This window comes from Pelophylax lessonae, assembly GCF_965119305.1.
Source record: "Pelophylax lessonae genome assembly, chromosome: 3".
In the NCBI taxonomy this organism is placed as follows: Eukaryota; Metazoa; Chordata; class Amphibia; order Anura; family Ranidae; genus Pelophylax; species Pelophylax lessonae.
In genome coordinates this window covers 471,880,671-471,952,759 of record NC_138770.1, presented here as the reverse complement: position 1 = coordinate 471,952,759, position 72,089 = coordinate 471,880,671, and the positions used below count along the sequence as shown (strand labels likewise).

At 43.9% G+C, this 72,089-nt stretch overlaps 1 protein-coding gene across 1 annotated transcript; it reads left to right on the top strand.

Annotated features, from left to right (window-relative positions):
- Positions 1 to 26,719: 26,719 nt before the first annotated feature.
- Positions 26,720 to 70,507, top strand: TOMM20 (translocase of outer mitochondrial membrane 20). Its single transcript, XM_082252606.1, has 5 exons — positions 26,720 to 26,881; positions 38,727 to 38,773; positions 51,306 to 51,387; positions 53,945 to 54,087; positions 70,311 to 70,507. The coding sequence occupies exons 1-5, from the start codon at positions 26,755 to 26,757 to the stop codon at positions 70,353 to 70,355; spliced, it is 444 nt and encodes a 147-aa protein (XP_082108732.1). The 5' UTR covers positions 26,720 to 26,754; the 3' UTR covers positions 70,356 to 70,507.
- The last annotated feature ends 1,582 nt before the right edge of the window (positions 70,508 to 72,089 follow it).

Sequence of the window (72,089 nt, the reverse complement as noted above, 5' to 3'; positions counted from 1 at the left end):
TAGTCCTGGAGAGGGTCCGTCCACCAGAGTCAGCTTGTCCACATTATCACGGCTTCCCCGTTTCACCCACAATCAGTGCTGTGCCCTGGTCCAGGCCTATATGGCCAGATATGAGGCGATACATGGGACCAGGGCCGCGGCTAGCTCTGTAACAGAGAAGCACAGATTGTGGGATGAAATCCGGGATGCTGTAAATGCACTGGGTGAACGACCTCGCCACAGTAACAGTGTGCGGAAGAAGGTCAACGACATCTGTGTGTCCGTTCGGAAGAAGCTAATTGGATGGGCTGCGGAGGGTCTTTATAACCGACAAGGTTGACTGGATCCACGTGCAAAACGTTCTCTCTGGACTTATCAAGTACCTTTTTTGCAGATTATAGGGCCCGATACCATCTTTTCCAGAGAGGACGTAGATTCGGATGCTTTGCACCAAGGTAGGATATTATCTTGGATGTCAATTATGTGAGTTGGTTTGAAAAGATGAACTACTATCCTATGTGTGACATGAATAGAATTTGATACTTGGCCTTCCAATTGTTCTTTTTTTTTCCCCAACCTGCAATTTGTTCATCTGTAGCACGGATCTCAGCCCCTCCACAGCCCATGCAGCTTGGCGACCCAGACGGACTCACAGGTGTTGACATCAGTGCTGACCCTCCTCCTGGTAGGTCCCATATCGTACTGTGCCAAACAATGTAGATGTATATTTTATTCTTTCCAAGATAGCTCATATTGCTATGTCCTCTTTACAGAAGATCCGCAGCAGGGAACACACCCAGTGCAGCAAGGCCTGGAGGAAGGTGTTGGTATGTCTAGCAAATGTATATTTTTTTAAGAATCTTATTAACCCCGTTAACACACATGTATTTTCTTTAGAAAGAGTGTTGCCTTTTAGATGTTTACCCTGCAAAACACCGTTGACAGCATTAATGGGTGCCGTCATTAGTATTCAGACCAAGCCTTCTTAACCTTTGGGAGGGTTTAGCAAGTGTCCTATGAGCCCAGGAAAGCAATTTAGAATGTTTGGCCTCAATGCTTAATTCCTGAAGCTAGGAGGGCAATCTGGCCATAATCATTACTACCTAAGGTTATGTACTAAACATGTTTTGTAATTTTTTTTTTCCAAAGAACATCAGGCCCCTCTTGACGTAGCAGCTGGAGTTGGATCAGGAGCTGGCGACGATTCTGCATCCAGTGCTGTGGTATGTGATATAAGGGAACAAGGTGCACATGTAACATTTCAATGGTAGTAATGATTTTGGGCTAGATGTGGCTTACATTGTGTGTGTTAAATTAGTGCTATGACATTCTGACGATGCACCAGCACAACAAGAGTTCGATCTTGAACATCAGGGAAATATGTTATAATTTGGGGTGCCACTAATGTGCCAAAAACATCCAGGACCTTTAAAGTCCGGCCAGTCTTTGATTTTCCAGGTCCAAATTCATGTGTATCGTTTTGTTGGGTTGTCCTGTAGCCGATTGATGGCGATATTTTTGACAACATACGTAGATGTCGAAAGTCATTGGTGTAGTAACAGATTTACCAAAAGCAGAAACAACCTACCACACCAGGGTTAATTGGGAACACCTTCATGTCGAAACTTTTTTGCCTTTGTCATATTAGTCCTACCAACATAATATGTACCCATTATCAGAAGTGTTGCTAGCTTGGATAATATTACAATGAACAAGTACTTATTAGAAGCACATCAAACTTTTCTACGTTCTGCTTGGGGTGTTAAGTTGACAAACTAATCAGAACTATTTAGTCATGATGTTTTATAATGATTTGGTCTATTTCTTCTGCTTTCAGGCAGCCTTCGATGCAGCGGGATTGTCACCTACCCAACCTCGTCCATCTCTGCTGGATGTGGCCGAGAGGCTGCTTACCGAGTATCAGATCCAAAATGAGTTAAGGAGGCCTACTCAGCAATCTATTGAGGTAGTACGGCTGCTAGGGCTCATACAGGAATCTGTAGCAACAATGGTACGGGTTCAACAGGATATGCGTGAAAGCTTGGTAAGTTTAGCAGACCAGCATCAACGGGATCGGCAAAGTGTTGACACTCAGGTGCGGGCCACACGCCAATGCCTGTTTGGATCTGAAGATGCCCCATTGGCAGAGCCCTCCCAAACATCTCACTCACCTGCCACTGCAGGTTGTGCTAGTGGGAGGGTAATGCCAGTGTTGGCCACTTGGCAGGCAGCTGGGGATGGGACAATTCCTCCTGTAGCCACTCCTAGCACTTCACACTCCATTCGGACTCCCACACCCCTCAATGAGCAATCCTCCTGCACAACCTCATTGCGCACTGGTTCCACAATACCCCTTCCATTTGACTACACTCCCTCCACACCTTTAGAACTTCACTCCTACCCAGGCCGTCCCCCTTTGGCACAAGCCCCACATGCCGTTTCCCCCCGCACCGTGGACCACAACAACCAATCAACCACAACTCCCCACACATCTTCACAACCCTTGCACCACCAGCAGCATCAAATAGCCTCGGGGCAGCAGCAGCAGCTACAAAATCTACTGGTAATGGCACACTATCCCCAAATTCTGAGGCTGAGCCCAGAGCAGATTGGACTATTGGCCCAAGATATTATGTCTGGCACATTTCCAGGGTTCACCACACTGCATCAGCAGCAGCCTGATGGACAAAATCTGCTAATAATGGCCCACTATACCCAAACTCTAAGGCTGAGCACAGAGCAGATTGGACTATTGGCCGAACATTTGATGTCTGGAACCTTTCCAGTGTTCACCACACTGCATCAGTCACCACCACCACCTTAATTTGATATTTGTTTTATTTATTTGTGTTATTTTTGTTAATGATTGATACATTGGCCAATTTGTGGGGCCATTTTTTGGTTTAATTTGAGGGTGGCACAATATGATTTATGATAGTGATTTTTTTGGTGATGCAATAAAATTTTCGGAAAAATGATTAGTTTGTGTTTGATCTTTGTTTTTTTGGGAGTGTTGGTGGCCAAGTAAGGGCCCTGGTTAATGTAGGCATTTCTACACACGTGCTTCTCTATCTCCAAACATATGGTTTCATTTACATTTTCAAAACTCAATGTTCACATAATGACCCAAGAAAAGGTCTCCCTTCAAATGTAGCTTCAAAACAAGTCTCATGGATAACATAAACCAAAGCCAACATGCTAACAATTACAGACCACACCACTCGACTAAACAAATACAACACAAAAGACATTCGATGTGTACACCAAAAAAAAAAACTTTGGTAAGAAAGGATAAAATCTTTTTACTAACACATGTAGGTGTATAACAAATGTAGCCTAAAAAATATATTATTCAAATATATAATGTAAAACATTTACACATTTACAATTTTAACATTTGTGTTGCAACGTGCAACATAACAAGTTAAAAAAAATAAAAACAAAAATTAGGATCTTTTCAGAGGTGTGACATTTCTAACAAATGGCTCCGAAGGGTCCGGATCCACCCCACACAGCTGCTCCAATAAAAGGATCCAGTCTCCGCACCACCTTAAATAAGCCAGCATTACCTCGCTGGTGAGGTGGGTGTGCCCTGGGTAGAAAAAGACATGACAATTAGTTTTATGCAAAATGATCCTCCAAACAAGGATTGTAATTAATGTGCCTCAACAAATATGCTTAGGAGTCTATTGTTTGGCTTTTATCAACACTCTGAAGCAAATATGCTAAATTGCTGTTGTAAACCTTGAACTCAAACTTTCACAGCAAATTGTTCAAAAGGTTACATAAGATGGCTTGGAATGTTAGTAGCAGTTCCACCAAAGCTAAGTAAAAGGCTTTTCTTCATGTCAACACAACCAATCATTTTGAAGAATGTAAGGTGTTGTGTTCAATTGGTCAACACGATACATGTGCACACATTTATCTCTATCACCATTGGAATTTGTGTAGCGTTCTCTCTCCCTCTTACTGTCTATAGATTGAACCTGACACATAGTAGAGACTCACCCTTTGGAATTCTGAGGGACAGTTCTGGCCGGAGTAGATGTGTCGCCTCCCCTGATCTCCTTTGCTCCATCCCAGCTGTGTTAAGAGAGAATAAAAAGTTTCTCACCAAATGGACTCACGCTAACTGTAGGTTACGCAGTCATGAAAACGCTCTAACACCCACTCCTTACCCCTCCACACTTTCCTGAAAGTTTTATTTAGACATTGATACGGTGGTGATGCAGATTTGTACAGTGCAAGCGTCATTCTTCTGGGTGAAGCTTGTAGCGTTAAGGATACTTACTCCCTGCTTTTGTGCTGATTGTGTTTCTCTGATGTTTTTTGTGCCTCAGCCCTGCCTGTTCTAAGTGTTGGGAACATATCATTTTTGGAGGGCTGCGGAAAACTAATCAGGTTAGACTTACCCTCTCTAGCTTTTTGGGGACGAGAGAAATCACGATCCTCCTTTTTACATGGCCCTTGTACACCCCTCTAGGCACCTCCCTCCTGTTGGTTGACCCCACAGCAGGGAGCTTGCTATGGAGGCACATGAGATGAAGCCAAGCACCCTGTGCCTGTTCAGGCACTAGGCTGTTAGCCAGCCTTGCCCCCCTCCCTTCCGATGGTCTCAATGATTAGAAGTGACAGCATCAGGAAGCAATATTGGCATGCTGTCACCTCAGCTAAGGAGGAGGGGGAGTCTGTTCCAGACAAGTATTTGTGCAAAATTTTGGACAGTAATAAAATGGTCCCGGTAAGTCTTAGGGGGAATATGCACACCTATCACTTGGAATACTAATGCATAGAATGCATTCACATAAAGAACCTGCTGCCTTTAGAACAACTTGAAGCCTGATCGGGGACATACTTACTAAGTAGACACATTACTGCAAAAGCACACAACTTACCATCAACAAGGTTTTCTTGGCCCCCAGAACCCGATGGTATTGGCGGCTCAGTAGAAACTGCACAAAAAGAACACAAATTGTGAACTGGAATGTGGTACATTACCGAGGAAGAGTATTTATGAAAGATTGAGAAACACGCATTTTCAGTGTTGACTAAATCAGGACATGAGTAAATTAACATGGCCCCAAAAAATTTAGAAGTACAAAGCACACCATTTCCAATGTAGAGAAACTAACACCAATTTAGAATAGGGTGGCTTGAGAAGGCTTAAAAATAATAACATGTCCTGTAATGCTCCCCAAAACCACCTTCCAAACATGAAGGTTAAGCAAGAGTGTTTCATGACCAACCTTCCTGTCACATATAGCAAAACTGCACTTGCTTTGACTCCAACTTAGATTATCCTAGATACACATCATCCTAGCACACACAATACATGTGATAATCTAATTTTATGTACTTACAGACTAGTTCAGGGGAGACACAAACATCATCCGCCTCCACCCCTGGAGTGGGGGAGGATGGGGGAGACCCTTCATGGGGGGATGGTGTCGTATCTCCTAGAAACACAAAGACACGAATACAATCCTTGAACAAAAGCTATTTGATAAAGGCACACAGAAAGTAGTCGGGAAACATTGAAGGTAGTAGTTACAGTGGACTGGGTAAGCAGCGGCCCCTCTTCCCCAGTCCTCCACAACAAACATCCTCAATGTCAGCTGCTACATAACCCCAATGGCAAAATATATATATTACAGCCCTTATATTTCCCAGGACACATTGAACACACAAACACATGTAGAATACTTACTTCCCATTTGAGGAGAGCCCAGGTCCTCCTCATTCCAGGAGAAATTGGCCTCTTCGTCCTCCTGTCCCGGATGCAGATGACTTGGCCCTGCCTGAGGCTCCTCTGTTGCTGAAGCGACATCAACCCCAAAAGAAAACAAAACAAACAATCATTCCTCCAAGTTAGACCTAATACACAACACACCAGCACATCCACATTACTTACAGTGGGCTTGAGAAGGCTGAGGCTCCAGATCCTCATCACTGGTTTCTAAAAAAAAAAGAATAACATAAAAAAAAAACATTATATATTATTTATGGACACAAATAGGCAGTAACCTCTCATCATGCTAGCACCATACTCAATGCCCCCACAATTCAGAACATAGAAGTGCACTTACACCAATGAGATGCATTGACCATGTTTTAAAACAGGAGGGCACCATGCAAATTAGGCGGTCGCCTAAGGCCTCGCACCTACAGGGGCCTTGCGGCCAGTGGCGGAGCAACAACATTTAGAAGGGCGCAGTCAGGGAAATCGCCCAAGTAAAAGATTGCTTTCAATCCTCGGATCTAAAAGTTGCAGCAGTGTGCTGCAGTCCCTTCATTGCGTCTGCCAGGTGTCTGTTGTCCGCTGACACTTAATCCTCCTTCTCTGACTGGGGATTGGCCGTCTGATCATGTTATCCTAAGATGTTGAGGAATCGGTAGGTGTGTACCTGCACCAGTAGGAAGTTACTGCCTGGTCAACTCACTCTGCTATCATCGGTTGTTGCTCTGGGAGGAGAGCTCCGCCCTGGACCCAGAACATACAGGTAACCAGGCCCAGACTTGATATTTTGCAGGCTGGTCATAGATTTGTGGTGTCTACTATGCAAAGGGGGTGAGTAGCCCCAGGGAAGTTGGAAGAGTCCAAAAATGGTTGGTGGTGGAGGAGGAGAAGAAGGCCCTGGGTGGCTGGGGGACAAGGAGAGGGCCCCTGGGTGTTTTCTAGAGGAGGAAAGACCCCCAATGACGCCAGAGTCAGTTGCCAGGGAAGAGAGTGGAGCTGAGCAAGTCCTGCATATCTGACATGAAAGCCAAACATGGTGGAGATGGAGCCCTTTGCCCTACACAATGACAGCACCCGAGGTGGAAGGTGAGGGGGTAGCGGGTCTTTGACATTATATAGCATATGGACTCTGTCCATTATTGGTAGTTTGGTTTGGAGTTGTCCTTTAGATGTTTAACTCTGTTGTTTTTGCCCCGAGCTGTGAGGGGCTGAGGTATGACAGCCCACTATGCTGGGACTTATAGTGCCCTAGAATGTGGAGGACTGAGGAATCCTTAGTCCCTAACAGAGGGCACTACAAGTCTTAGCATAGCAGGCAGTAGTTCCTCAGTCCCCTACAGAGAGCAGTACAAGTCCAAGCAGGTAGCCTTCTGCAGTGGGACTTGTTGTGCCCTTGACTGTGGTGGACTGAGGAAGGGAAGTGTAAGGGGGTCTCTGTAAGCTCTGATGTATGGGGGAGCTTTGGTGACCACAGAGTTCCCTTTTACACCAGAGTCCCCAGCTTCCCCCTCAAATAATGGTTCCCAGAACTCTCCTTACATCAGAGTCTTCACACTTCCCTCTTACAGTGTAGTAAGTCTGGAGACTCCGATGTAAAGGGGGCTCTGTGAAATGTGATTAGAGATTTGACATTTCTACAATGTACATTTTTCTACTTACGATCCACAATTTCTAGCTGCTGAAATGGCTCGCTGTCTCTAAATGAATATTTCAGTGTGGCCGTCCTCCTCCTCCCCTTCTTCACCAAAAGCACAAGAGGGTGTCGCCCGTCCGCTTTGGCTAGAAGCAGAAGAGAAAAAAGAAACATAAAAAATACTAATGTACATAGTAGTATTAAAGGTTGTGAAGAGACACTTGATGGAGGTAGGAAAGGTAGGAGCGAGAGGGAGGGGAGGGTGGGGGGGGGGTTGTTGGTATTTGTGTTGTTGCATACCTAAACACATGTCCACCTACCCACAAAATTGTAACCTATCTGGTCACATGTTATGTATATTTTTACTTACCGGAGATTTGCTCCACAGCCTTTTTCAGGAGCCTGGGTGAGCGCCTTTTGGCATCACTCCAGGCCCGCTGAAGATCCACCACACGAGCCAGGAAGTTAAATCTCCGCTGCAGCCTCATCCGGAGACGACACATCATCTTGTGCTTTTGGTGAAGATGCATGTTCACCTTATCATACCCCCAGAGGAGGAGGAGCTGTGGAAAGAGCAATGTATGTTTGAGTCCAAGTATGTCCAAAAAGCACAGTCTTACAAAAACATGGTAGGTCGTCTTTGAGATTTTGTAGAACAAAGAATCCCATTTCTGGTGATACATATACATCGATGTCCAAATCTACCTCCATGACATAGGTTGCCCCACACTGGTGATTTCCTCTACATGATATAGACATTTTGTCAATTGGCCTTTCATTACACACCCAGGGCCGCCATCAGGGGGGGACAGCCAATACACATGTAGGGGGCCCGAGTGCCTGTAGGGGCCCCAGACCCGCCATCCATGAAGTGTGCAGGAGACAGTAGCCAGTTGACACATAAGGCAGGAGAAGCGCCGAAGGATAAATGCATAGAAATCACAGTAAACTAGCTGGCAGGGCTGGGACTCAGGAGATGTTAGGAGGGAGGGACTTAAGAGCCTTTCAGCGACTCATTGGCTGAGGAGGTAACAGGAGGCAGGCTGATCCGCTTCCTGCTGCCTCCTTAGCCAATGGGTACACAGGGTGCACTGTCCATCACTGCACAGCCTTGTGCTTCCTCTGCTGATGGGATAGAATTCCTCTGCCAAAAAAACATGCTGCAGAGATGGAGATACTGTAAGAGAGATGAAAAATTAATGTTTCCTAATGAAGCTGCTAGATTTAGCTAGAATACATGTACAATTCATAGCCCTTGGCATGTTAATTACAGTCACTGTATTTACAACCTTATTGCTGTCCATTTAGCAGGGTGAAAGTAACTTTACACACATGTAGCATAGGTATCAACTTTTGTCACCATGTTAAAAGGACAGCAGTATGGGTAGCATTACAGTGACTGTTATTAGTCCAGGCTCACTAAACTAGCCAATGCTTGGAAAAGCAAGCCATGCAGATTGCTTTTCAGGTCCCTTTTAACATGAGCTGTCTGATTGGGTGTGTCTGTTCATTATGCTGTGCTGAATTACCCTGGATTCGCAATTCCTGCAAGAGGAGCACATGGGATGTGGGAGATGAGAATTTAATGTGGCAGAATTATCCACACAATCACACATAATCCTTTTTAAAGGTCCCCAGCAGAATTTGATGGCATAGTGGTTGACAGCAGTGCCATCAGATTCCAGTTAGATCTGTAAATTAACAAAGCAATGGGATCTGGGGGCGTATTTAACTTGCAATGGACACCCCCATTGATTCACATATGGCAGTTTGAGATGCGTGTGTTGGGAATGTGATCCATTAAGACAAGTGATTATACACTCATGTGTTTCGTTTAGAGGTGATTTGTCCAATGCAATCCTTTGAAGACATGACCAGTCCATATTTTTGTGAACACTGATTCCATCTCAGGTGAACAAATTAGCTGCTGTGTGCAGATCCAGCTTATGATGGCGAGTCTCAGACAAGACAAACGGTGCAGAGCTTGCAGTGTGTATGTATGTATTTAAGGCAATAATTTTTGGCATAATGTATTTAGGGAATATAATGTTTCTAATCTTGCATATATGAAAAGGGGCAATACAATTGTCTTTATCTAGACAGATTCTAAAGCGTCATGGCAATCTGTCACAGATAATTGTGTTTCATTTTGTGTAAAAGTAGAAACTAATAAAATCTGTCTATATACAGACATAACCCACTTTAAGTACACAATGGGACCAGGGCATGTATGTAAACCGAAAATGTACTTAAAGTGAAGCAATCCCTTATTTCTTTTCTCAGTGCATGTAAATACACAAGCTCCATAGAAAATTTTGGCCACATTGATATGGCCTTGCTCCCAAACCATGTGGGAGCATGTTAAGGGGATCCAGGACTATGACATGATAGATTACCTAGGCAAGCTGGCCAGCCACAAAAAGGATATGTTGTAGTCCTGGGTACCCTCTCGGTGCTCCCTAAGTTTGTTATCCCTGTCACTTATGGTTTGTGAGCAGTGTCATGCCAAGCTGAACAAGCTGTGTCCTTACTCATGAGTGTATGTAAAGTGAGTGTACTTAAAGCAGGGTATGCCTATCTATATCTATATAGAAAGTTCCTAGATGTGAACCTGTTCCCTATTATATACTATATATATATATATATATATATATATATATATATATATATATATATATATATATATATATATATATATATATTATTATATACAATATATATATATATATATATATATATATATATATATATTATATACAATATATATATATATATATATATATATATATATATATATATTATATATATATATATATATATATATATATTATATACAATATATATATATATATATATATATATTATATACAAAATATATATATATATATATATATTATATACAATATATATATATATATATATTATATACAATATATATATATATTATATACAATATATCAAGAATGGGGGAAAGGGAGATGGGGCTACCATAAATTCACCGGGTTGTGGGATTGGAGACCCAGGTGATACTCCCAGTGGAGAAGGGATATGGACTTTATAGGGCTGGTATAATAGTGAACAACAACAAGATTAAAAATATAATAATATTTTATTTGACAAAAGATGAAAAAAAAAAAGGGGGTTGCATCAATTAAAAACATATACAAAATACACTGAGAATATAGGCATTTGTATCACAGAAATGACTTATTCATGTAGCAACATTAGGATGTGTGAATATATTGGTTCTACGCGTTTCGCCTGATTGAAACAGTCAGCTTCTTCAGGAACCAAAGAATTCTAGGCAACAAGGGCCTCTAATATAAACATTGGCAGAAAAAGAGAAAACAAAAATTATAAAAAGACACATCATATATAATATACATTTAATCAGCAAGCTATGCCTTTAAGAATGGATATCAAGGCAAGTATACAAGGATTTATCAGTATAGTAACTTGCTCACCTAGGTCATATTAAAGGTTAACTCAGGAAGGGTTCAGAATGCCAAAGTCGTCCCATATGAGCCAGGACACAAAAAGCCTCCCTCCAGCGGATCCTAACGCAGGATCAAAAATACCTCTAACGAGATAGGGTGGATCGGACCTCCTCCAAATTTACCCCGATGATTGATTCCATCATTGTTCAGTGCAGATGGATGCCCCCCATATGCTAGTATGGAGGTGCTAGCAAAAAATAGCACGATGGATAGGGAAATGATCAATATATATCAGCCCAGATAGCTCTGCAGTGCTAGTATGAACAAAAAATAGAATAAAGGAGAGAAAAAAACAGCAATAAGGATATATTGTAGCTGGATAGCCAAAAAATAGTCTGAGTATTAGTGTGACAGAAGCAAATTTCCTTTGTTAATAGGGCTTACCTATATTAGGGATGCATGTGGTATGGAGGTCCGAGCGCCAATGCTTGCGGCACGATCTGCCGCTGCTATCGGCGTGCTCACCTCGTGGGCTACTAAATAGGGAGAGGTCCCACCGGAAGTGCGACGCTAGTAGCGTCATGACGTCACTTCCGGCGCGGGAGCAGTGCATGTGCGTCACTGCAGGAGTGGTGGAAGATGGAACTGCAGCCAATGGGGCAGTGCGCACTAATCCCATTATCGGGAGAGGAATAGACGCCCGTGAGGGGGTGTATCTCCTCTGCTTTGCGCCCGAATCCACCCGGTGTGGAGGAGGTTCATAGCTGCCCAGGTTCACAACAAAACATCTTGGCATTTACAGAACCCTACAAAAGAAAGAAAACACATAAACAAAATTTTATAAATCCCACAAAAAATAAATAAACAACAAACAATTACTTAAAGGGACCGAAAAAATAATTATCAGTGATGATCCCTATATGTTGAGTGGGCAAGAAAAACACTTTTCATTCATGTTATGCCAACGATTGAAAACCATGATTATAGCATAGTGACAAAAATGTCCAAAAAAATTGATTAATTAATAAGGAATATTGTTGAAGAGATAATCTAAGAGATGTGTAGATTAAACCACATCATTTCTTTTGGTAGACTTGTAACAAAAGTAGGTAAGACTAGTGAAAGGAGGAAAGGGGGAAGGGAAATAGAGGGAAGGGGGGGGGGAAAGGGGGGAGGGGGGAAGGGGGGGAAGGGAGGGGGGGGGAGTGATGACGTAAATTTGACAAATAAAAGATGATATAAATAAACTGAATAAATCATATATACAGAAAATACTGACATACACGGCTGGAATACAAATATATGTTCAAAGGAATGGTTTGTATGACACTGCTGTGTTCAAACCTGGCCATTTGGTGGCCTGCTGGTTAAAAATCCATTTTGCCTCCCTCTGAAGGATGATCTTGTCAGTTATTACCCCCTCGTGGATTGCTGTTTATCACTTCTAGGACCGAGAAGGAAACCATGTGGGGGTCAAAACTATGGTTGAGACCGACGTGCTTGCATATTGGAGTAAATATAAGACCTACTTCTAGATAGTAAAGATGGTCGTTTATTCTTTGCCAAAATTTTCTTTTTGTCTTACATATATAAAACGCTCCACATTTGCATGTGGCTAGGTAGACAACACCCTGGGTCTGGCATGTAGCTGAAAATTTAGGCCGTAGAGTTCCTCCTTGTGGCAAGGGAAGAGTAGTACCCTCCCTTACCCATGGGCATTGGTCACAGGATCCACACCTGTGTGTCCCTAGTTCGCTTTCAGGACTCATAGAGGTTGGGGGCCTATAGTGACTGTGGACAAGTGAGTCACCCAATGATCTGGCCTTTCTGAAGACCAGTTCTGGCCTGGGTTTGACATACTTAGATATTGTTGAATCTTCTGTTAAGAAGTGCCAATTTTTGGCCAAAATGGAACGAATTTCTTGGTGGTGACTATTGAAGGTGGTTATCATTTTGGTGGTGGGAGAGGGTTCCTGTCTTTTAGGGGTATAAATAAGGTCATCTCTATTCTGTGATTTAGCCTTTCTATAGGCATTTTTTAGAACCCTGTTACTGTAACCCCTCAATTTAAGTCGTTGTTTTAGGGCCCCTGCCTCCCTCTCGAAGTCTTCCTCCCTCCCGCAGTTACGACGGATCCTTAGGTACTGACAATAGGGAATGTTACGTACTAGTGGTCTGGGGTGGCCACTCTGAAAATGAAGAATGGTATTCCCGGCTGTATCTTTACAGTACAGAGAAGTAAATAAAGTCCCATCGGGAGATAAGTGTATGTAGGTATCTAAGAAAGAGATCACCGATTTGCTGTGCTGCATAGTAAATTTCAAGTTAAATTGATTAACTGAAATGAATCGTATGAACTCCATCAATTGTTCAGAAGATCCCGTCCACACCACCAGGACGTCATCGATATATCTCTTCCAAAGAAGGATATGCTCGAAAAAAGGTGACGCCTTCTCGTCCGAGAACAGGTAGCGCTCCCATCCCCCCAGGTACAGGTTGGCATACGATGGGGCACATGCCGTCCCCATCGCTACCCCCTGTACCTGGAGGAATGTGTCGTCGTTGAAAGTAAATATATTGGAGTTGCAATAGAAAATCAGTACGAGCCCAATTGGAGCGCTCCTGTTCTCGAAGGAAAGAAGACGCCACCTCAAGACCTCGAGCATGAGGTATCGAGGAATAAAGTGCCTCAATGTCAATTGCTACCAGCAAAGACTGTGGGGGTACAGCAAGCCCCTCAACGACTTTGAGTAGTTCTACCGTATCCTTTAAATAGGATGGTAGACTGGCCACCAATGGGCGCAATTGACTGTTAACATACCGGCTTGCCATTTCCGAAATGCTGCCAATGCCGGATACAATTGGACGTCCTGGTGGTGGGACGGTTTTCTTATGGATCTTAGGGATGGAATAGAATGTAGGCGTAATAGGCCATTTCACAGATAAATATTCAAACAGCTCTTGATCAATCACATTATTATAGGCAGCGTTAGAGATTAATGTGTGAAACTCTGCATTTTTTATGGTAATCAGTGTCTCAGAAACCTTGGAATACCATTCCTCATTGGAGAGAATGGCCATACACATGTCAATATATTGATCACGATCCACGACGACCACATTGCCGCCCTTATCAGAGGGTTTGATGACAATGTGGTCGTCGTGGATCAAGCGATCAAGGGCCCGTCGCTGCGGGGGGGACAGATTGGACTCGAGATGGGAGGAAGGGACAAGATTTTCAAAGTCCTTTGTTGTCTGCTTTAAAAAGGCCCAAACAGCTGGGCAAGTGTGTAAACTTGGAAAATTGGTGGATTTGGCTTTAAATTGGGGTTCAGGGGGGGGCTCAGGTTCCTCATCGGATGAAGGCGAAGAGCCAGTATCGTTGGTGGGCCCTCCGCTTTCATCCAGGAGTTGGATTCATATTTTTAACATTTTGAAATCGTTGATTTTGAAACCTTTATAGGGATCCTCATGTGTTCCATCCTTGTCGCGTTTGTTTTTATTCTTGTCGAATAAATATTTATAGGTAAGATTTCTCGCGAAAAGGTGGAGGTCCTTTGTGATTTCAAATTTATTAACCCTTTCTAATGGACACAATCCTAACCCCAGCCTAAGTATATCTAGTTCATCAGCAGTTAATTGCCGAGATGATAAGTTGACAACATCTAGTCTGACAGGGGAGGTGTCGGTTTTAACATGTGTATGTCCAATGTGCCTGTCTTCTTGTTTCCCAGCACCTGCTGTCCGTTGGGACCCGCAGGAGCTGGGGTAGGGCCTAAAGGGGCCTCAATAGGTAGACTTGTTTGTTTACTTTTTGGTTTAGTTCCAGTGTTGGAAGATGTTTGAGATGGGTCCAATTCTATATTGAACATAGAGTACTGATTTTGCTCAGTTCTAGACCCATGTATGTTCATTGAACCCCTATCAGTATGAAGGAGCTGTTTAGGTTTCGGTGTCGTCTCATGTGGCGACACTGACCTTTTTTGGGCCTTTTCCTGTTGGAAGTCCATACGGTTCAGTCCTCCCCTAAGGGATGGTCTGCCCCGCTTGGGCTTACCCCTCTGTGCTTGGTTAGTACTTTTGTAAGACGAAGCTTAGGATGACAAGGAGGCTTCGGATTCTGTTCTAGTGATATTATTGTTATAATTAGTATTTCTAGGAAAATTTGGTCTATTCTTTTTTTGCCAACTAGTTTTATTCCATTTGTAAGCTGTACCGCTTGCAAAGGCTAATCTGTCTTTCATATATTTGAAATCCTTTTTGCCAATGATTTCTTTATTAAATCGTTCTAGAAATTGTGTTAATTCTTGTTCTTTTCTAATAAAATCGGTTGTTTGTGAAGCTGGTTTGAAGCAAACCAATCTCCTTGTTAACCTCTTCTAAGTCTTTTGAATATTTGTTTTTGCGCATCGGCGCTCGGACCTCCATGCCACATCCATCCCTAATATAGGTAAGCCCTATTAACAAAGGAAATTTGCTTCTGTCACACTAATACTCAGACTATTTTTTGGCTATCCAGCTACAATATATCCTTATTGCTGTTTTTTTCTCTTTTATTCTATTTTTTGTTCATACTAGCACTGCAGAGCTATCTGGACTGATATATATTGATCATTTCCCTATCCATCGTGCTATTTTTTGCTAGCACCTCCATACTAGCATATGGGGGGCATCCATCTGCACTGAACAATGATGGAATCAATCATCGGGGTAAATTTGGAGGAGGTCCGATCCACCCTATCTCGTTAGAGGTATTTTTGATCCTGCGTTAGGATCCGCTGGAGGGAGGCTTTTTGTGTCCTGGCTCATATGGGACGACTTTGGCATTCTGAACCCTTCCTGAGTTAACCTTTAATATGACCTAGGTGAGCAAGTTACTATACTGATAAATCCTTGTATACTTGCCTTGATATCCATTCTTAAAGGCATAGCTTGCTGATTAAATGTATATTATATATGATGTGTCTTTTTATAATTTTTGTTTTCTCTTTTTCTGCCAATGTTTATATTAGAGGCCCTTGTTGCCTAGAATTCTTTGGTTCCTGAAGAAGCTGACTGTTTCAATCAGGCGAAACGCGTAGAACCAATATATTCACACATCCTAATGTTGCTACATGGATAAATCATTTCTGTGATACAAATGCCTATATTCTCAGTGTATTTTGTATATGTTTTTAATTGATGCAACCCCCTATTTTTTTTTCATCTTTTGTCAAATAAAATATTATTATATTTTTAATCTTGTTGTTGTTCACTATTATACAAGCCCTATAAAGTCCCTATCCCTTCTCCACTGGGAGTATCACCTGGGTCTCCAATCCCACAACCCGGTGAATTTATGGTAGCCCCATCTCCCTTTCCCCCATTCTTGATACATTTTACTATAGGATGCGGGCTTGGTATTGAGGTCTATGATCAACTGTATATTTTTGTTTTCCCAATTATATACAATATATATATATATTATATACAATATATATATATATATATATATATATATATATATATTATATACAATATATATATTATATACAATATATATATATATTATATACAATATATATATATATATATATTATATACAATATATATATATATACAATATATATATATATATATATATAATATATATATATATATTATATACAATATATATATATATATATATATATATATATATATATATATATATATATATATATAGTGTAGGGAACAGGTTCACATCTAGGAACTTTCTATAACAGGAAGCTTCTATCTCACGTCTAATAGGCAGAAAGTGCATGCGCATATCAGTAGACCAAAAGTTACTTGCACACCCGCTAGATAAGCGACACCCACCCAGCCCCCCAGCCACCATCCCCCATCTCGCACATTCACCCCCCCTCCTTACCTTACAGATAAATGCCACAATTTCGGCAGTAAACAGCGCTGGAGCCATGATGCACAAACTTGCGGGAGGGCCTGGACAATTTCCGGAAACGTGTGCACCCACAAATAGTTTAGTTTCCGGTTGCATTTACAAATATGAGAACGCTGTTTTTTATATTAGCGAATTCGCCAACAATAGTCACCTTACACAACCATTAAGCATATCTAACTTAAAAAAATAAATAAAAAAACATACATTTGTGGACACCAGAAAACTTTATTTATACACATGAAGACATTTTGAAAAAAGATTTGAAACATGCTGTTTATTACACAGAGAATACACAGTTCAAACATTTCACATGACATATTTTTGGCAGTCTCCACAGTATCCCATTGAAGCCACAGAATTGTATTTTTTAAACAAAAACAACCTTTGTACAACATTTATACCATATACATCGACAAAGAGCCCATAATCTTCAGATACATGTGCAGATTGACAGAATACACAATTATGTTAACAGCAATAAATACTTACAGAGAGTCAAGTGGGCTTATGTTTCTTTGGACATAACAGACAACACAGCCAAATCCCACCTCCATAAATAACAAAGGCCCCCAAATGTTAACCATAAAGCATGTGACACACAATATATTGGACCTCTTCCTAGGTCAAATCTTTGCTGCTGTCTGAGTGACCTATATATAATCAAGGGAAACACACACCCAGTAATGGTAACTCCCAGGCAAAAAATTAACTGTGTGTGTCCTGTGTGTTTTGGAGCATGCTCAGTTGCCAAGAAAAGGGAAATAGAAATGAGGAGAGAGACCTAAACAACCCAAATACATGTATATATGTATGTAGGTGTGTATATATGTGAATTGATAAAATTCTCTCTTCAAGTTTGCTAGTCATTATTTAGAATGTTTAGATACAGGAATACATACATATATATACAATTACATGAGAGAGCGAGAGAGAGAGAAATATATATTTAGGGAAACAATTGAAACACACCTTTTGGGATTTGGGAGTTGAGATTGTGAAGATTGAACAGATATGTAAGCCAACAATCTGACTCATTACTCATGAACATCCCTAATCTTGGCGTGGCAATTATATAGGCGTTCTTATGGGCGTTTTCCCAGGCGTTTTGACATGCATTTTTTGGGCAGGCATTTTTATATGAAATAACCTAAAATAGCCCCAAAAACAGACCACAACACCTACATGTGAACGTAGCCCGTTTGGGGGGCGTTTGGGGGTGATTTGTACAGCTCAAGGATCAACTCCCAAAACAGCCAAAAAGTCCAATCCTATTCAGTTCAATGGCCCCTGTTCCCATGTGAGCATTTTGACGGCATGAGGAAAACACCCAATGCTCACTGAGAAATAGCACAATCATTAGGGAGTCTGCCTTCCTGCTGTAGGTTTGTAAGTTCGAATCCAGAAGGAGCCCTCTGTATGGGCAACACTTGGAGGTCTCCAAACCTCCAAATGTTCACATCATTAATTTTGTTCATGTTTGAAAAAGGCATGTGTATCAGCAAACTTTTAATCTAAAGACATGAACAAAATACAAAAGATGCCACATAAAGTCAATATGTAGCAATATTGTGAGCTAAAGCTATATTTGTTTGTTGGGCATACTTTGCTAATTAGCCAAGTATGGGGATATATATATACCTTCAGTTAAATGTGTAGTCAAATGCTAACACTTGGCCATACCCATATGGAAGAAAATGTTGTATTTGCAATATATTTAGAAAAACATTCTTTTAAAACACATCGAATATTGGCAAAATTTTGACATTTCCTTTATATTTGTGAAATGCTAATAATCTTTATTTGAAATATGTTTTACATCTATTTTTGTTCTATCTGACGACCCGTTCCCCAATGTAATATTTTGTGGGATAATTTAGATAATGTGGAGGTTCTATATAAACACTGTAGATTTCACTGTTATGACTTCTGAGTTAGCAGGAAAGCTGTATGGAATGTGATGGTGTTTACTAAGGGATCCCTTGTTGGAAGTGTGCATGTTTTTCCAATTCCGCCGTTTTTTTCCATTTTCTATGGGCGAGACAGCGGATTTTTAGTGCGTATTCAAAAAAAAATTGCCCAAAATCGCGCTAGCGGAATTTTTTGAGCCTATTTGGCGTTGCGCATGCGCACATTCGCGCGTTCGCAGCTCGGGGCTTGAGGAGCTTTTTTTCCTTTCTACACTTTTGCAGATATCTCTCTTTCTAAGTCAGTTTTTGACATTTTTTAAAAGCCAGTCATCTCCAAATTGTTTTCCACACCTTCCACAGTGATTGGGGATTTTTGGGGGTACAGGGGAAAATTTGGCAACACATTAGTCGAGCTTTTAGCTGGCGTGTTTTTAAGTCCCGCTCTGACCTTGTAGCATCTTAATGAATCTCACACTAGGCGTTATTGTCCGCCCGCCTTTCTCTGAATACCAATTCAGACGTACAAATTCGCCGGTTCGCAAAAAACCCGCCGTAACGCCAATTCGCCGTACTATGAATCAGGCCCTATGTGTCCTGTTTACCATTTTCATTCAAAGTGAAAGAAAATCCAATTAGTTGGCCCCAGAAAATTAATAGAGGGGACACTAGTTCTGGTGATCTGGTGACCTGCTCTAATGTTCTCAGTGATACCTCACATGTGTAGTTTTAACGTTGTTTACATATGCAAGCGCGACCTACGTATGCATTCGCTTCTGCGTGCGAGCACGAGGGGGCTGGGGTGCTTTAACTTTTTTTTTGTTTATTTTATTGTAACTTTTTTTATTTTTACACTTTACTTTTATTTTTTTTTATCACTTTTTTTCCTATTACAAGGAATGGAAACATCCCTTGTAATAGGAATAGGGCATAGGTCCTCTTTATGGAGATCTCAGGTCCATAAGACCCTAGATCTCTCCTTTAGGCTGGAAAGCCTGAGATTAAAAAAAAAAAAAAAGGGCTGCTCTCGGTCAGCTCTATGGTAAACTTCTGCCGCTTGCGGATTCCTTCTCTGGCTCGCTGATCGTACGGGTGTCCATTCCCGCCATGTAAAAACAGTCAAGCTGCTGAACTATGATTGTTTTTACTGTGCAGGGAATCGCCGGCAAAAAAAATAAAAAAATCTGAATGATGCATGTAGCTGCAGGCATCATTCAGGTATCTCTACTGAAATCCCAGGACGTCATGTGATGTTCAGCAGTATGGAAGTGGTTAAAGTCGTTGCACAGATATGAACGGTACTCATTGGGAAACATGGGGTGCGACTTATCATGCGACTTTAGGTTCCAAAGTCGCTTAACAAGTCGCACAAGTGTGAATGGGGCCTTAAAGCGGAGTTCCACCTAAAAGTGGAACTTCCGCTCTTTTGTTTCCTCCCCCCCTCCAGTGCCACATTTGGCACCTTTCAGGGGGGAGGGGGGAACGGGTACCTGTTTTTGACAGGTACCTTTCCCCACTTCCGGGATACAGCGCCGCGGCGCCATCCCTCGGAAGTTCGGCCCCCTCCTCCGCCACCGAGCCAATAGGAATGCGCACCAGCTTTGCGCATGCACAGTAGGAAACCCAGCTTCACTGCCGGGTTCCCTTACCGGCAATGGCGGCAGCAGCACCCGACAGCCGATGGAAACATCGGCTGCGGTGCCGACATCGCTGGGCTCCAGGACAGGTAAGCGCCCTAATATTAAAAGTCAGCAGCTACAGTATGTGTAGCTGCTGACTTTTAATTTTTGGAGCGGATGGAGGGGGAGGCGAAACTCTGCTTTAAGTGAGTTGGCATATTTCTACAGTTTGAGCCATTTTACCTCTTTATTAGCACTAAAAATTGACAGGGGTTCTAATCCTTCTCCACTGTTATCATGTCATGAGATAAAATACCACATGGTTTCATGAGAACAATACCCCACACTTTGATTAAATAACTTGTGCTTTATTTAAGTAGTGTTTTTTTTTTCATTGCAAAAAAGTGTTTGAGGGTCAGTTCACACCACAGAAATGCAGTCCGGATGCTGTTCCAGATGCTTTTCTGCATGCGTGTTTTTGATACAGTCCAGTGCATTTTCCCCCCTTTTTACTTAACCTAAAATAAAGACACGTGTTCCAGTGTGTTTTTGATGTTTTTAGGTGGGTTCCAGATGGTTTACAGTCCAGTCCAGTGCAGGAAAAATGCAGCATGTTGTACTTTTTTTTCTGGAACCGAAACGCACTGGTACTGCAAGCACTGGTGTGAACTATGACATTGGAAACCATATAACCTGCGCTTTGATGCAGAAAAAAAAAAACCACACTGGACTGCATGTGGTGTGAACTGGCCCTGAGAGAAGCTATGAGTTATTGTATCTCAGATTTTAAGAGATAAATAACTCTCTGTGAATTGAGCCCTGGCTCCGGAAGATCTCCGGGATATTGTGATTCAGCTGAGTGCTCTGATCCCAAGGCGAGAGGGAACGAGAATACATGTAGCAGAATACATTTTGGCCTATGAATTCATTGAGAATGTAGCACCCTTCTAGGTAGGTGCTAGAGAGTGAGCATAGTTTTTGACTCTGTCTGCCTTCAGTGGCAGAGCTAGACTTTTAAAACAGGGGTGGCAAAGGGGTCGCAAGGTATTAAAGGGGATATAAAGGGGATCTATGGGGACCCTGCTCTAAAGGGGGATCTATGGGGTTCCTGCTCTAAAGGGGGATCTATGGCATAGATCCCCTTTAGAGCAGGATCCCCATATATCCCCCTTTAGTGCAGGCCAGGGCAGGTCCCCCATAGATCCTCCTTTACAGCAGGCCAGGGTGAGATGAGGTCCCCCATTTAGATCCCCCCTTACAGCAGGCCAGGGTGAGGTGAGGTCCGGGGACCTCACCTCACCCTGGCCTACTGTACGGGGGGAGATCTATATGGGGGACAGGACCTCACCTCACCCTGGTCTACTGTAAGGGGGGGATCTATATGGGGGACCTCCCCTCACCCTGGCCTGCTGTAAGGGGGAGATCTATATGGGGGACGGAACCTCACCTCACCCTGGCCTGCTGTAAGGGGGGATCTTAATGGGGGACCTCACCCTGGCCTGCTGTAAGGGGGATCTATATGGGACCTCTATCTATATGGGGGACCTGGTCCCCCTTATAGATCCCCCCTTACAGCAGGCCAGGGTGAGGTGAGGACCCCCATATAGATCCCCCCCTTACAGCAGGCCAGGGTGAGGTGAGGTCCCCCTATATAGATCCCCCTTACAGTCAGCAGGCCAGGCATTGGGCAAGGGCAGGTTCCCCATAAGATAGATCCCCTTTCCTTTACAGACTTCTCACTACTCAGTCAGTCACTAGTACAGTCAGACAGTACTACAGTAGTAGTCTCTTAACTACCTTTTCTATATGGGGGACAGGACCTCACCTCACCCTGGTCTACTGTAAGGGGGGGATCTATATGGGGGACCTCCCCTCACCCTGGCCTGCTGTAAGGGGGAGATCTATATGGGGGACGGAACCTCACCTCACCCTGGCCTACTGTACGGGGGGAGATCTATATGGGGGACAGGACCTCACCTCACCCTGGTCTACTGTAAGGGGGGGATCTATATGGGGGACCTCCCCTCACCCTGGCCTGCTGTAAGGGGGAGATCTATATGGGGGACGGAACCTCACCTCACCCTGGCCTGCTGTAAGGGGGGATCTTAATGGGGGACCTCACCCTGGCCTGCTGTAAGGGGGATCTATATGGGACCTCTATCTATATGGGGGACCTGGTCCCCCTTATAGATCCCCCCTTACAGCAGGCCAGGGTGAGGTGAGGACCCCCATATAGATCCCCCCCTTACAGCAGGCCAGGGTGAGGTGAGGTCCCCCTATATAGATCCCCCTTACAGTCAGCAGGCCAGGCATTGGGCAAGGGCAGGTTCCCCATAAGATAGATCCCCTTTCCTTTACAGACTTCTCACTACTCAGTCAGTCACTAGTACAGTCAGACAGTACTACAGTAGTAGTCTCTTAACTACCTTTTTTTCACCTGTCCCGACTCCCCAGGCAAGGTTTTTCCTGCAGCACCACAGACAGACACCAGCTTTCTGGCCCCTCCCCCGCCGCCTTCTTTGCTGAGCCTGAATAATTGATGGCGATTGGCGATGCTGCTGATGCTGAGTCCTGACTGGACTCCTGTCTTTCCACTCCTCTCCGCGCCGGCTTCGATTGCTCACTGCCTGGTTCTCTCCCGCGCTGCGCTGGGCGGCCGCTGCACAGGCTAGTCCCTCCCCCAGACAGTCCCTCTCAGTCTCCGCACCGCACGCCTCCCCCACCAGTCTACAGTGGGCGGCGCCAACAGGATTGGGTTCGGGAGCTGAGCGGCCAGGGGCAGAGAGCAGCAGACACAGCGGCGGCGGCCATGGCAGAAGCACTGCACGAGGGTGATTAGGGTGTAATGTTTTCAGCGGGATGGCAACAGGGGTGGCAAGGACTTTGTTTGGGGTGACGATTGCCACCCCAGCTAGCCCTCTGGCTCCGCTACTGTCTGCCTTTCAGAGGAGCAGCAGGTAAGTTCTATATTGCACTTTGCTTAACAGGGAACAGGATCTGTGAGTTAGGTCTGCTCAATGTGCCCAGTGTGTGATTTATATGGTCTGAGGGAGTGTCTCCACTGTGCCCAATGGGGAGGCACATTGGACAGTGGAGGTAACCTGGCCAATAAGGACACAGGCTTTGATACAGCCCCAGGGATTGGCACAGACGGCTGTCTCGGTGCATTGGGGGGTGTAGTATATAAAGCCAGGGGCACATGTTCACAAGGTTTTTGGCTGGAAGAGTCCCAGAAGGAGGGTGCTGGCTGCCTCCTCTTCTGAAGTAGTTGGTGTGTGGACACAGGCAGTCAGCCTGGTGAGCCAGAGGAGTGGAGCTGAGCCCAGAGGTCCAGGAGATCTGACTGGAGGAGTTGAGGCACTGCGAGAATCTGGAAAGCAGTATCGTGAGTACAGAGGATCTTGCCTAAGGGTCTGTGCAAGAAGGGGACAACTCTGGAGTAGTGTAGTCAGTGGACGGGTGTCAGCTGGTGGAGGAAAGGAGGTACTAGGTGAGAGAAATACCAGAAGGAACCTTACCTCAGATTCATCCAGTGGCAGGATGAAGTAGCGGCCTTGCTGCATTCTCAAGTTAGAAGTCCTCAGAATTGTGAACAGTTCAATAGCTCAATATAAAATAAAAACCACAAAAACATCAACTGATCATTGACTGAGCTGAATGTAAAGTGTTAAGATTTCTGCATGCAGTTGCTAGGGGTAACCCAGGGGAATCCAAAAGTGTTAAAAACCAGCAACCCCCAAGGGGGGGGGGGGGCAGTGCTACAAGAAAAAATATTTTATGTGCAAAATTTTATAAGAGAAATGAAGAAAAAGATTTTTTATTTTTTTTGCAAAATGTTTGGTCTTTTTTCCTTTATGTAGTAAAAAACCTAGTGATGAATAAATATCACCAAAATATAGCTATATCTGTCTCAAAAAAAAGTTATAAAATGATTTGGGTACAGTGTTGCATGAATGAGTAATTGTCATTCAAAGTGTGACAGTGCTGAAAGCTGACTATTGGCATGGGAAGGGGGTGAAAGTACTGTAACCAGTAGGCAAGTGGTTAAAAAAACGGGTCCCTCTAATACTTACTTGAGCCTTATCTCTGTCCAGCGATGTCCACGAGTCCCTCGGCCATCCGAGACTCTCCCTCCTGATTGGCTGAGACACAGCCGCAGTGCCATTGCCTCCCGCAGCTGTCAGTCAGTTAGCCAATCAGGAGAGAGAGGGGGTGGGGCCGAACAGCAGCGCTGTGTCTGAATGGACACACAGAGCTGCAGCTCGGCTTGGGTGCCCCTATAGCAAGCTACTTGCTGTGGGGGCACTCGATAGGAGGGAGAGGCCAGGAGCAGCAATGAGGGACCCGAAAAGAGGAGGATCCGGACTGCCCTGTGCAAAACCAACTGCACAGAGCAGGTAAGTATAACATGTAATTTAGTTTAAAAAAAAAATGAGATTTTACAATCACTTTATCTTTCTGCTAAGGTCTCCGCTCCCCCCTGTCAGTTCTTCTACTGCCCTGACTCACCCAACCTTATTCCCTTTAGCCCCGCATCTCCCCTAACCCGCTCTTCACAGTCCCGCCTCTCTTCTCATTTAACCCAACGCCCCTTCCCAACCCCCGGCCTCATGTACACATGAGGCATAGTGAGACCTGCCTGCCGGTCTCCTGGCAATGACAGGTGTGTTTCAGGGACGCCAGTGCAATGACTCCTGTTGCTACCAGCGCTACACCACTGGGGCTGACAAATGCCCAGGCGCCAGGATGATATTTCTAGTCGCAATGGTGACCTGGCGCCTGGGATTTGTCGAGCTCTGGAATTATTTTGTGTACTCAAATTGATTTTAAAGCCTAAGTTAACCACTTGCCGACTGCCTAACGCCGATCTACGTCGGCAGTCAGCCCCTCACAGGCAAAGCGACGTAGGTCTACTTCGCTAGCCTGTGAGGGTCTAGGGAGCGAGCGCGCGCCCGCGCGGTCACGCACCCCCCGCGTGTGTGACCGGCGGACCCGATGTCCGCCGGTCACTCTGCGATCGTCGGGGGAGAGGGAGAAAGTCAGGCGGCTTGTGTAAACAAGCTGCCTGTCATTCTCCCCTGTGTATGAAGGATGATCATACGGTTCTACTATGTAGAACCGTTGATCACTGTTCATACATCTGAAGCCACAGCCAATCACAGTAGAAAGCACGCCCCTAGGGACACACATAGCCCCTCCCTTTCAAAAAAGTTAACCCCTTCACTGCCAGTGTATTTTTACAGTAACAGTGCATATGTATAGCACTGATTACTGTAGAAATGTCACTGGTAACCCCAAAAGTGTCAAAAATGTCAGTCAAGGGTCCGATCTGTCCACTGCAATGTCGCAGTACCGCAAAAAAAATCGCAGATCGCCGGCATTACGCGTTAAAAAAAACAACAAAAATGACAAAAATGTTCCCTTTGTTAGTAAACGCGATAACTTTTGCGCAAACCAATCAAAATACGCTTTTTGCAATTTTTTTTTTACCAAACATAGGTAGCATAAAACAAATTGGCCGAAAATGTTAAAAAATTTTGGTTTTTACATTTTTTTGGGGGGGAATTTCATATAAAAAAATGTGAAAAATATTGCTATTTTTGCAAAATTTACGCTATTTTTTTGTTTATAGCGCATGATCAAAAAATCGCACAGGTGATCAAATACCACCAAAAGAAAGCTCTGTTTGTGGGAAAAAAAGGTCGCCAAATTTGTTTAGATACAGCGTCGCACGACCGCGCAATTGTCCGTTAAAATCACGCAGTGCCGAATCGCAAAATACCCCCTGGTCAGGAAGGGGATAAAATCTTCCGGGGCTTAAGTGGTTAAGTCCTGTAGCAGTGCTATAGCTTCCAGGAATGATTCACCAGCGGTAAATGGGGAAGGGACAGATGAATGAAAGGTCTGCCTCCTCCATTCAGAGACCTTTAATATGAATAGAGGAGGTGGGGGAAATTGTGTGTTAGTGGTGGAGGCTCTGGATGAGTGCAAATGACAAGCTCTTCAGCTCTATTAACCCCTGCTGCGCTGAAAGATTATAGTGGTGGTGGGGGGGGGGGGGGGGGATCGGAGGAGAATTTCAACTAAACAAGTCTATAGCATTGGATTGATAGTATGTAAAGTCACCTGTGTTGTTTTATTGATTTGTTTTTCTTTTTGTACTGACAGCATAACTGCAACTAGCTCTTTTTATTACACACACATGTGGGATTTTAAGTAAATATATGTCAAAACGTAAGTTTAGCATGTGGGTAAATTATGGAAAAATTGTCAGGCAGCAAAACATACCTATCCCCCCGAAAAAAAGAAAAAAAAAAGGTCCAAAATCGTGCAAGCCACCGATCTCAATGACATGTTTCACAAAGCAGAAGAAAGAGGTCGATGGGAAGTGACGTATTAATTGTGGGACGCTTTTTTTTTTTTTTTAACCTCGCGGGTGCTGAAGGAGAGTGCGGCTTATAGGCAGTGAAGTTTTTCTGTCCCTTTCCCTGTTCGGACTGCTTGTGAGAGAAGAAACAGAGCAAGATGGTGGTCGTGGGGAAGACTAGCGCCATTGCGGCAGGCGTTTGCGGGGCCTTGTTTCTGGGTTACTGCATTTACTTCGATAGGAAACGGAGGAGTGACCCTAACTTCAAGAACCGTCTGCGAGAGAGTAAGAGCGCAATTCATAGCTTGTTTTATGTGAGCCGGGATTAGGAAAGCACAGGTAACAGGCGGGGTTTCCTTTCTAATAAGGAGGCGATCAGCCGTTCCTGTGGATGACTAGCACTGGGGCTTTCAGCTCTGTAGAAATATAAGGGAATCCCTGAGGGAGAAGCATTCCATGCACATTTCATACAGGGTGTTGTCTCCAAAATGTAGGTGACTCTATGACCCTTTACAATTCTATCGTCTCTTTTAACATATTCATGTACCTGCTGGAAACAAGTACATGAATGAATTTAGCTTACAGTCTGTCCATCCTCAGCGGGGATGAGCTCAGGCGCATTACCATGCAATGTGAACCTACCTGAGCTATCCTGCCAGGAAGCTTTCAAAGCTGACAGCCAATGGGACACTTCACGCTAGAGATAGACCGATATGGGTTTTTCAGGGCCGATACCGATATTTTGGTCACTAAGTATCGGTATCGGCCAATATTTTGTACATTTAAAGTTTTGAAAAATAAAGAGAATTTTTGACACAAATCTGGTACTGAACATGTGAGGTAGGTCTTTTAGCTGTAATGTGCGGTCTTCCCTGCCTGCCAGGAATCCTGTGTGAACCTAGTTTAGTGTCATTAAAATCCTAGAATCCACTTTATTAGTGTTTTATATAATGTCCAGTGTGTGTTTTTGTAATAGAATAGTGGGAAATACCTTCATTACATCGCTGCTCCGGTCTCAGCTAACCTCCCGCTCTGCTGTCTTCTCCTCTCATAGCGGTCAGAGGAGGATATCAGCCACTCCCCTCTACAGTGTACACAGAAATGCCGGGGATTAAATTAGAATAGTGTGAAAAACCTTTGTTACATCGCTGCTCCGGTCTCAGCTAACCTCACGCTCTGCTGTTTTCTCCTCCCATAGCGGTCAGAAGAGGATCTCAGCCACTCCCCTCTACAGTGTACACAGAAGCGCCGGGTATTAAATTAGAATAGTGTGAAAAACCTTTGTTACATCGCCGCTCCGGGCTCTCCTCGCTAATCTCCCGCTCTGCTGTTTTCTCCTCTCATCTCGGTCAGAGGAGGATATCAGCCACTCCCCTCTGCAGTGTGCACAGAAATGCCGGGGATTAAATTAGAATAGTGTGAAAAACCTTTGTTACATCGCTGCTCCGGTCTCAGCTAACCTCACGCTCTGCTGTTTTCTCCTCTCATAGCTGTCAGAGGAGGATCTCAGCCACTCCCCTCTACAGTGTACACAGAGGGGGGTATTCGATTAGAATAGTGTGAAATACCTTTGTTGCATCCGGGCTCAGCTAATCTCCCATTCTGCTGTCCTTCTCTCCTCCCCCACTGACAGCTGGGCTCACGGAAAGGCCGAGCGGCGATGTAATGAAGGTATTTCACACTATTAGATTACAAAAACACACACTGGACATTACATAAAACACTAATAAAGTGGATGCTAGGATTTTACATACACTAATATTCAGGGTTCTTACGGTCATTAAATTCCTGGAAAAGTCATAGGCATTTGACATGACACTTATCAGGCCTGGGAAAGTTATGGAAAATAACTAAACACCACTAACTTTTGGAAAAGTCATGGAATATTGAGAACTCGCCACTGTGGAGCAGATGCTTAATAATTTTGTTGACACATATTTTACATTGGTGTAAGCATCTATAGGACTGGTATGCGTCCTTCCGGGTCCGCGGTTTGCCCTGAGACTGACCAGCAGAAGCAGCCGAGAGATGAGAACCAACCAGGCAGCGGAAGCGCATAGTCACTGGAGGGAAGGCTGGCCGCATAAACGTGATAATGCGGGGGGGCGGTTACCGGTCCGGTGACCGATTCCCGGCGTCATGATGTTCATGCGGCCGGCCAGCCCTTCAGTGACTATGCGCTTCCGCTGCCTGATTGGTTGTCATCTCTTGGCTGCTGCTGGCCAGACTCAGGGCAAACCGCTGACCTGGAAGGACGCCTACCAGTCCTATAGACTCTTACACCAATGTAAAATATGTGTCAATAAAATTATTAAGCATCCGCTCCACTGAGTGGCGCCTTTCTGTTAACTCTTTTCTGCCTTTTCGTGGGACTGTGTCTTCGGCCTAAAGAGTAAGCACTGCATTTTGTGCATCTGACAGTGCCATCCATACCAGTCCGGCTGCACCTTCATGACTGCCTGAACTGCTTTATTCCTGGCAAGCAGGAGCGCCCATTTAATGTTCTTTCTCCAGTATAGACAAGAGTAAGCGCTGCATTTGTGCATCTGTGCCATCCATACCACTCCGCCTGCACCACCATCATGACTGTGGCTTCGGCCTAAAGAGTAAGTGCCGCATGTTGTGCATCTGACTGTGCCATCCATACCAGTCTGGCTGCACCTCCATCATGACTGCCTGAACTGAAGCTTTATTTTATCCCCAACAGGAGCGGCCATTAATCTTCTTTCTCCAGTTACAGTATATTGGTCAAATTACAAGTTTTAACTTTTTGGGGGTAACACAGTTTCAGCTAAAGTTAGTGTGTTCACAGTGTAGCAATGCCAGGGAAATGCAGCTTTAAAAATGTATGGCTTCATGATGAAAAGCATGAGAGGTGGCTGGAGAACATTTCAAACATGGGAGAGGCAGTGCTGTCTAGCCACGCTAAAGGTGGAAAGCACCAGTCTGCAGCTGCATGCTCGACAGCTTCCAATCCGATCGCTGGCTTTTTCACCCGTGGGCCTGAAGTGACACCGGCTCCCAGCTACGGCAGATGTGCTTCCATCTCATCCACTGTATAACAAGGGACCATTTTGAGTCACGCTGTATCCAGAAACGAAACCCTAACTGCAGAGGTACTGTACACTACAAAGCTTGTCATTTATTTTAGTAAAAAAATGCTGGGTGTGACATGGATTTTCTTATTATTTAACATGTATACATAGACATTTCATGAATATTTACGTGAAGTCATGGAAAAGTCATGGAATTTTATTGGTAAAAATGTGTATGAACTCTGAATATTACATACACTAATATCGGCCAGCTCCGGGGCTGATACCGATATATCGGTAAAAGTGAATATCGGCCCTCAAGCCGATAATCGTCGATTCTCTACCTCCCCACCCTGCAGATGCACATGTACACATTCAGACATGCTTCAGCCATAGCTGGTGCAAGACTGTTTTGCGCCCTAGGCGAGACCAGCTACTTGCACCCCCCACAAAAAAAAAAAATCAAACTTCAATAATTCTAGCACCAGAACTTCTGCCTAGCATTAAACTGATGATCTGTAGGGGCTTTGCGTGTGTGCGCCCATGAAACGCCGACAAACTTTAGTTCCCTGTATTTTTACATAGGCAACGCTTTTAAAAGCCCCCTACAGGTCATCAGTTTAGCGTTATGCAGTGGTTCTGATGCTAAAATTATTGCACTCACTCCAGTGTGCGCGGTGATACGGCAGTCACTGGCGCTAAAAGCGCATGCATTTCTGTGTGTAGGGAGGCTCTAAAAATGGGAGGCTTTTTTTTTTTTTTTTTGCATCTCTTTAAAGTGGAGTTCCACTCATAATTGTTTTTTTTTTTTTTTTTAAAGTCCACAGCTACAGAAAATTGCAGCTGCTGCTCTGCCCGGGTCTCCTGTCCCATCGGAAAACCTGAGCAACCAGCCGGCGCTTCTGCGATGAATTAACCCAGAGGTGGCGTCCATGACGTCACCTCCGGGTTACTCGGCTGCTAAAGGCGGCAGTTTCAAAAAGTGAATGGAATTCAAAAATGCAGTTTTCGGCGTTTTGAATACATGGAAGTGTAGTGGAGGGGTTTGGGGTCTTTTAGACCCCCGATCCCTCCATAAAGAGTACCTGTCACTGGATATTGCTGTCACAAGGGATGTTTTCATTGCTTGTGACAGCAATAAAAGTGATCAGATTTTTTTTTTTTTTTAAAAAGCCTGTGTTAAAATTAAATAAATAGGAAAAAAAAGATTTTAGCCACCCCCGTTGCTGTGAGGTCACACACGAAAAAACATATACGGGAAGTGGGGCTGCAAATGAAATCGCTGTTCAAACCACACATGAGGTATCGCTGCGATCGCCAGAGTGTGAGCAATAATTAAAAAAAAAAAAAAAGAGCTATACCCGAACTCTAAACTGGTAACCATTAAAAAATTTTAAAGCGTCGCCTATAGAGATTTATATTGACCGTAGTTTGTCGCCATTCCGCGGGTGTGCGCAATTTTAAAATTTAACATGTTGTTTATTTACTCGGCGTGACATCATCTTTCACAATACGCAAAAAAAAAAAAAAAATGGGCTAACTTTACTGTTTAGTTTTTTTAAATGCAGTGAAATTTGATTTTTCGTAATTTTTCCCAAAAAAATGACGTTTGAAAGACCGCTGCACAAATACCGCGTGACAAAAAATATTGCAATGGCCGCCATTTTATTCTCCAGAGTCTTTGCTAAAAAATATATATAATGTTTGGGGGTTCTACGTAGTTTTCTAGCAAAAAATACTGATTTTAACTTTTAAACAAAATGTGTCAAAAATGGGCTTGGGGGTAGAGTGGTTAAATTAAAGTGGAGCTCGGCTTTAAATGTTAAACTTTTTTTTTTTTTTTTTTTTTTTTATACTTTTTACAAATTTTTTTTTTTTTTTTTTTTTACTATACACTTTTATTGCTATCACAAAGGGGATCATGAGCCCCCTATGTGATAGCTTATAGGTGACAGGTACTCTTTATTAGACATGCAGGATCTATTAGACCCTGATGTCTTCTCTGTACTCCGCTACTGATGGTGTTCCATCAGCTGCTTCCCTAAGCACAACTCCTGTAGAATGGCAGTGGTGGTCCAGTAAGTAGCGTCAGATAAGTCCCTTCCTGGACTTTGCTCAGGAGGTAGGCTCAGTTGAGGGATGTCTGTGGCGCTTCTGCTGTCCTTTCCAGGGCCCCCCATGACCACACTGGGTTCGCTGGTAGGATAGCGAAGCCCGGTAAACATGGCGGGGGGTTTCTCAAGAGGGAGGCCAGCACATTGTGGGAAGTGATCAGCGGTTTAAGAGCTGCTTGTATCACTTCCACATTAAAAGCCAATAGTCTGCTTTACTGAAGTACACACACTTCCGGCCGGTATAGCGGGGAGAGGGGAGGGAAGAAAGCTTGACTTTGATGACGCCAAGACAAAATATACAGTTGTATAGAAAAAATCTATTTATAAAAAATACAAGTTTTATTAGTAACAAACCATATTAAAATAACCCCTAAAATAGGGGTAAATAGGATGTATTGTCACATGGACTTAGCAAGGTGCAGGCCCAAAGAACTTTGTCCAAAGGACTGATGCATTTCGACTTGCTAGTCTTCCTCAGGTGGATACTGGACATTGAAGTCACATGAGTTATTTTTTTTTTTTTTTTAGAAAAAAAAAAAAAATAAGCAACATATTCCGAGAATATACATACATCACAAATCATAGCAGAGAACATACAATATCAAAAAGTTTTTTACCAAATAAACAACAAAATAGCAAAAAAACATAACAAATTGTGCTGGGAATCCAACCATAGAGTGGACCAAGATGGAACTGCCCTCCATTACCCTACAAGATAGCAGTCCAAATCTGTGCACCCATTATAAATATCTCATTGTATAGTAGTGGTGCACCAAAATTTCGGCAACCAATATTTTCGGCCTAAAATGGGTTAAAGATGCCAAATTAATGGTCGCTAATAGCTGTAAGAAGTGAGCCCTTCACTTCCCTGTCAGGCGGGTATCTCCGCTGACTACTCCACTCTGTTTCTCCGCCGGCGCCGGGCGGTCATCAGTGAATATCCTTCACTCCATAGAGGAGACTGGAGGGTCCGATCAGGTCTGCCTGAAAAACTGACAGGCGGACCTAATCAGACAGCCCCTGTGAAAGGGGTCTTCGGCTGTGTGGCATGACAGGGAGAGAATAAAAAATGAATTTTAACGGAAGAGAATAAAAAAAATAAAACTGTTCCCATCTGTGTGTGATTGTGAATGGGCCAGCTGCCCCACACTCCCTGTCCACTCACCGGTAAAGATAGGGCACCAGATCAAGCCCTCAACATCTTCAACCTCTTCAAACAGTAAGAACAGGCAGGAGAAACCCTCAGCTCCACCAGTGACTGCTTGTTGCTGCCCCAGCCACCACAAGAGGGCGCCAGTTCCCCCATGTAAGCATCTCCCTACAGCAGGCTGCAAAGCCGCAGCATCTTAGCCTGCGCAAGTGCGGGCTGCATGGGGACAACAGACATCCTAACCTGCAAAAACTCATTTCAGGGACGTGGCACTCCGTGCCCCCCCCCCCCCCCCCCAACAATTTAACACAACTAGAGGATGATCAAATGAAATGCAATCAATATATAGAGGTTTACTTTTTCTGAGAGATGATAAAGGAACACTCTAACTATCATGACCACTTCAGTGAATTGAAGTGGTGATGGTGGTAGGAGTCAAACACTGCACATGCTGGGATATTTACAATTATGTGCTGAGGGCTATTTGCACCCCTAACGCATGTGACGTACAGCTGGCGGAGAGTGTGAGGGGCGGCGCTGGAGAAAACATGCAGAGCCGATGCTTCCTGTATTTTTAGATCACCTCACAGGCGGAGTGCATTTGATATCACTCCGCCTGTGACAGGACGAGCCGGAACTATATAGGAAGCATCGGCTCCGTTCTGACAACTGGCAGACAGCTGGGATATCGCGCGGCACTTGTGGGTGTTAGGGAGCCGCAGCCCGCATGCAGGAGACTTGGGAGTCTGGGACAAGACGCCTGCCGCAGTGTAGCCCAGGCGCCAGGCCGCTAATTCTAGTTGCCAATGCAACCTGGCACCTTGGGTTTGTCGAGCCCTGGCTTAGGCAGTTTCCTGGCAGGATAGAAACATAGAAACATAGAATGTGTCGGCAGATAAGAACCATTTGGCCCATCTAGTCTGCCCAATATATCTGAATCCTATGAATAGTCCCTGGCCCTATCTTATATGAAGGATAGCCTTATTCCTATCCCATGCATGCTTAAACTCCTTCACTGTATTTGCAGCTACCACTTCTGCAGGAAGGTTATTCCATGCATCCACTACTCTCTCAGTAAAGTAATACTTCCTCATATTACTTTTAAACCTTTGCCCCTCTAATTTAAAACTGTGTCCTCTTGTGGTAGTTTTTCTTCTTTTAAATATGCTCTCCTCCTTTACCGAGTTGATTCCCTTTATGTATTTAAAAGTTTCTATCATATCCCCTCTGTCTCTTCTTTCTTCCAAGCTATACATGTTAAGGTCCTTTAACCTTTCCTGGTAAGTTTTTTCCTGCAATCCATGTACTAGTTTAGTAGCTCTTCTCTGAACTTTCTCTAGAGTATCTATATCCTTCTAGAGATATGGCCTCCAGTACTGCGCACAATACTCCAAGTGAGGTCTCACCAGTGTTCTGTACAGCGGCATAGAATAGCTCAGATGGGTCAAAACTTGCGCTTGAACAAGTCTGAGCTAATTTTTCTCAATGCAACTAAGCTTCATCCCCACCATTGCAGCTGTAAGACAGACCAGTGGCCAAGTTGTTTTTTCTCACTGGGGGAATCCTGATGGGTATTCATAGACACTAGTTCCCCGTTCTGTTTTTTCCCCTATAGTACCACTTTGCAACAGTGATGCTGCGAAGAACTACCTAAATCTGTTGCATGTGGCCTGTGTCTACCAAAACGGGCAGCAGGGATTGATTCCTTATTTTAAAGGGGCTGTATTACTTGCAATTAAATGCTTTTTTTCATTTCCCCTCATTCTGTTTTATGCCTTTTTAAAGACTAAATAAAACAATAGATAAGCTAATGTCGTTAACCTCTTGCCTACTGGGCACTTTTACCCCCTTCCTGCCCAGGCCGATTTTCAGCTCTCAACACTGTCACACTTTGAATGACCATTGCGCGGTCATGGAATACTGTACCCATATGAAATTTGTCTTTTTTTTTTTTTTTTTTTTTGGTATTTAATCCCCAATCATTGCCATCTATCAGTGCAGCCTCATCAGTGCTCGTCAGTGCAGGAAAAAACGTATTTATTTCTAAATTTTATAACCTAAACAAAAAACTTTTTTTTTTTTTTTTTTATTTAGCAAAAAAAGAAAAAAAAAAACACCAAAATAAAGCTCTGTTGTGGGGGAAAAAATGACATAAATTTGGTTTAGGTACAGTTACACTTTTTTTTTTTTTTCATTGAAGTATTTCACAATAACAAAAGGGAATATAAAGATCTACCAAGGAATGCGTAACCTCCACAAATACCCAATACATATTAAGGGGCTAAAGACCCACAAACATACGAAAAAGGAGTTTTCTTCCCTTATTTTCTTTAAAAGAAAAAAAAAAAAAAAGTCTTTTCAAACTGTATTTAACTACTTGCCGACCGCCGCAAGTACATATACTGCGGAGGTCAGCCCCGGCCAGGCAAAGTGACGTGTATATATACGTCACTAGCCTGTGACCGGCTTGTGAGCCAATAGTGGGCGAGCGCACGCCCGCCCCGGCTCGTTCACGGAGGAGTCCGCGTGTGTGACCGGCCGACTACTATCGTCGGTAGAGCTGGAGAAAGGCGGACGGCTTATGTAAACAAGCCGCCTGTCCTTCTCCCCTGTGTAAAAATGGAGATCAGACAGTTCTACTATGTAGAACCGTTGATCTCTGTTTTTACAATAGTAGACATGTCCCATCACAGTTAGCACGCCCCTAGGACACACTTAACCCCTCCCTCTCCAATACAGTTAACCCCTTCCCTGCCAGTGTCATTTTTACAGTAACCGTGCATATGTATAGCACTGATTACTGCAGTAATATCACTGGTAACCCCAAAAGTGTCAAAAATGTCAGTCAAGGGTCCGATCTGTCCGCCGCAATGTCGCAGTCCCGCAAAAAAAATCGCAGATCGCCGCCATTACTCGTTAAAAAAAACCCGCCAAAAATGACAAAAATCTTTCCCTTTGTTAGTAAACGCGATAACTTTTGCGCAAACCAATCAAAATACGCTTTTTGCAATATTTTTTTTTTTTGCATAAAACAAATTGGCCGAAAATGTTAAAAAATTTTGATTTTTACTTTTTTTTTTTTTTTTTTGGGAATTTCATATAAAAAAAAATGTGAAAAATGTTATTTTTGCAAAATTTACGCTCTTTTTTTTTTTTGTTTATAGCGCATGATCAAAAAATCGCACAGGTGATCAAATACCACCAAAAGAAAGCTCTGTTTGTGAGAAAAAAAAGGACGTGAAATTTGTTTAGGTACAGCGTCGCACGACCGCGCAATTGTCCGTTAACCACTTTACTACCAGTCACGTAACCTCTACGTCGGCTAACTTTGAGTGGTTATACCGGGATGATGCCTCTAGCTAGAGGCATCATCCCGGTACCGTTGTTTGAAGCCGACGGTCGGCTTTCCGTCGGTAACGATCGATGCGGCTCGGGAGCCGCTCGATCGTTACCCGGGGGGGCGGGAGGGGACGTCCCCCCCCCCTCCCGCCGCCTTCCGCGGCTTTGCTCGGGGCTACCGTCCCACCGGGAGCCCCGAGCACCCAGCCGGCACGTCCGCCGGCTGGATGGAGTCCCGATGAATGCCGGAAACGGCATTGATCGGGTCTCCGATGACGTAACCCGGAGGCGGCGTCCATGACGTCACGTCCGGGTTACTGTGCTGCAAAAGGCGGCAGATTTGAAAAACGGCTGTATGCAAAAATGCCGTTTTCGGCGTTTTGCATACAGGGAAGTGTAGTGGAGGGGTCTAGGGTCTTTTAGACCCTCGATCCCTCCATAAAGTGTACCTGTCACGACATATTGCTGTCACCAGGGATGTTTACATTGCTTGTGACAGCAATAAAAGTGATCAGATTTTTTTTTTTTTAAAAAACCTGTAATAAAGTTTAAAAAAAAAGAAAAAATAAATAGGAAAAAAAAAAAAAAAAAAAAATTTAGCCGTCCCCGTCACCGTTAGCTCGCGCACAAAAAAAAACGTATACGCAAGTCGAGCCGCAAATGAAATCGCTGTTCAAACCACACATGTGAGGTATCGCCGCGATCGCCAGAGCGTGGGCAATAATTAAAAAAAAAGAGCTACACTCTAACTCTAAACTGGTAACCGTTAAATAAATTTAAAGCGTCGCAGATTGAGATCTCTATTGACCGTAGTTTGTCGCCATCCCACGGGGGGGCGCAATTTTAAACCGTAACATGTTTGGTATCTATTTACTCGGCGTGACATCTTTCACAATATACAAAAAAAATGGGCTAACTTTACTGTTTAGTATTTTTTAAATGCAGTGAAATGTGATTTTTCAAATTTTTTCCAAAAAAATGGCGTTTTAAAGACCGCTGCGCAAATACCGCGTGACAAAAAATTTTGCAATGACCGACATTTTATTCTCCAGAGTCTTTGCTAAAAAAAATATATATAATGTTTGGGGGTTCTAAGTAGTTTTCTAGGAAAAAATACTGGTTTTAACTTGTGAACAAAAAGTGTCCGAAATAGGGCTGGGGCTAAAGTGGTTAAAGTCACTCAGTAAAAAATCGCAAAAAACCCCCTGGTCAGGTAAAATCTTCTGGGGCTTAAGTGGTTAATCATTCTAGCCCCCCCCCCCCCCCCCCGGAAGATTTTACCCCCTTTCTGGCCAGGCCCTATTTTGCGATTCGGCACTGCGTTACTTTAACGGACAATTGCACTGTCGTACGATGCTGTACCCAAATAGAGCTTTCTTTTGGCAGTATTTGATCACCATTTTTTTGCGGGACTGCGACATTGGGGTGGACAGATCGGACCCCTAACTGACATTTTTGACACTTTTGGGGGTACCAGTGACATTACTACAGTAATCGGTGCTAAAAATATGCACTGTTACTGTAATAATGCCATTGACAGGGAAGGGGTTAACCCTGTGGGTGATCAAGGGTTAAATGTGACCCTAGGGGAGTGATTCTAACTGTGGGGTGCGTGGCTTCTGAGATGACCATAGAGGCACGTGCTCATATATAGCAGGATCACATGGGCTCTGTGATTATCCCAGGGAGAAGGACGGTCGGCTGTGTTTACAACAGCCGACCGTCCTTCTTTCTCATCGGGGAACGAACGTGGGTGCCAGGCGGCAATCGGAGCTGCCTGACACACGCATCGGCTTCCCTGCTGACGAGCAGGGGCGGGAGCGTGCCGGCAGGCCGCGCTTACCCCTGAGATTCCCGAGAGCGAGCGCCATACATGAGCGGCTGCCTGCCGCAGTACATCTGCGGCGGGCGGTCTTAAAGGAGTTAAGGGGGGTGAAGTAGGATAAGACCTCGCGCTCCGATTCCCATTATCCAAGAGCTGTTTTAGTTATGGATCGAGAAACTCCAGTAAGTGTTGAAACCATGGGTCAAACATCTTCATTTTATCATTTTAAGATCGCTGACATGCGTTCATTGATCATAATTCAGGAAAGCGGATGATTTCCAAGATTTTGCTATTATGACTTTAGCTGAGGTAAATATAAGGTTTGAGGATCCTCTGGGGTCTCGAGGCTGTCTCCACCTTGCACCACAGCACAGCCTGTTTTTGGGATTTGGCTAGGTTTTCTCGGGTGAGAGTGTAGATATGATACACCCTAATTTAGTAGCGCCTCACTTTAGGGCATTGCCACATGTGGTACATTGTCCCTTGTCCACAGCCACAGAAACATAAGAGGGGGTTGCTTTTTTTTTTTTTTTTTTCCCTCTCCCCCAGTCCCCTCCATGTTTATCTCACTACTTCCTTCTGTTTTGTATTGGCGTGTTTAAATGTGTGCAATATTTGTCTTCAAATTAATGTTATTTCGTTTTCATTTTTCATTTTATTTCTGCAGAGAGGAGAAAACAGAAACTCGCTAAAGAGAGAGCTGGTCAGTCAAGGGTAAGCATTCACATGGCTTTTCTATTAAGGAAATCTTTACAATTTGAGAACAATAACCCTTTTACATCGCTGTCACCAGTACAAGTGTCTCACTGAAGATTTCCCCTCACCTAAAGTTCTTTTCTGACAATGGCCACCAGGACTAATAGAGTGAATCTATCTAGAGGGGACTTTGAGAACCATAAAATCTTAAGTGTTTCTAAACCTCTACTATAACTAAAACAAAATGTGGCTATACATACACTTTAAGGTATACCTGATAGCAAAACTTTTTGTTTTTGAGTTTGGATAGAGTGGGTAAAGATTAGAACCTCTGTCAGATTTTGCTTTCTGTACCTGATGTAAATCTCGCTAGCAGAGTTTTGTCATTTTGTTGTGTATTGGGTTGTCGGCAGAATGGGGAATAGAGGGGGAATCTTGCAATAGTTCTGGTGACAAAAGTATCCCACGCTTTAAAAGGATTTCCTCTCCTTTCCTGTTTTGGCTATGAAGAAAATGACTAGAATAAGAAGGGAAATGTCTATTTAGTCCAGGTTCACATTAGTGCGATGACAGACATCGCATGTGATTTTCAGAGCAGTGCGCTCCCGATCACATGCGATGTCTGTGCAATGCGAATTTAGCCATACAGATTGGCTGAATTTACATCTCATTTGGACACAACCCTTTTTTGGGTCCGCAGCAGAATCGGATCGCATGGTGGTTCACACCTATGTTCTCACTGCGATATGTCGTTATCTTGTCGTTTGTATTGACGCCGCAGCAATTTGCATATGGCAGTGTGAACTGCCTGAGATTTGAATGCGATGCGGGAACCCGCAGTAGATTTGCAGGGTTCCTGCATCGCATATTTGTGAACCGGCACTTAGATTTTTTTTTTTTTTTATTTAGTCTATTGCCACAGATAACAGACTAAAAACTGTTTTTTTTTTTTTTTGTGGGACTGTGACATTGTAGCGGACAGATCGGATCCCTAACTGACATTTTTTACACTTTTGGGGGTACCAGTGACATTACTACAGTAATCAGTGCTAAAAATATTCACTGTTACTGTGTTACTGTAATAATGACACTGGCGGGGAAGGGGTTAACCCTGTTGGTGATCAAGGGGTTAAATGTAAGCCTAGGAGAGTGATTGTAACTGTGGGGGGGGATTGGGCTTGTGAAATGATCAGAGACATGCAATCCTATATAGCAGGATTGCATGGTCTCTCTGATAATTGCAGGCAGAAGGACGGACGGCTGGGTTTACATCAGCCGTCCGTCCTTTTCTCTCAGCAGGGAGAGATTGAGAGTGTCAGGCGTCAATCTGAGCCGCCTGACTCACGCGCCAGCTTCCCCGCTGACAAGCAGGAGCGCGCGCCCCTAGCTCCTCCCAGGCAAGTGACGTACCGATACGTGACTCTGCCTGGGAGTGCCACTCTGCCGATGTGTGTATATGTATGTATGTATGTGTATGTATATGTGTATATTTTTATATATATATATATATATATATATATATATATATATATATATATATATATATATATATATATATATACATACACACGGTCGGCAAGTGGTTAAGGATGCACTGAGCTGTATGTGTGTTTCAGTTTCCTGGGTTCCAGTTCGCAACATGCGAGAGTAGGTCAGAGTGGCGATCGGTGATGCGAGGTGTCAGTCTGGCTCCCTGCATCTCCAATCTCGGTAAAGAGCCTACTGACGTAGGCTCTTAACCATGTGACCAGCTGTGTCCAATCACGGCTAGTCACATAGTAAACAGGAAGAGCCGTTGATCGGCTTTTCTCAGTACGTGCCTGACAGGCACGAGTAAAGGAGCGCCGATCAGCAGCTCCCCTGATGGGGGGGGTCGGCACTAGTAATCAGATCATTGATTACCAGTGCAGACCCTCGGGGGGGGGGGGGGGCGGTGGGGTGGTGCCACTAGAACCACCAGGAATTCCCACCCATGACCCCAGGGATGCCCCCTATGGCCACCAGGGATGGCAATCGGGGCTCATGGAGCCCCCCATTGCCCTCCCTATCAGTGCTGCCCGCCAGTGCCCTCCCTATCAGTGCTGCCCACCAGTGCCGCCTATTAGTGCCACCTATCAGTGCCCACCAATGCTGCATATCAGTGCCACTCCATCAGTGCCTCCTCGTCAGTGCAGTCTCATCAGTGCAGGAAAAAACGTATTTATTTACAAAAATGTATAACCTAAACAAAACTTTTTTTTTTTTTTTTTCAAAACTTTTTGGTCTTTTTTTTTTATTTGTTTAGCAAAAAAGAAAAAACCTTACGGTAATCAAATACCACCAAAAGAAAGCTCTATTTGTGGGGGGAAAATGACATAAATTTGGTTTAGGTACAGTGTTGCATGAACGCGCAATTGATATTCAAAATGCAACTGCGCTAAAAGGTAAAAAATGGCCTGGGCAGGAAGGGGGTGAAAGTGCCCTGTCTTGAAGTGGTTAAGGTTAAACCGTTTTTCCTCTAGTTTTAGTGAGTGGCCACGTGTCTTATTGTATTCCCTTTCTCTAAAAAGTTTGTTCCTTATGCTAGGGTCGTCACCAGTACAGTATTTGTACATTGATATCATATCCCCCCCCTCAATCGTCTCTTCTCTAGAGAGAATAAGTTCAGTGCTTGTAGTCTTTCCTCATAGCCGATGCCCTCCATTCCCCTAATTATTTTTGTTGCCCTTCTCTGGACTCTTTCCAATTCCAGCACATCCTTCCTGAGGACCGGTGCCCAGAACTGGACAGCATACTCCAGATGTGGCCGGAACAGAGTCTTGTAGAGTGGGAGAATAATCTCTTTATTTCTGGAGTGAATCCCCTTTTTTATACAACCCAGTATTCTGTTGGCTTTGCTTGCAGCGGCTCATTGCATGCCACTGCCAAGCCTGTTATCCACTAGGACCTCCAGGTCCTTTTCCATCTTAGATTCACCCAGAGGTTCCCCCCCTAGTGAGTAGCTTGCTTTCGTGTTTCTGACGCCCAAGTGCATTACTTTACATTTTTCAACGTTAAACCTCATCTGCCATGTAGTTGCCCACCCCATTATTTTGTTCAGGTCCGCTTGTAAGGTTTCCACATCCTGCATAGAAGATATTGGCATGCTTAGTTTAGTATCATCCGCAAATACCGAGATTGTGCTGGATATCCCCCCCTCCTAGATCATTTATGAATAAATTAAACAGGATTGGCCCCAGGACAGAACCCTGCGGGACCCCACTTTCCACACCCGCCCAATCGGAGTACTCCCCATTAATCACCACCCTTTGCACTCCCCTGGAGCCAGTTCTCTATCCAGGTACTCACCTTATGGTCCATAGCTACCTTCCTTAGTTTTAACAGTAAGCATTTGTGGGGAACGGTGTCAGGCCTTTGCAAAGTCCAGATACATCACATCCACAGGCTTACCTTTATCTAGGTGGCAGCTCACTTCATCATAGAAGGTTAATAGATTGGTTTGGCAAGAATGATTTTTTATGAATCCATGCTGATTACTACTTCTAATACCATTTTCATTACTAAAGTCTTGTATGTGTGGTCCCTTAACATCCCCTCCAAAATCTTGCAGACTACTGATGTTAGGCTGACCGGCCTATAGTTACCCGGGATATATCTCGGCCCTTTTTTAAATATTGTTACCACGTTGGCTTTTTTCCAATCAGCTGGCACCATACCCGTCTGTAAACTATCCTTAAAAATCATGAATAATGGTCTGGCAATCACCTGGCTGAGCTCTTTAAGAACCCTCAGGTGCAAACCATCCGGTCCCGGTGATTTATTTATGTTAAGTTTCTCTAGTTTAGTTCTAAGTCTATCTTCTGTTAGCCATTAGGGATGATTGAACTTTTGAAAAGTTCGGTTCGACCAGAACACCCAAACTTCCCCAAAGTTCGGGTCCGGATTCCAGAACCCCATTGAAATCAATGGGACCCGAACTTCGGTAATCAAAAAACACAATTTTGAAGCCCTAAATCCCAATAAATGCCCCTAAAAAGTGGCTAGGGTTCTGGGTCATGCCCCAGGGACTATTAATAATGCCTCCAAAGGCGCCCAAAAAATGCCCAATAAACAACTGCAACAAAAACGCCCAGGTGTGTTGTTGCAAGCGTCTTTGGAGGCAGGCATAACATCTGAACTTCTGTATAGGGGTATATATACACACACCCATACGTGTGTGTGTGTGTGTGTGTGTGTGTGTGTATATATACACATACACACATATAGGTGTGATAGGAGCGGAGCCACATCCCTGCAAATAATTTCATTAGCGCATGAATGGGGTTCCGCTACTTTCACACCTATGTGTGTATGTGTATATATACCCCTACACAGTTCAGATGTCATGCCTGCCTCCAAAGATGTCCACAAAAAAGCCCAATAAACGCCTGAAACAAAAACGCCTAGGTGTGACAGGAGCGGAGCCACATCCCTGCTCGACTAAAAATTCTAAGAAAAATGATCTTTTTCTTATGGCGGTAACCCTGACATGGAAGAGTTTGGTCACCCTGGCATAGCAGTCCGAGTCAGTTCACCCTACACTACACTACGGTCACCCTGACACTTAACACTTTCCCTACAGAAACTAGATTATTGAATCTAACTATAGTGGAAAATAGTACCCTAACTAAACTAGATATCCCTTTCCTCACACTAATAATTGCTAAATGACACTTTTGCAGCAGGAGTAACAGAACTGCTTCCACTCTCTTCCACAGCCCCTGTATTACAGTGCTAGAGATTTGGCGGGGCGTATACACTACTGATTGGCCTCTGAACCCCCTAGTCACTCCAATTACATTTCTAGCATTCTCCTGCCCCCTCAATTGGCTTTTACTGATGTTTCTGGTCCAATCACGGGCTTTTAAAGCCCAGTTCCTGTCCCATTGCATTTTGGTCGGTTCTGGTTGCCGAATTTCCGAAAAAAGTTCGGAATTCGGCCGAATTTCAAACAGTCAATGTTCGGGTCGAACTGATGGTCGACCCGAACCGTTTTATCATCCCTATTAGCCATGGCGGTACTTCCTGGGGTGTGTTGTTTTAGTTTGGCCTTGCAAGCTGGGTTAGTGTAGCCCCCCAATTCTTTTGTGAAGACTGAAGAGAAGAAATTATTTAAAACTACTGCCTTTTCCCTGTCCTTTGTGGCCAAATCTCCCTTGTCTTTTATGGGGCCAATGTGTTCTGGCCTCGCTTTCTTACTGTTTATATACTTAAAGAATTTTTTGGGGTTCTTTTTACTCTCTTCTGCTATATGTCTCTCGTGTTCTATTTTAGCCGCCTTGATTTCGTCTTTACATTTCTTAGTATACTCTTTGTAATGCTTGAATGCTGCCAGTGACCCCTCAGTCTTGTATTTTTTGAAGTCCTTTTCTTTAGCATTAATATGCATTTTTATGTTGGAGTTTAGCCACCCAGGGTTTAGTTTTGCTCTTTTAAATGTATTTCCCTTTGGAATACACTTATCAATCCCTTTAAGTATGCTCTTGAAGCACTCCCATTTTTCCTCCGTGTTTTTTGTTTCCAGGGTTCTATTCCATTTGATATTTTCAAGCAGAGAGCGCAGTTTTGGGAAATTGGCTCTTTTGAAATTCAGTGTCCTTATATTACCCTTGTGTTTCCTATTACTGTAATTAATACTGAAACTTATTGACCTATGGTCACTTTTTTTCCTAAGTTGCCCCCTATTTCTATATCCGTGAGCAGGTCTGTATTGTTGGTAATCAGTAGGTCAAGTATCGCATTGTTTCTTGTTGGTGCATTCACCATCTGACCCATGAAATCGTCCTGCAAAATATTTAGGAACTGCTGAGCCTTGGCTGAATGCGCGGTTCCTTCTGCCCCGTCTATATCTGGATAATTAAAGTCCCCCATTATAATGACATTTCCCATCCTTGCTGCCAATCCGATCTGTAAAAGGAGGTCCGCCTCCCCCTCCTCCCTCAGGTTGGGGCGGCCTATAGCATACGCCCAATATTACCTTCCCCACAGTGCCTTCCCTTTTGGCGCTTTTCCACTGCATGGAACCCAACAGTTCAGCTCGCTTTTGTGCTTTTCCACTGCTGGTACCGCATGGTACGTTGTAGGAACGGTTCGGTTCGGTATGGCGGCGCTTTTCCACTGCATGGAACCGAACAGTACGGCTCTCTAAAGGCACTTTTTCACTGCAAGTACCGGCTAGTACCGGCTCTGCTCTACTCGGCCCTGCTTGGCCCTGTTTGCTTTTCCACTGCGGTACCGCATGGTATAGTGTCGGAACGGTTCGGTACGGTACGGTATAGGTTTGCTTTTCCACTAAAGTAGTACTAAAGTTAAGTGGGTGTGATTCTCTGACCAATCAGTGGCTAGTAGTGACTGCATGCAAAGGATTGTGGGATATGGTACCAGTTTGGTACCTGTTGGAACCACAATCGAATAGGTACTGTTTTTTCAGAGCCGTACCGTACCGTACCGTTCGGTTCCATGCAGTGGAAAAGCAAACCTATACCGTACCGTACCGTTCCGACCCTATACCATGCAGTACCGCAGTGGAAAAGCACAAAAGCGTGCCGAGCCGGTACGGTTCTATGCAGTGGAAAAGTGCCATAAAACAGTACCACCTCGATTGTGGTTCCAAGAGGTACCATATCCCACAATCCTTTGCATGCAGTCACTACTAGCCACTGATTGGTCAGAGAATCGTTGTTATCCCACCCACTTAACTTTAGTACTACTTTAGTGGAAAAGCAAACCATACCAAACCGTACCGAACCGTTCCAATACCGTACCATGCGGTACCAGCAGTGGAAAAGCAAACCGGGCCAAGCAGGGCCGAGTAGAGCCGAGCCGGTACTTGCAGTGGAAAAGTGCCATTTGAAGTTCTACCCATAGGGATTCTGCCTCGTCCATAGCTCCATTATTAATGTCATCCCTCATATTTACCTGTACACTGTTCTTAATAAGGAAGTAAACCCTCCTCTGACACTTTTACCTATAGGTAAGCCTATATTAAGGCTTACCTATAGGTACTGTAAATATCTCCTAAACATGTACCATTTAGGAGATATTTACCTTACATGCAGCCAGTGACGTCACTGGCGCATGCGCTCTGAAGGAACGGCCGCTGGTGCCGTTCCTTCAGAGTCCCGTGCCGTGACCGTCGGCTCCCGCGCGCGTGCGCGGGAGTGACGTCACCGCGGCGCCGGCCAATCAGATGACCGGATGCCGCGATCCCGGAAGACGGGCGACTGAACATGTCGCCCGTCATACAGGTGAGTGAGCGGCATGAGGGGGCTCGTTGTAAGGTAAGTATTTCATAATGAGCTAGTATGCAATGCATACTAGCTCATGTGTTTCTTTCAGGTTGTAAAAAAAAAAAAGTTAAACGAGTTTACAACCTCTTTAATATACAGACATACCCCTCCCCCTTTTTTACCTTCTCTATCTCTGCGATAAAGGTTGAGGAGGTGAAGGTGCTGGATGTGGAAGTCTTGGGCTGGTGTATGGTGGTGGCTTATGGTAGAGAAATGAACATTCAATTCACGGGCAACCGCTCTGGTGGACATTCCTGCAGTCAGCATTAGGGCTGAACGATATTCGATGTAACATCGAATATCGTGCTGCGGGCGTGGGCGATAGTCACATCGCCGGATCAGCCGATATTGGGGACTCACAGTGAAGGAAGGTAGAAGAATACAGCCCGACTGTCCCGCATGTTAAGTCCGTCCTGCAGCTCTCCTGACTGAGCGGTGAGCAGCGGCACAGGGAACCAATCACGCGTGCCTGCACACCTGATTGGTTCGCTGTGCCGCTACTCACGTCGTGATTGGTTCGCTTTGCTGCGCTCACCGCTCAGTCAGGAGAGCTGCAGGACGGACTTAACATGCAGGACAGATGTCGGGCTGTATTCTTCTACCTTCTACCACCACTGTGAGTCCTGATTTCTCTGCCTATGCCTAAGTTCCACAGCACAGTCACACACTGTCATGATCATCTTATTAACCTGCAGTTCCCTGGAGTGTCCACCCAGTTCCCTACATTACCATTAACCGTGGCCTGCCCTGTATGGTGCAACTGCAATGACATTTAGAAGGCTGCTGCTGCACTACTTCCCAAATCCTACTACAGTAACATTAACCCTGGCTGGCCCTGTAGTACAATCAGAAGAAGGCTGCTGCACTGAATCCCTACAGTAACCTTAACCCTGTATTTAGCCTGGATTGATGGCTCTGTCAATATCGCAATATATATCGTTGGGGGAAAAAATATTGCAATGTACTTTTTTTCCAATATCGTGCAGCCCTAGTCAGCATGCTAATTGCACGCTCCCTCAAAACTTGCAACATATGTGGCATTGGGCTGTGTGATAAAACTGCACATTTTAGAGTGGCCTTTTATTGTGGCCAGTCTAAGGCACATCAGTGCCATAATCATGTTGTGTAATCAGCATCTTGATATGCCAAACCTGTGAGGTGGATGGATTATTTGGTAAAGGAGATGTGCTCACTAACACAGATTTAGACAGATTTGTGAACAATATTTGAGAGAAATAGGCCTTTTGTGTACATGGAAAGTCTTAGATCTTATATATATATATATATATTCACAAAAGTAAGTTCACCCCTCACATTTTTGTAAATTATTTATTATATCTTTTCATGTGACAATACACTTTGCTACAATGTAAAGTACGGAGTGTACAGCTTGTATAGCAGTGTAAATTTGCTGTCCCCACAATAACTCCACACACTGCCATTAATTTCTAAACCGTTGGCAACAAAAGTGAGTACACCCCATGAATGAAAATGTCCAAATCAGACCCAATTAGCCATTTTCCTTACCCTGGGTCATGTGATTCGTTCGTGTTACTAGGTCTCAGTTGTGAATGGTCTCGGGTGGGAATGGGAATGGGGAGCAGGTGTGTTTAAATTTTGGTGCCATCGCTCTCACTCATACTGGTCATCAGGGCTTGACAAATTTGCCTGAAATCTAGGAGCCGGCAAAAAAAGTTAGGAGCCAGTTTGTTTTTTTTTGTTTTTTTAAACTAAGAACCAAGCTTTATTTAATAAAACGGATACTAAATTTACACATAAATACGACTAGAACCCCACTCTCCTCAATAGCGCAATTGGATGGAAACAGACTGTCTGTCTCTTTCCATCCGACGCCATCTGATCCGATCCACGGGGTGGATAGAAAATAGAACCACCATCCGTCTGTTTTTGGTGGACAGGATCAGATGGCAGCAGATTTACGCTCCATAGAGGAGAATGAAGGGTCCGATCAGGTCTGCTTGAAAAACTGACAGGCGGACCTGATCAGACAGCCCGTGTGGAAGGGGCCTTCGACTGTGGCATGACGATGAGTGATGGTGATTTTATATATATTTATATATATATATATATATATATATATATATATATATATATATATATATATATAAATTTTAATAATTGAAAAAAAGAAAACGAATGTTTGGGTTTTTTTTTTGTAATTTTATAAAATAAATTAATAACCACACTCCCTGTCCACTTACCTTTTTAAGCAAAGGTAACTGGAAAGGGAGATGAAGCCTGCAAAAACTTCCCTCTCATCTCCTCTTAGGAAGGAGATGGGGATACATTAACAGGCAGTGGAAACAGTCATTACTCCTGGTCACCACAAGAGGGCGCCAGTTCCCCATTGGAAGCCTCTCTCCTCTCACAGAAGAAGGCCGCCGAAAAGCCGGGGCCTCAATTTTCGGATGGCGCAGAAGTCCGTGCACTCGGGGAGGAGGTGGGGCGCAAAAGGGACAGGACACCTCCTGCAGGGCATCCCAGGCGCCAGGTCGCTAATTCTAGTCGCAAATGCGTCCTGGCGCCCAGGGTTTGTCGAGCCCTGCTGGTCACTGGAAGTTCAACATGGCACCTCATGACAAAGAAGTCTCTGAGGATCTGAAAATAACTGTTGTTCTACATACAGATGGCCTAGGCTGTAAGAAGATTGCCAAGACCCTGAAACTGAGCTGCAGTACAGTGGGCAAGACCATACAGCAGTTTAACAGGACAGGTTCCACTCAGAACAGGCCTCGCCATGGTCGACCAAAGAAGTTGAGTGCACGTGCTCAGCGTCATATCCAGAGGTTGTCTTTGGGAAATAGACGTAAGAGTGCTGCCAGCATTGCTGCAGACAGTATAGAGCTGTGGGGTCAGCCTGTCAGTGCTCAGACCATACACTGCAAACTGCATCAAATTGGTTTGCATGGCTATCATCCCAGAAGGAATCTTCTTCTTAAGATGATGCACAAAGCCCACAAACAGTTTGCTGAAGACAAGCAGACTAAGGACATGGATTACTAGAACCATGTCTTGTGGTCTGATGAGACCAAGATAAACATATTTGGTTCAGATGGTGTCAAGCGTGTCGTGGCAACCAGGTGAGTAGTACAAAGACAAGTGTGTCTTGCCTACAGTCAAGCATTGTGGTGGGAGTGTCATGGAGGGTCTGGGGCTGCATGAGTGCTGCCTGCACTGGGGAGCTACAGTTAATTCAGGGAAATATGAATGCCAACATGCACTGTGGAAGAGGATTCCATTGGCAACCTGTGAAGCTCTGGTGAACTCCATGCCCAGGAGAGTTAAGGCAGTGCTGGAAAATAATGGTGGCCACACACAATTTTGAGACTTTGGGACTTTTTTTTTTTTTCGACTATAAAACATACTGAATTTAAAAAAAAAATGAACAAAAATCTAATTTTTTCATCAGTTTAGGCCAATATATATTCTGCCACATACACTGTATAACCAAAAGTATTGGGACACCTGCCTTTACATACACATGAACTTTAATGGCATCCCAGTCTTAGTCTGTAAGGTTGTCACATAAAAAGATATATTCTAAAATATTTACAAAAATGTGAGGGATGTACTCACTTTTGTGAGATACTGTAAGAGTGATGTGTGGTCTAAAAGACCCCAGATCTCTTCATAAAGAGCACCTTTCATGGCCTGTGCTATCGCAAGGGATGTTGTTAATACTTGTGATAGCAATAAAGTGAATTAAAAAAATTAAAGGTACAGTGAACCTTTTACGCCTGAACCCTATGTGTGTAGGTGCTAAACAGTGATCACACCACACATGTGAGGTATTGCTGCAAATGGCAGAGCAAGAGCAATATTTCTAGTACCAGACCTCCTGTGTAACACTAAACTGTTATTCTTTAAAGACTTTTGCTGCATATAGAGATTTTTAGGTATCATAGTTTCTTGGCGTGACATCCTCTTCTTTTTTTTTTTTTTTTTTCCCCAAACATTGGGCAATATATTGTTTGTTTGGATATTATATTGTGTTTTGTGCTCACTTAAATTCGTTAAAAAAACGCTGCACAAATACTGTGTGACATAAAAAAAATTACAGCACCCACAATTTGTTTTCTGTAGGGCTTCTGCTAAAAATATACACTGTTCAAAATAAATTAAAGGAACATTTTTTAATCAACATATAGCGTCAAGTCAATTAAACTCCTGGGATATTGATCTGGTCAGTTAGTAGCAGAGGGGGTTTTTAATCAGTTTCAGCTGCTTTGGCGTTAATGAAATGTACAGGTGCACTAGATGGGCAATAATGAGATGACCTCCAAAACAGGAATGGTTCTACAGGTGGAGGCCACTGACATTTTTTTTCCTACTCCTCTTTTCTGACAGTTTTTTAGTAGTTTTGCATTTGACTAGGGTCAGTGTCACTACTGGTAGCTTAAAACTATACCTGGACCGCTATAGAGGTTGCACAGGCATTCCAACTCCTTCAGGATGGCACATCATTACGTGCCATTGTCAGAAGGTTTGCTGTGTCTCCCAGCACAGTTTCAAGAGCATGGAGGAGATTCCAGGAAGCAGGCAGTTACTTTAGCATAGCTGGACAGGGCTGTAGAAGGTCCTTTTACCCATCAGCAGGACTAGTATCTGCTCCTTTTGTGCAAGGAGGAACAGGATGAGCACTGCCAGAGCCCTACAAAGCGACCTCCAGCAGGCCACTGGTGTGAATGACCGATCAACAAGAAACAAACTTCAGGAAGGTGGTCTGAGGGCCCGACATCCTCTAGTAGGCCCTGTGCTCACTGCCTGACACCATTGAGCTTGATTTGAGTTGCTGTAATGAAATTTTAGCAAAATTGACTAGCCTGATGCATCATTTTTTTCACTTTGATTTCTGGGGTGTCTTTGAATTCCGTCCTCTGTAGGTTGATAATTTTCATTTCCATTATAGGATGTGGCATCCTTTAGTTCCTATAACATTACCCAGTCCGTATCAGTATAGATATCCAGCATGATATTTTTCCCCATTGAGATCTGATGTGTTTTCAAACTGTTCCTTTAATTTTTTGAGCAGTGTTTCTAATGTTTGGGGATTCTAAGTAATTTTCTAGCAATAAAATGTATGAATTTTACATGTAGGAGAGAAATGTAAAAATTTACCTGGGTGGCAAGTGGTTAATGAAGGGGTCTGTAGGTATCTTTGGAAAGGTACTTATTGTGAAAATGTTTGTTTTAATACAGTAAAACGTTGAATCTTTTTACAGTTACCTGACCTTAAAGACGCAGAGGCTGTTCAGAAGTTTTTCCTTGAAGAAATTCAACTTGGAGAAGAACTACTTGCACAAGGTTGTTATAGCACAGTTTTTGTCGTATATTTCTGAAAACAAGAATTTGTTAGTCCTCATATATTAAAACAGTTAACAGTGCTTCTTCAAACCCTAACATTAGAACAGTTTTGCATGCAAATTACCACATGTAGCTTTTTTGTTTTCAAAAATTAACATACTAAGTTGTAGCACCCTTTTAATGATTCCGAGAAACAGTGTGCTCTTGGTGGGAAGTCATACAGTTGCCAAGTGTGGTGTACTAAATTTCTCTAGCCCTGTATATTTAGGCAGATGTCTGGTCATCTATTGCACTTTACAGTATGTGCAGCTATATTATATTAAAATAAAGACAAAAGTTCAGTCTAGGACCCTAACCTAGCTTGGAGCTAACCTGAACAGGAAAAGGAGTACAACTTTGAACAGGAATAAATGTGTAAAGCAAAAAGTTACAGTAAACCTGTGTTTTGTCCATGCAGGATAGAGCAACGGGTTTGCTTTAAAGCCCAGGCCTCAGCATCACAATTCAGCTGCTGTAAAAACACTGATTGGTGATTGGCCCAGCAATGTTTTATGAGAGAAAGCCCTTGAGCTTACATGGTGTGGTCTTTCCTCGTTCCTTGCAGCTGAATAGCACGATGGTGTAGAGCAGGGGTCCCCAAACTATGGCCCCCCCAGTTCAGGAACTGCAATTCCCATTGTGCCTACTAATGTCTATGAATGTCAGAGTTTTGCAATGCCTCATGGGACATGCAACCGCTGGAGGGGCCATAGTTTGGTGATCTCTGGTGTAGAGTAAGGCAAATATATGTTGGGGGAAAGGGTGGAGGGGGGAAGGGAGTTAAAGTGAGAGAATAGGTACATTGGAAGCTTTAAAGTGACCCTGTAGCATATTCATTATTTGGTAAAGCTCTCTTAAGGCTCCATTCACACTAGTGTAACTTCCAATGCAACTTGGATGGACTTATGGTTAAGGGGCGAGCGGCTGCGGTGTCCCTAACCAGTGAACAGCAAGTAAAGGAGTGGGCGGCCGCCGAGTCCTTGACAACCAATGACTCATCAGCTGTCAGTGGGCAATCCCACTGACACCTGATGAGTCATCAGATGTCAAGGACGCAACGGCTGCCTGCTTAGTCTTAGCAGCCTTAGTCCCCTGGTTTAAGGTCGAACACCATGCTAAAACTTGTTAAAGGGGGCTTTCAGATTCCAATCCTGCTGATAGCTGATGAGTCATTGGTTGTGAAGGACGCGGCAGCCTCCAGCTGCCTAACAACCCACTATTCACTGGTTAAGAACGCCGGCGACCGTCTGCTCCTTAACTGTGTTGTTTACTGGTTGTTAAGGCTGTCGGCGGGTGCTGGGTCCTTGACAATCAGGGTTTGCCTCCAAAGTCAGACAAAACTGTCTCGTGTAAAACATTCAGCTGCAACTTACTTGTGACTTTTGAGGGTTCACGTTGAGGTCTACGGCCCCGAAGTCACATAAAATGATCAGACCAAAGTAGTTCATGAACTACTATGAGGTCACTGTGACTAAGTCTCATAGCTATGAACGGTACTCTTTGGAAAACATGGGGTGCAACTTTGATGTTCAGAGTTCCATGACAAGTCACATAAGTGTGAATGGAGCGTAAAAATGGGGAGAAAATTCTGCCCTTCAGGTTTACCCATGCATCTGAATTCTATATCTGATTTCTGGACCTGGTCCTCCCTCTTATCAATGAAGGAGCAAGTGGTGATGTGAGGTCAGAAGGAAAAAAACAATGAGAATGTGGGACTATAGAGATCGACACTCCTGCAAGTGTAGGTTTCCCAGAATACATTGGGGAACCAGTTCTAGTGACTGAAAGGAAGTTTTGGTGGTGCACATTCCAGAAATTGGTAGTATTTACTGTCCCCTTCTGCAGGTCAGCGGACTTTAAAAAAAACAATGGGTCACATTAAGCCACTTAGTCGAAGAGCCGGTTCACATTAGCGCGACACGACTCCTTACTACTTCGGGGGCGACTTGTGCATTACATTGCACCACGACTTCGGAGCGACTTGCAGGGACTTCACATAATGGAAGTCTATGCAAGTCGCTCTGAGGTCGCCCCCGAAATAGTACAGGACCCTTTTTCTAAGTGTCGCTCCTATTAGAACGGGTCCTGTAGCGGTCAATGGACCGCGAGGGAGCGTGACTTGTCAGGCTGACCAGTCGCCTGACAAGTCGCGCTAGTGTGAATGGGCTCTAAATCTCTTGATTTGACACATACTATAACTAAAGAACGCCTTTTAGGTCTCTTGCTCACAGGAGTTAAAATTAAAATAGAAAATCATATGTCCGAGTGCAGTCATTTATGTGCATGTGCTGCAATAGTTGCAATTAGAAGTGGATGAACATTTTTATGCATGTACATATTTACGGTCCTGTCAGAACATTGTAATTGGGATCTTTCTGTCGGCAAGATCCTGAGTATAGACATCGATAAATGAATACGTCTGTGTGCAACTGGCCTTAGTCCTCACTAGAAGAACATTACCGTTTTAGGCTTTGTTCCAATCGGAACTAAAATAAATAAGGTGTTTTTCTGTAACCAGGTGATTTCGAAAAGGGCGTGGATCATTTGACAAATGCTATTGCAGTTTGTGGGCAACCTCAACAGCTTCTTCAAGTTTTACAGCAGACTCTTCCGCCACAAGTTTTCCAGATGCTTTTGACTAAATTACCAACCATCAGCCAGGTAATACACGCTTTACATTTCACTGTGTATGACAATTATGTCCTTTTTGGAGATGTTACATGACAGATGTAATTTAGCAGCCTTCTAGAAAATAAATTTGAAGCAATAGCTTGGAACGTTAACATTGACATAGGATCCACTATAATGCATGTCTTGCATAACAAAATACAGTTGTGAAATGATGCAAAAATGTTTCAGTTCACTGTGTAGCCAAAAAAGAATATGTAAAAGTTTGCGAGTGAGCTTTAATTTACTTTTTGTTAATTTTAAGTGGATAACTACTAGTCTCATTTTGAAATATGCACCTGGAAAAAAACAATCTGTTTAAAAAAAAATACAGAAATGTTTGAAGTGTAAGGCCCCCTTCACATGGCAAATAGGCAGTGACAGCAGCAACATTTTGGCAGATTTGTACGAGTTGACTAACATCATTGCTGACGTCTTCATTGTACAGGGTGAGGAGTCCAGATGTCCACAGCCACCTGTCAGGCCAGCAGCATATATATATATATATATATATATATATATATATATATATACTTATTCTTGCCACTGTCTGTGACCTTAGAAATGTTTTGACAGATTTACAGTTCTTTTCTGCTGATTTTGCAGCAGTAAATCATTATGGTTCCTTTTAACATTTGTCCTGTTCACTCATCAAGCACCCTTGGATTCTATACCCAATCAAGTAGCATCACATCACTTAATGTGGTTGTAAACCCTTAGTGCCCTTTCACATCTATATGCATTTTAGAAGCACTGCTATGTAAAAGCTACTGCGCTGTAGTGTGAAAATATAAAAGTTATAAAAGTCTACACACCCCTGTTGTCAGGTTTCTGTGATGTAAAAAAAATGAGACCAAGCTAAATTTTTTTTCAGAACTTTTTCTACTTTTAATGTGACCTATAAACTGTACAACTCACTTGAAAAACAAATATTTTAGGGGGTGGGGAGTAAAACTAAAAAACTAAAATAATGTGGTTGCATATGTGTGCACACCATGTCATAACTGAGGATGTAGTGGTGTTCAGAATTAAGCAATCACATTCAAACCCATGTTCAATAGGAGTCAGTACATACCTGCCGTCATTTAAAGTTCAGCTGTTCTAGTAGGTCTTTCCTGACATTTTTGTAGTCGCATCCTACAGCAAAAGCCATGGTCCACAAAGAGTTTCCAAAGCATCAGAGGGATCTCATAATAAGGCTTACCTGTAGGTACAGTAAATATCTCCTAAATGTGTGCCATTTTGGATATGTTTACTTTAGCAGCGTGGGTGATGTCACCAGCGCATACGCACTGTGCACCCAATGGATGGCGTGCCGTGCATAGAGAGAGCGGCTGGGACATCATCGCATTTCGGCCAGTTAAATGGCAGCCCTCGAAACCAGAAGGAAGACTGTGTAAAGGTGGAAGCTTCGGGGGAGCTTTGACGGTACACTGCTGGAGGGTTTTGTTTTCAGGCAAGTCTCATAATGTGCTAGTATGCAATTACATTATGCTCTTAACTTGCAGGGAAAAGATTTTATTTATTTATTTTTTTTTTAACTACCTACTACTTTAAGTTGAGGAGACCATAGTAAGAGCTAGGTGCTGGTAAGGTCTACGGAACTCTACACTTAAGTCTCAGGGGTACGTCTTGTGGTTTTTCTACCTGTGTGTGAGGATAAATGGTGAGCTCTCAGTTCACCCTCTCACGTTCCGAATTCGAAGTTCACCAAATGCAATTTTGTTAGGAGTGGCTCACAAAGGTGTTGATTTAGATCTTTTAGCAATAGTAACGTCTGGAACTGTCAGTTTGTCATCCCAATGAATTTCTCTTTCGTTCATTGACGGACGTAGCTCTTGATCTTCTGCTTAACCATTGGGTTATACTGCCCCCTACAGGAGTAGGACGCTACTCCATTTTTTTTGCTGCCAAGTCAGGAATAAGAACCTAGTTCCTTCCTGGGATCGTTGGTAATTTTGGCAATCGTTGCAATTTTTTTTCCCTTTTTGGATAGATTTTTTTTCATTTTTTGTTTTTTTTTTTTTTTTTTTTCCCTTGTGAGATCTACAATCAACTGCTGGACTGGACGATGAGCTGGATAGTCTAGATCCAGTGGTCAACCCAGTTTGGCTAGAATGCATGTGCAGACCTCAGCTCCGCACTAGGTCAGCCATGACATAGCCCCATCGGACAGGGGCTGGTCTGCGAATTAAATGCCTTGCGAGGTCCCATACGACTGGGTCTCGGCCTGTGTCGCAGCATACCTCCTGGCCGACAGCCCCCCCATTTAGATGGAGAGGAGTATCTGTCTGGTGCCCGCCTGGTTCCTGGTGAGTAGCTGCCCCCCCCTTTCTCCCTGGAGGGTTTTGGGGTTGACATGGGCCTCTCCATGGGGCGATCGGACCCCCAGGTTCCTCTTTTTCCCATTAGGCACCCCCCTTCTGGGTCTGGTGTTCTCTGTGGGTCATCTAGCCCCTCATCCACCCAACCCTCTATACTTGGGGTACTGTGGTGGTCTGGCCTACCACCTTGGGCTGGGTAAGGGGAGTTTACTGGCGATCGGTGGGGGTGCGCCGCTGGGAGATTGTCTGCGGGGGACTGTACCTGGTGGATGCTCCTGCCACTGCCCCCCCCCCTTCTTTTCTGTGCCTTGCATTATGCCTAGGCTCCCTCCTGGGTCCCTGAGAGCCTCGTGGTGCTGTCTTTTTGTTGTGGCCTCTATTCTGTAATACACGGTGGCCATGTTTGTGTAGTCCTCTGGCCAGTTGGCCTTAGTCCGGAATTGAAAATAGCGGCGGCCATGACAGTGAAGCCCTTCTGGGGGGCAATCTTGGCTGTGCAAGCCCCTCCTTAATTCCTGGTACTGACTGCTGGGTCTCTTCTTTCCCTGGACGCCGCATGTGAAGTGCAGTTTACCCTGGTGCTGCCAGTGCCTGTTCTGTGGGGTTCTCTCTCACTCTTTCTCTCCTGTAGGATCGAGGGGTGCTCTGTTTATGGCGACCGGGTGGTGCAGCCAGCGTGCTGGGGGTGTCCCTTAGCAGTGTTTTTTTTTTTTTTTTTTTTTTGTGGGGGCCCCCCCTATTTGCTCATGTAGTCCTTGGAGCACGTTTCCCCACCTGATCCCCTCTGAGGCTGTTGTGCCCCCAGGGTCCTAACCATCCTTTGATGCAGTCCTTTGTGTCCCAGGTGGAGGTAGTTTTTGGGCGGCGGGCTAGCAAAAAGTGCCCCCCCCCCCCCCAATCTCTCTCCTTTTTAGATCCTTAACTGATCTCCCTTTTCAAGGCGATCACCTGTTTGGAGCTACCCTGGATGAACTTCATTAAGGGTCTCACCGGGGGGGGGGGAAAGAGTACCTTCTTTCCTGCAGGCTGGTAAGGATCCTCGCCGTAGACGTGGCCTTCCTTCTCGGCTCATAAGAAGTTCTTTCGTCCCTCAGGGTTGGCCGAAAAGGGATCAAAGCCTCCTCAGAAGGATTCAAGCTACCTTGATCTGGCAAGACGAGAGCAGCATTCTCCAGACCCGCAGACAAGGCTCCTTCAGCATGAAGGTGCGCCCTCAGCCGTACCTGGGGTGGGGGGGGGATATCTTCGCTGGTTCCCGGAACTGTGGACTTCCTTGGTGTAAGACAAGTGGTCCACGAAGTAATACGGTCCGGCTACAAGATCGAGTTTCGTTCTTGCCCTCCGGAAAGGTTCTTTCCTTCCAATATGCGCCTGTCCCCGGACCGCTTACAGGCTCTCTTTGGGTCGGAGCAAGACCTGTTACTGCAAGGGGGATTGTCCCGGTTCTGACCTCCAGAAAGTTTTCAGGGGTTTTATTCTAACCTGTATACAGTCCCCAGGAAAGAGGTCAAGGTGTGTCCAATCCTGGACCTCAAGGCACTGAAGTGCTTTGTGCAGGTACAGAAGTTTAGAATGGAGTCCATTCGTATGGTGGTGGCATCCCTACATCAGGGGGATTTCCTTGCCTCTATCAACATCAAGGACGCTTGCCTAAACATTCCAATGTGTCAGTCACCAGCCCTTCCTCCGCTTTGCCGTGGGAGAGGAGCATTATCAGTTTGTGGCGTTACCTTTGGTCTCTCCTCCGCTCCTCGTGCCTTCACAAAAGTGTTGGCCCCGGTGCTAGCATTGTTACGTCAGCGGGTGATCGCAGTATTGGGCTACCTGGACAACCATCTTCTGCGTGCGGAGTCTATCTGCTGTTCTGGTGGACAACATGGAAATCACTATACGGACTCTGAGGGAGTTCGGCTGACTTCTGAACTATCAGAAGTCTGCTCTGGTTCCTTCCACAAAGCTGGACTATCTGGGTCTGACTCTGGACTCTGCTCAAGCCAGAATGATCCTTCCTCTGGACAAACTCCAGAAACTGTATGCTGCAATTCATCTTCTGCTGTCCCAACAGGTGGTCTTCCCTCCGGACTTGCATGCCAATGCTGGACCTGAAGGTTTCTACCTTCAAGGCGGTCCCGTTTGCACAGCTCCCTGCAAAGGGAGATCTTGGCCAAATTGGATAAGTGTCCTAAGTCTCTGGACAATCAGATCCGGCTGAGCCTGGACACAAAAGGGTCCCTGTTTTGGTGGCTTCGCTCTTTGGCTCTTCAACAGGGCAAATCCTTTCTCCTGTTGTATTGGACAGTGGTCACTATGGATGCCAGTCTGTTGGGGTGGGGAGGTGTCCTTGGCCGGAGCTCTGCTCAGGGTGTCTGGACACTGGAAGAGTCCAAACTACTGATGAATGTCCTGGAACTCCGAGCTATCAGGCTGTGCCTGCATCACTGGACAGATCCTCTTCAGGGGTTTTCAGTGCAAATTCAATTGGACAACGCCATGGCCGGGGCCTATGTCGCTCACCAGGTGGGCACAAGAAGTGTATTGGCAGCTCTGGAAGTAGCCGGCATTCTACGGTGGACAGAATGCTTCGTTCCGGCCCTCTCCGCCGTACACATTCCAGGAGTGGAAAATTGGCAGGCGGATTATCTCAGTCAAAAATAAACAAAGAAAAGCTGCGCTTAGATCAACCAGAACAAACTTAATACTATGAAAAAACCAATTCAAATACACTCAGCAGCTGCACATATGTAGGATAAAAACATGAACAAAAATAATAAAGGGAGGTGCAGCACTAGAAACATAGAAAATGTGTATCAGTCCAAAGAAAAACAGTCCTTCCGCAGGGGTCAGCTGTTTAATGAAATGTGTTCCACCACCACCAGATCATCTCCAACCATACTGCCTCTTACCCTCTTGTGCTAGTAATAGGGCATCCATATCCCACCACAGGCTCATCCAGACCTTCTTGATCAGCACTCAGCATGAACAGATAATTGTTCAGGATCAGGTTCCCAGGAAAGGATTCCAAAAAGGCCCCAAGAGTGGAGAAGGCACTCGTAGAGTAGTGCGTTTTTAAATAAAGGGCAATATTTATTTATAAAGCTGATAAACTCAGATCAAATTGCAGAGCAGCGTTGGCATGTAAATGTAGTCCGGTTTCTAACCGACAAAATGGCCGCTGCATCCTCAGCACAATGACGTCATGTGTCCCAGTCCTGCCCGACGCGGCATTTCGTCAACAGTTGAGGTCGTCAGGGGTGTGGTCAGCGGACGGCATCGCGCACTTAATATAGCAGCTGGAACAAGCGAGATCCTGCAGGATGTTAATCACTTTTGTGGAGTCTTTTAAATAAGAGGGAGTATTCACCACCAAAGGCTGGCGAAAGAAATCAATATATTTTCCTGCCCTAGATGTAATTGAGTTAATCCCACTAATTATTGGCCTCCCGGGAGGATTGGTCAAACATTAATAAATTTTGGGTAGGAAGTAAATGACTGGCACTTTGGACGATGACGGTATCAGAAATGCCTTTACTTTTTTTTGTAATAACATTATTCCTAAAACCTTCTTCCTCAACCAAATTAGTGAGCACCTTTTTTGAACTTTATAGTAGGGTTGCTGGCAAGGGGTGTATATCCGCATTGATTTGGGTGTTGAGCTTGCGCGGTTCTGTTTTCCTTCCGGTCCGAATGCTGCGCTCCTCAGTTAATTGAGCCACTCGTTCCCGCTACTATGTTAAGTGCACGATGCCGTCCGCCGACCATGCCCCTGACAATGTCATCTGTTGAGGAAATGCCGCATTGGGCGGGAGTGGGACGTGTGACATCATTGCGCTGAGGATGCAGCGGCCATTTTGTGGGTTAGAATCCGGACTACATTTACATGCTGATGCTGCTCTGCAATTTAATGTGAGTTTATCAGCTTTATAAATAAATATTGCCCTTCATTTAAAACCTACTACTCTGAATGCTTTTTCCACTCTTGGGGCCTTTTTGCAATCCTTTCCTGGGAACCTGATCCTGAACCATTATCTGTTCTTGCTGAGTGCTGATCAAGAAGGTCTGGATGAGCCTGTGGTGGGATATGAATGCCCTAGTACTAGCAACAGGACGGTACGAGGCAGTGTGGTTGGAGGTGATCTGGTGGTGGTGGCACACATTTGCCTAAACAGCTGACCCCTGTGGAAGGACTGTTTTTCTTTGGACACATTTTCTCTGTTTCTAGCACTGCACCTCCCTTTTATTTTTTTTGTTAATGGATTATCTCAGTCGGCAGGCATTGGACCAAGGGAGTGGTCCCTTCATCCGGATGTATTTCTTCAGTTGTGTCTTCGGTGGGGCACCCCCAAGGTGGTTTTTTTGGTGTCACTGCTCAACAGAAAGGTGCAGAGGTTTGTGGCACGATCACAGGATCCTCTGGCGGATGCCACAGATGTGCTGGTTGCCCCATGGGGCCCGAATCGTCTGATTTTACACCTTCCCTCCTCTCAAGCTTCTGCCGAGACTCTTGCGCAGGATCGAGGCAGGGATTCTGGTCATTTTTATTGGCTCCGGAGTGGCCTTGCTGATCTTGGTATGCCAACCTGGTGCGGCTGGTCTCCGCAGTCCCTTGGAGACTGTCTCTCAGGGAAGGATCTGCTGTCACAAGGGCCAATCTTTCATCCTGCTTTACAGTCAGTGACTTTGATTGCTTGGCTGTTGAAAGCCAGGTGCTGAAGTCGGTGTCTAAGTCGGTGGATCCAACCCTGTTGAAAGCGAAGAGGTCTACCTCCTAGGAAGATCTACATCGTACGTGGAAAAAGTACATTTCGTGGTGGGAGTCTCTTGGGGTTTACCCTCGCTCTTGGCTCGGATCTTGACCTTCCTTCAACAAGGGGTTGAACAGAAATTGTCTTTAAGTACCATCAAGGGCCGAGTATCAGCTTTGGCGGTCTTCTTCCAAGGACCTTTTGACTACATACTCCCTGGTGCGTGCCTTTCTTCAGGGTGTCCGACATTTGGTTCCTCCAGTGCGGGCTCCGTTGTCGCCTTGGGATCTTAATTTGGTGCTTTGAGCTCAGCCGAAGCCTCCTTTTGAAAATATTCAGGAGATTCCCCTGCTTACTTTGTCTCAGAAGGTGGCCTTTTTAGTGGCTATCCCCTCTGAGTGCAGGGTGCCGGAACTGGCGTCATTATCCTGTCGTTCACTTTACCCGGGTATTCACAAGTATAAGGTGGTTTTTCGCCCCTGTCCTTCATTCCTTCCAAAGGTTGTCTCTGATTTTGATTTGAATGAAGACATTGTGTTGCCTTCCTTGTGTCCTAGGCCTAAACATCCAAAGGAAATTGCCTTGGATGTGGCCCGGGCGTACCTCACAGCTACAGAGTCTTTCAGGAAGTCAAACTCTCTATTTGTACTCACGGATGGGCCTCAAAGAGTTGTCTGCTTCCTCTGCGACCATTTCCAGGTGAATCAGACAGACGGTGGTTCAGGCCTATTTCATAAGGCGTCAGGTTCCTCCTTCCCTGTCGAGGTGCACTCTACTTTGGTGCTTAGTACCTCCTGGGCCTTCCTTCATCAGGCGTTAGTGAAGCAGGTTTGCAAGGCGTTCACCTGGTCGTCTGTGCACACTCTTACAAAGTTTTTTTATCAAGTGGATGTGTTGGCATCTGCGGATGCTTCCTTTGGCCACAAGGTTTTGCAGGCTGGTGTTTGAGAGGAACTGATCCTCTTTAAGGGTGTATTGGTTTTTCAGGTGGGCTCCTGTTTAGTTGAGCCCCTGTTGCCTGGTTGACTAATGTTTAGCCTTGGGGAATTTTAGGGTTGTTCCCACTCCTCATGTTTAACGCTGCTTTGGGACATCCCGAAGATTAAGAATACCAGGAGCTGTGTCCGTCATTGAACGAAAGAGAAAATGGGATTTTTGACTTACCATAAAATCCATTTATATGATGTTCATTGACGGACACAGCACCCACCACTCTGCTGAGTTATCATTCTCCTGACACTGCTTGTTACAAAACTGAGTAGCTATAGCAGAGAGAGGGAGTATACCCCCCCCCCCCCCGGGACTGCCCATGGGTGTAGCCAGATTTTTTTTTTCCTGCCTAGTTGCTGCCTCCTGCAGGGGCAGTATAACCCAATGGTTATAAATACCAGGTGGTGTGTCTGTCAATGAACATCAGAGAAATGGATTTAACAGTAAGCCAAAAAACACTGTGACCTTAAAAAAAAAAAAAAATTAAAAACCCACCAATTGTCTAGGGCCTCGACTTTGAAAAAATATATAAGGTTTGGGGGTTAGAACTAATTTTCTAGCAAATAAAAAAATAAATAACATACTTTTACATGTAAACAAAAAGTGCCAGAAAACGCCTGGTCTTCAACTAGTTAAATAGAACTTGACCTAGTAAAGGGCCCTGTGGTACACCACTAGTGATTGGTCTCTGTTCTGACTGAACCCCATTTACAACCACACTCTGGTATCTATCCTTTAGCCAACTGTATATCCACTGAATACCAAGAGTTAAGTCCTAGCTTGTACAACTTTTGTATTAGATAATTTTGTGGAACTATATTAAATGCCTCGCTGAAATACAATATGCCCTCTGTAAAGCCATGCTGTTTTGGGTCCAACAAGTTGTGTATTTTTATCCACTTGGCGTCTGTTCAATAGCCAAAAGACTGCTACAGTGCAGGCTTAAATTGCCAGGAGGGTGTCTATGGAAGTCCTCCCGTTCTCGTGCGGACGGCGCACTCTGTAATCTTTGAGTCCTTGGGACTCGACTGATCATCGGGGTAAAGGGCCAATCACAGCGTCCCCTTACTACGTGATCAACTATCAGCCAATGACAGCTGATCCCAGAAGTAAACCGTGCACATCAAAGCAGGAGAAAAATTACCTGTTTGCAAAATTTTAAAAAACTTGTTTGTTTATTTGTTTGTTTTTTTTTTACATTTTTTGGTATTTTTTTCATTTGTTTAGCAGAAAATAAAAAAACCCAGTGGTGATTAAATGCCACCAGAAAAGCTTTGTGTGAAAAAAAAATTATAAAAAAAATCATATGGGTACAGTGTTGCTTGTTCGCGCAATTGTCATTCAAAGTGTGACCGCACTGAAAGCTGAAAATCGGCCTGGACAGGAAAGGAGTTTAGGTGCCCAGTAAGCACTGGTTAAGTGATCAATGATCCTTTTTCAGGAGTGATCCATTAACTTGACTACATCTGATGTTAAACTCACTGGCTTATAATTGCCAGCTTCTACCTTGCTGCCCATCTTGTGGATGGGTACAATATTCGCTGTCCGCCAGTCGTCGGGAACTTCTTGTGTTGGAAGAGATTGATTAAAAAGATCTCTTCATGGTCCAACAACTATATTTAGAAGTTCTCTTAGAACTCTGAGATGAATACCATCAGGGCTCATTGCTTTTTTTAAGCTTGAACCGAGCCAGTTCCTCTGCTACCTCTGTCTCCAGAAATCGTAAAAATTAACCGTAAATACTGGACCAATATGATTCCCCAACTATTATTTATTTCTGAGAAGACTGAACAGACGTAATTGTTTAAATGGTTTGCTACATGCTAGTCTCCTTAAAGATGTGTTGTGCCCAGTTTTTATTTTGGTGATCTAGTTGTATTTTTTCTTTCTATGTACCTATAAAAGGTTTTAATATTTCCTTTCTTAATAGATTTAGCAATTTCCTCCTTTTCTGTGCTTTGGCAGCACTGATTAATGTGTTTGGCCTCCTTTTGTCTAAAAATGAGTGTTTCTTACCTGACGGTCTCTTCCCTATGCTCTGTCTGTCCTTGGCCCTCTAATGCCATGAAGTCCAATGATGTTTTGAAAGGATGGGAGCGCCACACCAGCTTGTACAAACTTTTAAAATATCTTTATTTTGGAACAGCCAACATGTTTCAGGGGCTCAGCCCTCCCCCTTCATCAGGGCTAAAAACATGATGATGCAGGCACTTCGATAGAAAAGGCACAATGAAGAGCCTACAGCTCTGCATTAAACATGAGTACATCAAGGGACAATACACCGCTGGAGTGTAGAAGTATGGGATCAGGTAAGTAAAACTGCTTTTTGTGACCCTTAGGTCTAAAGGAGCATTGATCCTTGCAATGCAGGGAAAGCCCCACTGGGCCTTTAATATGTGTACCCAGAGCTGAAAAGTACTGACAGATACATGTCCATCATGTAGTACCATCTGTGAGGCATCTAATTGGTCCCAAATTCTGCAGCAGGACAATAGTCCAAATATAGTACAGGTCCCCAGAGAGCCAATGTTATTTTGGGAAAACTGAGACTTAGCCTTGCCTATTGGGAACAGCTGAACTCGGATGGTGTGTGGGAATTTTGGAGTAGGAGGAAGGATCTCTCTGCTGGCAATATGGTCCTCTGAAAACTTGGCAGCAAAAAGTAATATTGGAAACACACTGGCACCTTTCATAAAGAAGGTGAGAAACCAAAAGCATGGTAGGCTACACCAGGTTTTTAGGCTTACCAAGGAAAATGACTGCAACTAGTAATGGAAAACTGGTTCGGAAATAAAAGGTCCTTTGTTGCACACATGCTACACAACCTACACTGCGGCAACTTTGATAAGTGTTTTCAAAAGCCTGATTAAGGCAAACGCAGGCCCTGCAGTACCATCTAGAAAAACCGATCCGGGTTCCCAAGATCTGTACAAAGAAATGACAACCACCCCAACCTATAACTAGCCTTTGCAGCTAGGAGCACATGAAAGGGCAATGCGTGTTAAAAAAAAAAAAAAAAATTCCCAGATAACTTGCCAGCCTGCAACAAACTGAATTGAGCCTGTCTAACAGCTCACATTAAGATGGGGTTTAGTTTGCACACATTTGCAAATCGATGTGTAAGCTGCAGCGGTCACATCACAGCACCTCCATTGTATTGCAGTCCTAACTCTAAAATTTTCAGAGTCTCAAGTTGGAAGGCATATATATTAATGGTTAGATTAAGGGCATGGTTGCCATGATCTCCTGTCAATCAGAGATTTAAAAAGGAGGAAACAGATGGTCTCTGCATGAACAAGCTTTTGGCATTCCTAGCATACATACAGCAGCCAGTTCAGCTGTTAAAGGACATACCTGGCCCATGTCTTAAGGTGCACCATATAAATACCTATAAACCTCAAATATACAGTTTTTTTTTTTTTTAACCAATAAAAAAACAAATTGCTGACGTCCATATCTGTTGCACAAATCGTATTGCCAGACCAGTGAATGATAGATCCTTGTCATCATGCATTGGTGCACGGTTTCTTACAATTAATAGGTTTTGATGAAACTATATAAATTAACTACAGCTGTGGCCAGAAGTTTTGAGAGTGACACAAATATTTTCACAAAGTCTGCTGCCTCACTTTTTATGATGGCAATTTTCACATACTCCAGAATGTTATGAAGAGTGATCAGATGAATTGCAATTAATTGCAATGTCCCTATTTTCCATGAAAATTAACTTAATCCCATCAAAAAAACATTTGCATGTGTGAAAAAGACTTCAGGGTGCCCAAGAAAGTCCAGCAAGCTGCAGGATTGGGGCACCACCAGTGCAGAGCTTGCTCAGGAATGGCAGCAGGCAAGTGTGAGAGCATCTGCACGCACAGTGAGGTGAAGACTTTTGGAGGATGGCCTGGTGTCGAAGGGCAGCAAAGAAGCCACTTCTCTCCAGGAAAAACATCACGAACAGATTGGTATTCAGCAAAAGGTACGGGGATTGGACTGCTGAGGACTGGGGTAGTAATTTTCTCTGACCAATCCCCTTTCCGATTGTTTGGGGCATCTGGAAAAACCTTGTCCGGAGAAGAAAAGGGGGGGGGGGGCGCTACCATCAATCCCGTGCCATTCCAACTGTAAAGCATCCTGAGACCATTTATTTGTGGGGTTGTTTCTCAGCCAAGGGAGTGGGCTAACTCACATAGCCATGAATAAAGAAGGGTACAAAAATATTCTCCGAGAGCAACTTCTCCCAACCATCCAAGAACAGTTTGGTGATGAATAATGCCTTTTCCAGCATGATGGAGCACCTTGCCATAAGGCAAGACTGATAACGAAGTGGCTTTGGGTACAAAACATCGAAATTCTGGGTCCATGGCCAGGAAACTCCACAGACCCTAATCCCATTGAGAACTCGTGGTCAATCATCAAGAGGCGGGTGAACAAATTCTGACAAACTCAAAGCATTGATTATGCAAGAATGGTCTGCCATCAGTCAGAATTTGGCCCAGAAGTTGATTGACAGCATGCCAGGGAGAATTGTAGAGAAAAAGAAGGGTCAACACTGCAAATATTGACTCTTTGCATAAACGTAATGTAATTGTCAATAAAAGCCTTTGACACTCATGAAATGCTTGTAATTATGCTTCAGTATACCATAGAAAAACCTGACAAAAAGATCTAAAAACACAGAAGCAGCAGACTTTGTGAAAATTAATATTTGTGTCATTCTCAAAATATTTGGTCACGGCTGTACATTTTAAATCTAACAACCACAAAATCCATAATAATTCAATTTACATTCTGTGAAAACCATAACCTATAAATAAAGTGCTATGTGCAATCTTCCAAAGTGCATAAATGAAATTCATTAATTAAATATTGTGCTCCACAGCATCTGCGATGGGTAAAGAATTCAGTTGTAAACTTGATTTGTGGTTCCAACTTCCCCATGTGCAAAAGTGTCCTTGTGCAAAGTCACTATATCAAAGGTGCATTGTGTATCACCACCGTGCTTCAAAACAGAAGGATGGCCGCTTACCAAATGTAAAAATCCTACAAAGAGATCATATGCACTTAATCAGGAACACAGCCAAGGGTTGATTGCCTGCCAGCCTCAGAGCCTGCAGAACGGTCCATGCGTGCTGACATCACGCTACTGGCTCCTATCCAACGCATTTCCTCTCAGAAGGCCTCGACTGGGATTGGAGAAAGTCTTAATTCCCAGTCAATGCCTTCCGAGAGGAAATGCATTGGGTAGGAGCCAGTAGCTTGATGCACTAGGCACAGACCATTCTGCAGGCAGCCGTGCATCACCAATATTGGTCTGCTCTATACAGGCAACTGTCCTGTAAGTGCATTACATTTTTTTATCAAATGTCTTTTAAACGTTAATGCACTGTGTGTCCCCTCTGTTGCTTTTTTCTATACAAAATGTGAGTGACGAGAGCCAGAATTCACGCTAAATATTGGAGCCTGGCCGGCAATCAACCTTTGGCTGTGTTCCTGATTAAGCAAAAATGATCCCCTTGTGGGGAATAGTAAGCAATAGAGAGGACTCATAGCCCATTAACGTATAAAAAACTTAATGTACTTACAGGACAGTTACTTGTATAGAGCAGACAAATATCGGTGATGCACGGCCGCCTGCAGAACGGTCTGTGTGTGCTGTCACACTACAGGCTACTATCCAACGCATTTCCTCTCAGAAGGCCTCGACTGGGAATTAAGACTTTCTCCATTCCCAATCGAGGCCTTGTGAGAGGAAACTTGTATAGAAACCAGTAGTGTGACGTCAGCGCGCACAGACCGTTCTGCAGGCTCTGATGCTGGCCGGCAGTCAACCCTTGGCGTGTCCTTGATTAAGAGCATATGATCCGTTTGTAAGATCTTTACATTGGGTAAGCAGCCATCCTTTTGTTTTGAAGCAATGTGGTGATACACAATGCACCTTTTGATATATTGACTTTGCACAAGGACACTTATTTTTGCTTTTTTGCACGTGGGCAAGTTGGAACCACAGATCAAGTTTATAACTGTTTGAATTCATTACTCATTGCAGATGACGTGGAGCACAATATTTAATAAATTGCATTTATGCACTTTGGAAGATTGCACATAGCACATTTATATGCTATTGTTTTCAGAGAAATAATTGTTTTCAGAGAAATAATTGAGGAGTTATGGATTTTGTAGTTAGTTACAGTGTAGTTAATTTATATAGTTATATAATTTATCAAAACCTTTTGCAACAAACACAAGGCCCGCGGGCCCAATCCGGCCCTCCAGGCCATTTTATGTGGCCCTCGCACCTCTCCTGTAGCTGCAGGAGAGCTCCAGTCCTCCTCCAGACCTTATACATTCTGCTTTCAAGCAATGCCTCCAGCTTCTTCCCAGCAGCACCACAAGGTAAGGGAGGTGCACTGTGATGTAAGGGAGGGTGGGGGACTCGACTTTTGATGGTGGAGAGGCTCTTGACGTCTTATGTAAGGGTAGGGGATGCTCTTGAAATCTAGTCTTACAGATGCAACCGGCCCTTTTGAGGGCAATCATAATGCTGATGCGGCCCGCGATTAAATTGAGTTTGACACCTCTGCTCTAGGTCTTACCGACAATTAATTGTATCTTTATTTTCTAAAAATAATCCATACACATTTACTGTGTAAAGTGATAATAAACCCTCCCTTTTGCATCAATAGAAACATGCACATGGCAAGGCACATGCTTGCTCCTCCCTTCTCCTCTCTCGCTTCTCCAAGCTAACAGACTGGCTTGAGACTGCACTGTCCACCGTTGGTGCTTTTCTGTAAAGACTGGAAGTTTAGGGAAGCAGCACTGAAAGTTGTAAACTGCAAGTGCTGCAGTTAGAATTTGAACTAACAATTTACTGGGGAATGTTTGTGCTCAATATGTTAAGCTAAACATTTCTAAGGGTTTAATACTACGTTAATGGCTCTGTAATTTATTTTTCAATAAATCAATTCTTATGGTGTTTTTCTTCCTCCTTTAAAAAATCTTGTTTGAGCTCCTGAACCTTTTTCACACCTTCGTTTGTTTGCAACAAGCAGTGCAAGTTAATTGCCATCATGTGCTCTGTTCTAAGCACACAACAAATCCCATGGTCCCTAGACCCTCTCAGAAGCGAGCAAGAGAGTGGATATGCTCCTACACAAGGTGGGACAATTCAGGACGAATGTTGCCACCCTCTATAACAGGAAGTTTTTATCAGAGCATCAAAAAATAAAAATATAAACATTGGAATTTAGAAGAGGCTGAAAATATTTTTAATTTAAGAGAAATTGAATAGATTTTTAAATCAAAGTTCATTGTCCCTTTTAAGTCATTTCATATTGCATATTATATATTTTTTTCAGTCAAGATCTACTTTCCTATAACTAGATGCTTTAAAAAGCCTTAGACCTTTATAAGATTTTTATAGAAGCCGCAATATGATGTCTTGGTACCATTCACAGGGTAATTCACAGAATCCTAGAGGGGAATTTATCAAGACTAGAGCAGCCAAAATATCTGGATCAATTGTGTACGACCACCAATCAGCTAATATCTTCAGCTTGCTCAGATAAGCTTTGAAAATGAAATAGAGAAGCAATTGACTGCCATGCAAATCTGTTCCAGATTCTGCCTGCTCCAATTTTTCCTGAAATATGCAGACAATGGGAGGAACTGCAGTCGTCTTAACACCAATAATGGGTGGCAGTAATTAGTCTGGTTACAATAAATGCTCTGGTTTGGAAACCTACTGTCTGTTAAGGTCCTTCAATAAGATTAAATTATTTGTTAAGCCTTTTTGGATAAATTCGAATTTGAGTTTAAAATTATTTTCTAGATGTGTGAATAAAAATCTTGATTAGGTGGTTGCTATTGCTTTTGTGTGATAATAGGAGGATTTTGTGTATTCATTAGCAGTAGTTAAATATCTTAATACTGAATAATAGCTATGTCTACCTAGAGTTGGACACTTCTGTTCTAAGCATTGCTAATATTTCCTATAGGGGTGCCAAGACATTTCTTGACATTTTTCAAGACACAGTGACTGCTGCTGTATGTTAATACTGTCTTGCCTTTCTCAGGGAAAGTACAGTTATCCTTGCATTCCTTTGCAACATTCATCTGAAAAGTGAATTTTTCATTGGTTTACCCTAATTTTGTCTTTCAGAGAATTGGAAATGCTCAGAATCTAACAGAAGATGATGTTGAATAAAATGGAACCAAGTCATGTTGCTTCAGCACAGTAGTTACCTGAACTGTGAAATTCAAATATTAAATATGCTACCGTTTAAAAACAAGCATTTTTCTGTCCTGTTAATACATCTTTGTTACCAGTAAATTCATGTACAAGAAATAAACATGCCATCCAAACACTCAATTTTTTTGTGGGTAAAGGTGAAGTATTAAAATGTATTTAAAAAAAGTAATTTTTAGTATTATTAAAGTGGTAATAACCCCAAAAATAAAATGTTAATATATTGCAATTTACCAATTAACAGTTACTCTAGTTAAAAAGTCCATCTAGTTTAAACAACAGAAAAAAAAGATTGCAAACCATATACACTGTCCTATACCCACAGTTGATCTAGAGGAAGACAAACCCCCCCCCCAATAAAGCATGATCCAATTTGTTCGAGGAGGGGGACAAATTCCTTCCTGATTCCCCCCCCCCCCAAGAGGCAAATCCCATTTCCTTGATCAACTACACCTATAAATATTAGTATCCAGTTATACGCATTTAGGAAAGAATCCATGCTTTTTTTTTTTAAGGAAAATACAGAGGACTTTCTGTATTTGGAGAATAAATCACTTTTCTTTCAGACGTTAAGAGTGCTTCCTTGTCCTCTAATGACCTTTAAAATGAACAACTAGCTTCTCCAGTGTGGTGCTTGCAAAGTAACTAGATAGAAGTTGCACACGTGGACCAGGAGGCAGGAGAAACACGCTGTGTAAGAACAGGGGAGCTTGTGAGAGCATTGGAGAGAGTGACCAGAACCCTGACGCACAGACCTGACCGGGAGGAGCATTGGGGACAGGGAGACAGTGAGTCGGAGGTTGATCAGCTGATCGAGAGAGCAGGCAGGGACCTGACTGATACCGTAAATGCAGGACTGATCGGTTCATCGAGAGAGCTGGCGGGGACCTAACAGGGAAGACCGTAATTGTGGGACTGTTTGGGAGAGGCGGTAAGGGACCGGGGGTTGATAGGTGGACAAGGGTAGGGGTAGGCACGCACTGCAGGGAGAGAGTCTGATCAGGGAAGGCTGCAGGAGCTGACACGTACAGGGGCACCTGAAAAGGAGGAGCGGAGCAGCCACACAAAAACTAAAAAAAAAACTTTTATTTGTGGTATTGTAAGAAACTAAGCTGTGTTGTGTGTTTTTTGTAGCTGGGAGTACCTTTTTAGTACCTGGGGGGTGACTGGGAGTACCTGGGGTTAACTGGGAGTACCTTTAGTACTGGGAAGTAACAGGTAATACCTGGGGGTACCTTTTTAGTGCCTTGGAGTACATGGAGTAATTGGGAGAACTGAGAGTAGCTGGAGTGAACCGGAGTACCTCTAGCACCTAGGAGTACCTTAGTACCTGGGGCTACTGGAAGCAGTGACAAGGAGTGCTGAGAGTGTTGCGGGGTGCTGAGAGGGACTGTGAGGTAATTGGAGTAGCTGTAGCGCCAGGGGATCTTTGAGTACTGTAAAGTACCAATAGCAGGTCTTTACCTTATTATCCCCATTAGTATAGAGGGCACAAGTGTCCCACAGGATTGATGATGCCACTCAGTGCACATCCTGCTCCATGTAAGCGTTCCTTGATGAGCCAATCGAGGGCGAATACTGCTGTGTGAGATTTGAGTGAGTAGTTTCTCTGGAAGCCCAGAACCTGGGTCTAGAAAACAAGATGACACTGCGCAGCATCAACAACCTGGAAAGGAGTTTGGACATTACCAA

Coding starts and splice junctions, on each gene's coding strand:
- TOMM20 (XM_082252606.1), top strand. CDS start 26,755: ATGGTGGTCGTGGGGAAGACTAGCGCCATTGCGGCAGGCGTTTGCGGG. Junction 26,882..38,726: donor CAAGAACCGTCTGCGAGAGA/GTAAGAGCGCAA, acceptor TTATTTCTGCAG/AGAGGAGAAAACAGAAACTC. Junction 54,088..70,310: donor AATTACCAACCATCAGCCAG/GTAATACACGCT, acceptor TTTGTCTTTCAG/AGAATTGGAAATGCTCAGAA.